The sequence below is a fragment of the Carya illinoinensis genome, chromosome 16 (genome assembly GCF_018687715.1).
Source record: "Carya illinoinensis cultivar Pawnee chromosome 16, C.illinoinensisPawnee_v1, whole genome shotgun sequence".
NCBI classification, from domain to species: domain Eukaryota; kingdom Viridiplantae; phylum Streptophyta; class Magnoliopsida; order Fagales; family Juglandaceae; genus Carya; species Carya illinoinensis.
This window is the reverse complement of record NC_056767.1, coordinates 26,203,509-26,275,597: the sequence shown is the minus strand read 5'-3', so window position 1 is coordinate 26,275,597 and position 72,089 is coordinate 26,203,509. Positions and strand designations below refer to the sequence as shown.

General features: G+C 35.9%; 4 protein-coding genes across 9 annotated transcripts; 1 reads left to right on the top strand and 3 right to left on the bottom strand.

Annotated features, from left to right (window-relative positions):
- Positions 1-11,252: 11,252 nt before the first annotated feature.
- LOC122298617 (uncharacterized protein At3g17950-like) lies at positions 11,253-12,507 on the bottom strand. Its single transcript, XM_043108443.1, has 2 exons — positions 11,944-12,507; positions 11,253-11,835 (listed from the first exon to the last, which is right to left on the bottom strand). The coding sequence occupies exons 1-2, from the start codon at positions 12,025-12,027 to the stop codon at positions 11,338-11,340; spliced, it is 582 nt and encodes a 193-aa protein (XP_042964377.1). The 5' UTR covers positions 12,028-12,507; the 3' UTR covers positions 11,253-11,337.
- Positions 12,508-15,852: 3,345 nt separating this feature from the next.
- LOC122299294 (putative nuclease HARBI1) lies at positions 15,853-23,330 on the bottom strand. Of its 6 annotated transcripts, none has more exons than XM_043109445.1 (5): positions 22,821-23,328; positions 18,060-18,143; positions 16,927-17,381; positions 16,625-16,850; positions 15,853-16,515 (listed from the first exon to the last, which is right to left on the bottom strand). In XM_043109445.1, exons 3-5 carry the CDS (start codon positions 17,365-17,367, stop codon positions 16,010-16,012), a joined length of 1,173 nt encoding a protein of 390 aa, XP_042965379.1. In that variant the 5' UTR covers positions 17,368-17,381; positions 18,060-18,143; positions 22,821-23,328; the 3' UTR covers positions 15,853-16,009. The 6 variants fall into 6 exon arrangements, with proteins under 6 accessions (XP_042965379.1, XP_042965380.1, XP_042965378.1 ...); XM_043109446.1 differs by having other exon boundaries at positions 18,060-18,177; positions 23,047-23,328; XM_043109444.1 differs by having other exon boundaries at positions 23,047-23,328.
- Positions 23,331-43,880: 20,550 nt separating this feature from the next.
- Positions 43,881-45,814, bottom strand: LOC122298978 (UPF0481 protein At3g47200-like). The gene is made up of 2 exons (XM_043108820.1): positions 44,593-45,814; positions 43,881-44,510 (listed from the first exon to the last, which is right to left on the bottom strand). The coding sequence occupies exons 1-2, from the start codon at positions 45,269-45,271 to the stop codon at positions 43,960-43,962; spliced, it is 1,230 nt and encodes a 409-aa protein (XP_042964754.1). The 5' UTR covers positions 45,272-45,814; the 3' UTR covers positions 43,881-43,959.
- A 24,607-nt stretch (positions 45,815-70,421) lies between these two features.
- LOC122298977 lies at positions 70,422-71,261 on the top strand. Its single transcript, XM_043108819.1, has one exon. The coding sequence runs from the start codon at positions 70,422-70,424 to the stop codon at positions 71,259-71,261; it is 840 nt and encodes a 279-aa protein (XP_042964753.1).
- The last annotated feature ends 828 nt before the right edge of the window (positions 71,262-72,089 follow it).

Below are 72,089 nucleotides of genomic sequence, written 5' to 3'. Positions count from 1 at the left end.
TGTTTTGATCATAGACCCAAATATACTAATAAGAGTCTCTAGAGCATTAGTAGTGAACTAGGTATAGTCAAATTTTATTTAAGATTTAGCTAGTTTGATTAAAAGACATCTACATCAAATTAGCTAAATGTACAGTAATTTTATCCATCATGATTTTGGCTCGCTAATAAGGCTGCATTTGGATGTTGAGTTGGGTTGAGTTGAACTGAGTTATTTATTAATAATAGTGAGTTGAGTTGGTGGAATAAGTTATGTGGAATCTATCTAAAATGAGTTTAGATGTATTTGGATGTTAAGATGAATTGAGTACTATTTATGAAAAATTAAAAAAGGTTGTAGGCTTTACCTAAAAAGATGTGTTGAGTTAAAAAAAAAGATTGTGAGTCTTACGTGTAAGAAGAAAGTTTTGAATTGAGATAAGTTTAATAATTTGAAAATTGAGTGTTTAGATGTTAGACTCAATTTAAAATTAGATTGAACTGAACAACCAAACTGGGCCTAAATCTAACCAACTCAAATTGCAAGCCAAATTATTTTTTGACCTTAAAATACTCTTCTCAGTAGAATTCCATCATCGCGAGTGAAGCCTCTGTCTCCTAACCAAATTGTTCTCTTGCAACTGCTTTTGAACGACGTGGTCGAAATCTTTCCCGCCTAGGTGTTGTTTTATTCCTCACAATTTTTCTACACTTGGGAGATGATAATTCAACATGACTCATGCTCTTGCCAACCTGGTTCCAGATGATAAATTTATATAATTTTCTTTTTCCTTACTTATTTTTCCTGATAAATATATTCGTTAGAAGATTATAATCGTTGTAAAAGTAAAGACCGTTAAAAAATTAGATCTATTGGAATAATATGAACGTTAGAAAATTAATGTATATTTATTTAATAACGAAAAAATATTTTAATTGTAATTAGAATTAAAATAAATGAAAATAAGAAAATTAATACTATAATAAAATAGTGATAGATTTAAAAAGTTTGCTATTTGATGTTATTGAAAAGAGAAAGTCTTCTCGTTAGCCGATTTAAATGTTTTACACCATGGACCCTAAGTGGCCGATTCACTGACAAATAAAAAATAAACTGATTTTGTAATGCCCGAATGTAAGACCTAAGCCACATGACCTATATTCCAAAAGGACTAGTCAATGATACAATTGGAACCACATTGGAACCTTATAAAAAGCAAGAACTTTTCATTCCCAAACAATATGAGATCTCATACACCACCTATCATTAATCTTATCATATGGGGGTATCACAGATTTTGCCCCAAAATCATCTCTCTTGCCTGAAGACTTCTCTCCTCCCCTCTTCTCTATGAATTTTCACCTCCTCCTCAGTCCTCTGCTCCTGCTTCATCTTCTTGTGCAGAAAGTCATCCACTGAAAGAGTGCTGGCCTTCCTCTCCTCTTGCAGCTTCTCTCTTCTAAACACTTGCTTCCTCGTGTTCCTCTCTCGCCCTCTTTACTCATCTCTCTCATCTCTTTGTGATTAAAGCCTGCTTGCACCTCTCCCTCACTTCCTCCTTTGCTCCTCTCTCCCTCTTTACTCCATCTCTTCCCTCACACCGCACAGCTCCGCCTGAAGCATGGCAAGCCACTACGCAAGCCTCTCCTGCCTGTGTCCTTTGTTTTACGATACCGAAAACAGAGCAACCTTGCACTATAAAGTCCAACCACCATAGCCAAGCTATAGAGTGGTAGCAAGACTTGCTCCATTGTCTACCACCCAGTGGTTGGGCTACCATCTTTTGTGAATAACAGAGTACTCACTAGAGAAGCTCTGGAGGTCATGTGGTGGGTTTATTATTCACCGAGAGAAGAGTCCCGCATACGTGCAATGCGTGGCTAGGGACAATGATGCTGGAAGTCAACTGGGTGAAGCCCAATGGTGGAGACTTACTTTCTTGTGAGTAGTTGTAGCTCGAGGTAGTGATCTAAAGGGATGAACGGTGCAACGCTCATGGTGGTTGGTAGCTTGCGGAGGACCCGTGCTTGACGCGAGGGGTTGAGGTTTACGTGTTACCGATGTGTACGCACGGTGGTTTGCATTTGGTGGCTTGGGGCGGTGCTACCCTCGATAGTGGTGGTTCTAGTAGGGCTCAATGAGTGAAATAAAAACAATACTGTGCAAACTATATCTCTCAAAATGAACAAGGATTAAGGCTCAATGCTTAGAGAAGAGAGAATGAAAGCTTTGAATGAATGTTGTATGCTCTTGGTTGTTGTCAATGTGAAGCTCTCAAATGATCTATTTATAGGCATATAAGACTTCATATTCAAATTAAAAAAGATTCACATGTCAAAAACAACATCATTCACTTTTTCAAAAAATTCAAATAAAAGGTTCTTCTTTTTCAATTGTCAAAGACAACATCATTCACTTTTTCAAAAAAATCAAACCTAATATTTTACTTTTGACATATGACAAAAGGAGCACACTTTCCTTTTCAAAAAATTCAAACCTAATCTTTTACTTTTTGCATATGACAAAATGAGCACACTTTCCTTTTCAAAAAATTCAAACATAATCTTTTACTTTTTGTATATGACAAAAGGATCACACTTTACTTTTCAAATTTTTCAAACAAAATCATCTACTTTTTGTATAAGTCTAATAAAGTATCAATCACTTTTGAAAATATTCAAATAAAACATGCACATGTGAAAGATGACAATCAATCATCTTTAATATTTTCAAAGTTCAACCCTTTAATCAAGGCATGCACATGTAAAAGATCACAATCAATCATCTTTAATATTTTCAAAGTTCAACCCTTTAATCAAGGCATGCACATGTAAAAGATGACAATCAATCATCTTTCAAAATTTTCAAATTTAATTTTCAAAAATATTCATGCACATGTGGAAAATGTATTTTAATGCTTTATGAGAAAATATTAATTTTGAGCATTAATCCTAATTTTGAATTTTAAGAGATTTACAACATTACTCTATGACTTTAATGTGAACTTGTTTCCTTCTTGCTCATGCTTGGTTCTTTGATGTGCTTGACTCCATTGTGTAGACAACTTGAGCTTGAAACTCCTTTATTCTTTGAATTCATTTGTTATGATCAAAATCCATTTGTAGATTTATAATCACATGAAACTTGAAACCTTGAGTTCAACAGGTTGTAAATCCTTTACAGTGCAGTGGCTCTGGGCTGGTCATGGGGTAGGTGGGAAATTTTGAAATGGGCTGATGAGTGAATAGTAACTGTTGAGTAGAATTCCTCTATTAAAAATTGACTAGCAAAATTTAAAAACATAAATTTTCTAATCAAAATTTAATCAACGAATTGCTAGGTTTCTCCTCATGTCCGGTCACTCTCTCAAGGCTACTTGTTTCAGCTAGTCGCTGTGTAGGCCATCAACGTCAATCTCCGTTGTGGTGCAAGCCATCAAAGTTGATTTGTCCTCAATGCTTGTCAACTATTGCTCTTTCATAGCCCGTTACTCTGTCGATCGCCATCGAAGTGTAGGCTATTTTCTTCTTGCTAACTATTGAGATTTCCACGGGGTGTCGCCATAGCATATAGAGTTAGTGTATTGAAATCACAAAATGAAGAAACTGACTTCTTTTTCTTTTTGTGGTACTGCAACTTGAGACTCTTGGGACAAGTCCGTCTGTCCATACTGATGCTTCTTTGAGCCGAGTCTAAAGCTTGAATTTTCGGATCTACTTTGTATAATTGAGTTATATTAAGTAATAGAGTGATTCTATTTTGATGATAATTGTTCTTCCCAACTACCACATGGGATGATTGTCTTTGAAGACTTTATATCTGATTTTTACTTTCCCAATATTATGTGAAAAATCTTGTGCAATTGGTTATGTGGAAATAGAACCCAACAGAGAATGATTAGAAAAAAAAAATCAATAAAGCTAAAATCCATACCAAATGAAACCCAACAGAGAATGAGAGAATGATTAGAAAAAAAAAACCCAATAGAGCAGAATGAAAGAAAAATACTTGCAAAGAATATAAATTAGGATGATGGTTGTTTGTGGTGTGGATCTGGTGAGAAGTATGCTAGAGGAAGGCTGAAGACTGTAGAGCCAAGGACAAGGTCAAAGACAGAAGGGAAGTCGGATTACCAAAGCCGAGGACAACAACGCAAGGCGTATCCAAGCCGTAAAGCTATAGAACACAAGGCTCGTTAAAGACAAGGCCAAAGTCAAAGGCCGGAGAGAAGCAAAAGGATCGGTGCGTGATTTACTGTGGCGTTAATAATTTGAGAGTGGACTCTCGTGCCTCGTTTGATTATATAGATGAGATGAGATAGAACTTAAAAATTGAATAAAATATTATTAAAATTATTTTTATTTTAAGATTTAAAAAAAAATGAATGGTTTATTATATTTTGTATTTAAATTTAAAAAAATTATAATAATTATATGAGATGTGTAACCAAATCGGGCCTTACTCACTGCATTGAAAGGGTTACATGTCAGCCTCCCATTAGCTGGCATCAAATGCCGATAGTCATTGCATCCTATGCAAAGAGGGACTCAAAACCAATCTCCATAAATTTTAGTATTACTGTATTAATTTGAATTTTAACTAATACTGAATAAAAATTTAGAGCATAAAAAAAAAAAAAAAAAAAAAAAAAAGACAAAACCCATCGTGAAATTATATTTTATAGTATATGTTGATATCGTGTTCTGTATGCTTTTGGGCTGGGCTTCAGTCACTCAGGTTTTCAATCTCGAGCCTGCAATCATAAAGAAAATTTCGAAGTCTGACGACACGGGTGGTAGCCGGGAGGAGCCTCCAATCCTTAAGTAAGTAGTGCTTCAAGTAAAGGAACTGAGGGGAGGTAGTAGTGGCCAGAGTTTAGAAAGTCTAACCCCCTTTTCGATGTTTGGGGGTTATTTTTATACTTGCGTTTGGAGTCAGAGGCCTATTCCCTGTCGCTGGGGTGGCATGTCCCCCATCGTTCTTCAGTCATGCCTATTTAATGTGGCGTGGCTCCTGTCCTGTCTAGGTATGGTGGGTGTGACGTGCTCTCGTCTTTACTTGTTGCTCGAGGACAATGATTCTTTTGCTATGTACTTGCCAAGCTTCCTCCTCTGGGGTTGGGTGGACCCGTGGGGACTCGGACATTCTTCATTTCCCCATTCTTGGGTTTGAAGGGCCTTCTTAGGCTTGGAATCATCTGGGTTGCTTAGGCACCCCTAGTCTGGGCCTTAGGCCCTAAGAAAAAAAAAAATCCTCCTAATAGTATAATTCACATTTTTTTTCAAATATATTGTCCTAAATACATAGAAATTATTTTACTATCCATTTTTATATTGTTATTGTGGCAAATAAAGCAACAGCACGTCGTCTCCTCTTTGGTTTGATTTCTCTGACTTCACCAAAGGTGGTGTTTAGTGAGGTCTCTGTGAAAGGCTTCTCTTTGAGTCCTCGTCTCAGTTGGGCAAGTAGGGGAATAATGGAAGGTCTTGAGGATCTATGGAGTCAACTTCAGTTGACGGAGGAAGAGGAAGCAATTATTGATATTCTTGTAGGGAATGATGTGGAGATTCAGTAGAAAAGGTGACAGAAGTTTGATTGGTAAGGCCTGCTCTGATAGGTTTGTTGGAAAGGAAGTTATATCTAATACAATGGTGAAGATTTGGAGGGTTAGTAAGAGGACAGTTTTTCGGGAGGTGAGTCAAAATGTTTTTATTATTACTTTTGCAACACATGCTAATAAGCAGCGGATCCTTGAGAGTAAGCCATGGATGTTCGACAATAGTTTGTTTGTCATCCTTCCTTACAATGGTGCCCTTCAGCTAGAGAAGATTAAATTTAAACATGAAGCTTTATGTGTCCAAATTCATAATCTGCCTTTAGATTATATGACTATGGAGTGTGGCATGCAAATTGAAAGTTCGATGGGTCGTGTTCTAGAATTGGATGTGGCGGCTGATGGCATTGGCTGTGGGAAGTCTTTGAGAGTGAAAGTGAAAGTTCCTTTACAGAAAGACATTGCTAGAGGGAGATTTGTTAATGTGAATGGGAAGAAGCTATAGGTGCACTTCAAATATAAAAAACTACCAAAAATCTATTTTAATTGTGGGTGGCTAGTTCACAGAGAGAGTGGTTGTACAAATATGCAAGATTTGAAGACTAATGGTTCAAAACAGTACATGCAATTTGGTTCACGGCTGCGTGTTGATAATGATTACAAATGAAGATCTAGTGTTACTCCCCTAGAAGAGGAGAAAGGTTTTGTTGGATGGGATAAATGGGGTGAGGAGGGAGGGTTGGTGGGTAGCATTGATCACAGTGGACTGGCAAAGGAGTTTGTCCAGTGGCAGCGAAGGAATAGGGATGAGGAGCCAGGGAAAGGCAAGAGCGGAATGCAAGACAAAAATCAAGGGTCTGTTAGGTTTGATAAGGAACCAACAGATTTTGAGGAGATGATCAGGGGGATATCTACAAATGGAGAGTTTGAAGGGGTTTTAAATTAGATAGCTCAATACCCGGGTTCAAAAATTCAAAAATTTTCCTTTTTAAATAAGGAGGATGGGGAGAGTGGGAAGGGAAATGATTCGCTTGGATTAGGCCAAGATGGACCTTGTGTTGAGATGAGGCCCATTAGAGAGTCTGAGGCTGTTGAGAGGCCTAATGAACTTTTAAGTCTGACGGAGGAAATACATAAGGAGGGCCTGTTAAAGGGGTCAAAGGTTGTTGAGAACTTACTAGAATTGGCAACTTTCAAAAGGAAGACTCATCGCAGGGGAGTGGCAAGTGGAAACGATGTACTCGTAACCAAGGTATGATCTCTTCTTTGCATGGTCTTGTATCGGGCAGTAAAAGACATTTAGAAGATAAGGAAGAGTCTGGTTCCCTACTTGAGAGTGCAAAGATAGGCCGTGTTGTTAGTCAGGAGGAAGGTGATGAATTGTCAATGAGATTGGTAGTGGCTGATTGTCAGCCTGTCAGGAATTATGAAAATTTTAAGTTGGAATTGTAGGAGGCTTGGGAACCCTCGAATAGTTTAGAGCCTTTGCTTATTAGCAAAGGAAAAGTAACCCGATGTAATTTTGTTTAATGGAAACTAAGTTATATGGTTATTGTGCTAGAAATATTTCAAGAAGAATTATATATGAAAGGTGTCTAGTGGTGGATGCATGGGTAGGAGTGGGAGATTGATGATGGTTTGGAAGTAGGATATTCAGGTTGAGATTGTCAACTATTCTCAGAGACATTAATGTTGTTGTTCAAGATGATAATCGTGATTTCAGATGGTTATTAACAAGTTTTTATAGGCATCCAAATGTCAATCAATAGAAAGATGCATGGACTCTTCTGAAGTCCTTTAAACCTATTGATATGGGGTGGTGTGTTTTAGAAGATTTTAATGAAGTTTTAGCAAATGATGAGAAAGTGAGAGGAAGACCAAGATGTGAAAAACAGATGGAGATGTTTAGAAGGGTATTGGAAGAAGGGAATCTATTTGATTTGGGTTGGAATGGTGCTAAATTTACATGGTATAATAGACATGGAGATGCTTCTTTCATGAAAGAGAGGTTGGACAGACTTATGGCCAATATTGCTTTGTGGGTGGCCACCTATTCTGAGTAAAAAATGGATTCTCTTACGGCTATATGTTCTGATCATAGGCCAATCCTACTTGATTGCAAATATGGAAGGAGGATTGGTAATAGTTGGCAGGCAAAGTTCAAATATGGGGCAAGCTGGGCAAAGGAGGATGGATGTGGTTCTCTTATAGAAGTTGAGTGGTATAAGGAGGTTGCATGTCAGGGAGTTTTAGCAAGTGTTTATAGGAAGTTGGATCTGTGTAGAAATCGTCCTAAAAAATGAAGTAAGGATTTTGTGAAGGAAAGAACTCGTGCTATTAGAGAAAAGACAAAGGTTTTAAACCGCTTGCAACAAGAGGAGGGTCTAAAGAATATAGATGAGCAAAAACAATTAAAATTTGAGCTAGATTTTTTGTTGGAACAAGAGGACATTAGATGGAAACAAAGAGTAAAACGACACTAGTTAGAAAAAAGGGATCGTAATACTAAGTTCTGTCATGCTTGTGTAAATCACAGAAAAGAACTTTATAAAGAACATTGTGGATGCTGATGGTAATATGCTGACAAAAAAGGATGAAATTGTGGTAGGGTTCTAGAACCACTTCTCAGCTGTTTTTCAGTCTTCATATCCCACGGTAGACAGTATTGAGTTGTGTTTACATGGTGTTGAGAGGAAGGTGTCTAAAGATATGAGGAAAGGCCTGGATAGAGAATTTTCAAAAGAGGAAGTTGATGAAGCTTTGAAGCAAATGTCACCTTTTAAATCACCTGGGCTTGATGGCTTTGGTGCAGGTTTCTACACACTGTTGGTGAGGATATTGGTCAAGTAGTGCTGAATTTCCTGAGGAGTGGAGTCATGCCTCAGTCTTTGAACCACACACACATTGCTCTTATGCCTAAGGTAAATTCTTCTCAGTCTGTTCACGATTTCAGACCTTGTGTAATGTTTTGTACAAGTTGATTTCCAAAGTATTGGCTAATAGGATGAAGCAAGTCTTAGCAAAGGTCATTTCTTAGAATCAAAGTGCCTTTCTCCCTGATAGGTTGATCATAGATAACATTGTGATTGCATATGAATTACTCCATACCATGAAATCAAGGCAGAGGGGCAAGGAGGGTAATATGGCTATTAAGTTGGACATGTCAAAAGCTTATGACAGAGTTGAGTTGGAATTTTGGGAAGCTATGTTGGTGAAACTTGCTTTTGGTTTGAGATGCAAAGTTAATTATGGAGTGTGTTTGATCTGTAAGCTACTCAGTTCTAGTGAATGGGATGCCAGGTGATACTATTTTTCCTTCTAGGGGTTTGAGACAAGGTGATCTGTTATCACCTTACTTATTCTTAGTTTGTGTTGAGGGTCTTAGTACCTTATTGAAACAAGCTGAGCCCAAAGGAAATATAAGAGGGGTGGCAGTGACAATGGGAGGTCTGAGGATTAGTCACATTCTTTTTGCTGACTATTGTGTTATTTTTTGTAGAGCAAAGCAAGAAGAATGGTAGAATGTCAATAATATCCTTCTCATATATGAAAGGGCATCAGGACATAATTTTAATAAGCAGAAGACATCTCTTCTTTACAGTTCAAATACAAAGGTAGCTACCAGGGATTTCATTTCTCAACAACTTGATGGTGTCCAGTGCAATAATTATGATAAATACTTGGGCTTACCCACGGTGGTGGGCAAGTCTAAGTATAACACTTTCAGTAGTTTAAATGAGAAGATATGGAAGAGAATTAATAGTTGGAAGACTTTTTTTCTTTCGACAGTAGGAAGGAAATTCTTATTAAGAGTATTTTGCAAGCTATTTCTGCCTATACTACAAGTGTGTTCAAGTTATCTGGAAAGTTATCTAAGGAGATTGGAGCTATGTTGTCTCAGTTTTGGTGGAGTCACAACATCTAATAAAGGAATTCACTAGAGATGTTGGGCTGATTAGTTGGGTATGGTCAAGTCAAAGGGTGGGTTGGAGTTTAGGGATCTTGAGAGCTTTAATAGAGCTTTGCTTGCCAAGCAGTTGGAGATTTACTCAAGATCCTGCTTCTTCGGTAGCTCAAATCTACAAGAAAGAATACTTCCAGAAGACTCAATTACTAGAAGCTAAGTTGGGAAATTATCATTCTCTTATATAGAGAAGCTTGTGGTCAGTGTTGGACTTGTTGAAGGAGGGGCTTGTGTGTAGAGTGGGGAATGTGAAGAGCATTCAAATGTAGAAAGATAAATGGATACATAGTTCTCTCACTTATAATCTACTATTAACTTGTTTGATTCTGATGCAAGAGTGTCTTCTTTAAGTGATGATGACAAAAAGGTTTGGAATAGAGAAGTGGTAGAAGCATTTTTTAACATTCCATAGAATCTGCAGCATTCCCATTAGTACTAGAGGTGCTGAAGACAAGTTAATTTGGTGCAAATATGCTAAAGGAGTATATATAGTAAAGAGTGTTTTTTTTGTGGATCTGATGAAAAAAGGGCACAAAAGTGAGGAATCCTAGTGTGCAAACAAGGATGATGAGCAATGGAAAAGATTTTGGCAAATGGATGTCTCGGAGAAAGTGAAGCAGTTAATATGGAAAGCACTCAACAATATTCTGCCTACTCAAGTTAATCTGCACCAGAAAAGGATTATTGAAAATAGAATGTGTCCAATTTGTTGCATAGAGGAAGAGACTGTTGTTCATGCTCTTTGGAATTGTCTTGCTGTCTCTGATGTTTGGGTTGAAGAGGTGAGTCCTATTAACAAGTGGCAGGGTGGTGCTGTGGGTTTTATGGAGTTGTGGACTGATTTGTATTCTCAATTACCAATGGATAAGCTTGAGTTGGTTGCTTTTTCCTTTCATAAGGTTTGGGCCAGAAGAAATGCATTTGTATTTGATGCCAACAAGTTTAAAAGTCCAACTATAGTTATGAAAATGGCAGTTGACGAATTTGAAGAGTTTAAAATTGCCCAACTGAAGAGATAAAGTAGTGTTGTGAGAGAAGCCGCTACAAAGGTTAGGCATTGTTGGAAGAAGCCATCTAGTCCTTTCTTCAATGCTAATTTTGATGCTGCTTTTGACAAGGTTAGTGAGAGGATGGGTATTGGCATTGTTACAAGGGATGGTAATGGAGATGTTAATGTTGCTTTGAGTGCACCAAGAGACAAGGTTGGTTCAGTTTTTCTTGCTGAATACTATGCTTTGAACAGAGCTTTGAGGATGTGTAAGGAGTTGAGTTTATGACATATTGTTGTTGGCTAAGTTAGTATTGGATGCTATTAATTATGAGATAGAAGACACTTTCAGGATGAGCCAAGTGATTGGAGTTATAAAGTTCTTCTCATCTCTTCATACCTCATGGACGACTGCATTTACTTACCGAGAAAGCAATGGGGTGGCTCATACTCTTGCCAAATTGGCTGTTAAGGCAGATGTGGAAATTATATAGTTAGAGAAGAAGACAAGTCTTGTAATGGTTGAAGTTTCTAATAAAGATGTTACTATTTTTTATACGAGTTTTGTTATATATAAGTAAAGTCGCGTATTAATATTAATTTATTTATATTTAAAATTTAAATTAACATTATTTTCAATAAAATCTATTTTTTTGACTAATCACATTAAATTAGTATATATATTAGTATATAATTATGCTTTTAACTAAAATTTTCCTTTCTTTTATATATAGATATATATATATATATATATAAAACAGTAGCACTGCACGAACAAAAGATTATATTAAATCGTTAATAATTCCAATTAAGAATCCCTCCATAAAAGAGAAAAATGGAAGTTTTATACTTTTATCCTACACCGCCACTACAGATCCCGGTGAGTGAAACCGGGAATCTACAAAGAGCCCCAGCCGTCGATGATCCATCATCACCGTCCGCCGCGGCCGGTGGAAGTACCCTTCCGTCGGCAAACAACATGTGTCCGTTCCTCTGATGCTGCTGCACCACCTCCACGCCTTCGAGTTCCGCCGCGGCACCGAAGAACGCGCCATCACCGAACCTCCTTTCCACCTCGAGAAACTCTCCAAGCGAGGCCGGCACCGCCTCGTCGTCCCTGCAAATCTGCCACCATTTCCGCCGACGCTCCACCATCGCAAAAGGCGGCTGTGCATTGCTCTTGTTCTTCCAGGCCTTCTTGGTCTTCCGGGACACGGTGGAAACGGACACCGACGCGGACGCGTGGGGGTCCCTGTGCTGAGATGGAGCTCTGAAGGCAATGGAAGGGAAGCTGACGCCCATCAGAGTCCCCAGAGTTGTGCTTCTATCATGAAAAAAAGACCCTGTAGACTGCACTCATTCATAACTAACAAAATAAATCAAGATCTACAGAGAAAATCAGAAAGAAAAAGAAGAGATCATATTTAAAGGGTTTGAAGGATTTCGGTTAATGAGTACCTCGGTGTCAAGATCGGAGGAAGAAACGGAGGAGATGGAGGGAGATGAGGGTGGAGGCATCATGTCGTTTACTGGATCCAACATCTGATCTATCTTGCTGTCAGAAGAGTGACTAATATCAGAAATCAAATGTGCGTAATGTATAGAGCATTGTACCTGAAGGAAGTTTTTGAAAGGAAAGTAGAATTGGGTGGGTTTTATTTAGGAAAAAAGATTTCTGTTTGAAACCATTGATGAGGTTCCTCGAGGTTTTACGAACATCATTTGTAATGTCTGCCTTGAGGCATGACCTATTTCCCCTCTCTCTCTCTCTCTCACTCTCATAAACGTTGAATATAAAGGAAAAACTGAACCGGCGATTTACGTATAATGATCACTAATGGCCACTGATATATTTATATTGTCATGAGTAAAAACTTCGAAACTTAGAAAATGGTCAGGAAGTTTTCTTTATTAATACAGGGCTACTGTCTAATTTTTTTTCTCTTTTGCACGAAGGCTAGGTATAAAAGAGATCATAATTGAGAGGTAGGCCGTAGCTGGAAGACTGCCGACACCACTGCTGCAAAAGTCATCAAAGGATTATGGGTCTGTTGATTAGTTCTCTTGATTGGTTTGAATGTTGACCATATGCTTCTTTAGACGATTCCTTTATTCTTTCAATCCCCAACGCCCCTACATCTCCTCTCTCTCTCTCTCTCTCTCTCTCTCTCTCTCTCTCTCTCTCTCGTGTGATGAGGTCCGCAACATTTCATCACCCTGCTTATTTATTTTTATATTATGTCTGAAATTAGTAGGAAAAATACTATGAGAATGCTTTGGGCACCATCTTTTGTCACTTTCCATCTTAAATCAAGATGAATTCCAAACTCGTTTCACTTTTTTATAACATTGTGTTATTCGAAGTGTGCAAGAGAAAGTCTCATTAGAAAGGGGGTGATTTCAAAGAAGGGTGGTCACCACACATATATAGGAATTAGGGGAGTGCGTGGTGATAAATTATAGCATCAATACTCAATTGTGTGGGCATGCCAAACTTTACAGCTCAACTTGAGGCTGCCATTCATGTGAAAAGTTTAATTAATGCTCAAAGTACTACTCATTGACTTTGCATGAGAGGTCTACAAAATCAATATAATCCAAGTTTGTGGTTTTGCTCTTTATAATGTCCTCCTTTGTGAACAAAAGTAAGGCCAATTACGTACGATAATCATATATTCTAGTCCTTAGAACTGGCATGATGGTCATTGACACATGCATTCCTGAGGCTCCTAACATATTATCTTGTAAAATGGTAAACATGATAATCGGTTGATGAAGTAGAGGAATCGATGATAGCGTTATCCGATTGATGAAGAGTGTAAGAACCCTTGGAAGTTATGTCACTTTCTCCGGGTAATATTTTTGTATTTGTTCATCATGCATGGCCTGGAAGTGTCGCTTTTGTGAGAATTTTATTTTATTTTTATTTTATTTTTATCAGTGATCAGTATTCTTTGGTTTAATGGGTCCCCCATGAACATGGGGCACAACAGTCTGTACCGGCACATTCTTTGTTTTAATACATGTGATTGACTGAGAGAGAAGAGAGATCTCAGAGAGAGAGAGAGAGAGAGAGAGGGCTACCCGCTCAAATAACAAGAGTTCAGTGGGATTTTTTTTTTCAGATTTTGGACGTAAGAAAAAAATACATTTTGCCTCATTGATGTTAAAATGAAAATTTTTAATTTTAGATAATAGTTTAAAATATTATTTTTTAATATTATTATTATTTTAAGATTTAAAAAAGTGGAATTAGAATTTAAAAAAATTAAATTGTTTATTATATTTTAAGTAAAAATTTAAAAAAATTATAATAATTAAATAATATAAGATGAGAATTTTATATTTGATTTTAACAAACCTAACTGGCTAGCTTTCTGTTAAGAATTTGCATTAATTTTGAATTCTATATATACCAGGGTTGTAATCTGGCTGGTTTGGTCCAATTTTGAATAAAATTTAGGACCGAATTGATATGTACCAGTTTTACAATTTTTAAAACTGATTACGCATTAGTTACTCTTCTAAATCAATATTATGGTTTTCCCCATTTTTGATCCAATTTGATCCAATTTTTTAGTTTTAATACATTATATTATATTATATAATATAATATAATATATTATAGTATATAATATTATAGTGATAATGTATTGTAGTATATTATAATATATAGTGATATAATATTAATATAACTATTAATCTGTACTATATAATATTAGTATAACTATTGATACAATAAATTAAAGTGATATAAGATTTTAAAATTTAATATTATATTAATTAGTAATGTATTATATAATATAAAACTATTTTATATATAATTATATATAAAAATGATATACAATATAAAAAATTAATATATATATATATATAAACCGATTAAGTCTGGTTTTAGAATAAGAAAAATCAGAACTAAACCGATTTTGATCGGTTTTAAGAAAAATAAAATCAGCACTAGACCGAACCAAACTTGATGGTCCGGTCCGATTTACTGCTTCACCAATTTTTTTTTATACTCTTAATATATACAACCTTCCTCCCTCTTCTCTGACTATGCTCATAAGGATTCGAACGACAATGGCATCAACGTTGTATATTTGGAACATCACAAAAGTAAAGATCATGGTTTTTTTTTTTGGCCTAATTAATATGTACAGATTGGTTGACGACTCCCTGTTCAATCACCACCTGCAATGGTTGATTTAGTTATTTTAATTTTTTTAAAGCCTCAAACTGCTCGTAAAACTAAAAGAGTCTTGCTACACGTATTAACAAAAGACGCGGTCTTGGACACGTGCTGAAGTGGCAGTGAAATCATTATTATTTTAGAATAAAAAAAAAAAACTTTTTTGGATTGAAACTTCTCTCTAGCCGATTATTTTCTCTGTGGCAGCAAAACAAAACCTAAGATACAGTCTTCCGTCTGGTGTGGATTTTGTCTAGCTTTTGATTTCTCCAGCCGGTTTGGTGTGGATTTTTTCTAGTTTTGGATTTCTCTAGCCGCTTATTCTAGCTTTGGATTTCTCCAGCTCTGTCTCAGATCTGTTTCGGGTGTGTGCTTGCTTTATCTCTTATCTCCCACCTATCCATGACCACCCCTATGACCCTATCAGATCCTGATTCAATGTCTCATTTATTGTTTAGAACTATTTTGACCCGACTTTTGCAGTTGATTGATATCAAAATTAATTTAAATTGTATTACTAAAAGTTTCTTCCCCTTCTGTCATGTCTCATTTGCTTATATAAATTTCATGGTCCGATTCCAAGTTTACTGTTGCGATCTTTAGCTTCTATAATCATCAAGAATTATCCAAGTTGGTGTTCATGACTTCTTACAGAAGAATTTATTTCTTGGAAAGCTCTTTTTAGAAGAATTAGGCATTACCCAGAGAATAGATAAAAAAATTAACCAGAGACTAGGATTTGAGAGATGCTCAAAGACGCGCAGAAGAACGGGAAAAGCCTCTAGCTTTTTTATCCCTACCATTTAAACCGACTTTGCCCCACCAAGAGAAAAAGCAAGAGAAGAAGTAAGGGTTTGACATATGGGATATTTTTGCCCACAGGAGTAAAAGCTGTAGGTCTCTGAGATGGAAGAAGCAAGAGAGTTCTGCTTCTAATCCAATGCCGTTCGATTATGGTCTGGTGTTTTTTTTTTTTTTTTTTAATAAAAGGCTGATGAGGCAGTGACATCTGTCCACTGCCATGTCCGTGCGTAAAAGAGACTGCGTTTTTCATTCGTAAGTACAGCATTTTCCAAACTAAAACATCTGTCCCACAACATAGCAACTTACAAAAGCCCCCAACGTAAACCCTTTTTCAAAGGGAAACCTGATCGTTAACCTTTACAAAAACCCTGTCATAGTGCAATGTTTGAGAAGTATGATCTACTGATCTATTTTCTTTGTATGAACAAGGCCAATGTACATCATGAAAATCACATTCAAAACCTTCATACGGTTCTTGATCCTGAAATATTTTCAATCCTAGCCTGAAAACTATTGCCAAAATAAGACAATTTACATGGCTGAAAAATCATGGATATAGTCATTCCACATTTCGGTTGCTATAGAGTCTCGCAGTTGTGAAGAAATTTCTAGTTGTTCCGTTTCAACACCAATGTCCGGAGCTTGGGTGTCGATATGCATAATGGGTTGTTCCACATCTAAAGGAGGCAATGAATCCTCGAATATAGTACCTTCTTGTTCATACATTCTAAAGATCCAATCATCTGGTTTCTCCCTACGGATGTAATTGTGTATTGCACATGCTGCCACGACCAATTTCACCTGTGTTTGTAATGGGTATGGAGGAGCAGACATCAATATAGGGAATCGTGCCTTCAAAGCGCCAAATGTGCGATCAGTGGCATTTCGTAACAGCGAGTGCCGTTCGTTAAATAGCTCTCTGACATCTTGTGGTTGATAGCCAATCGGATATTCCTTTAAGTAATAGGGAACGTCAGGATACGGGGCAATGAAACCTGCCATATTTGCATACTTGTTGTCCACAAGGTAGTATTTACCTGCCATCATCGTAATTTGGTATACAAGAATCGAAGTAAGAGCTTCATACTGTTTTAGCAGAAGGCGAAAACATCTGACTGATGACAACTTCCCAAATACAGACCATACCTTTAGGGACCTGCAGTTTATTCCGCCTTGTCAGTGCAGAATTTAGGACTTGCAAATCTGATGCTGAGCCTTCCCAGCCCGCTAGGACATAATGGAACTTTAGATCAAATGAGCAAGCTGCCAGAACATTTTGTGAAAGCATGCCATTCTTATTGCGGAAAGGTCCTTGCTCATCTACACCTACCATAACTGGAATATGGATCCCATCAACGGCTCCCACACAATCCTAACAGAAAAAAATTAGAAAATGACAAAATGATTAACCAGAAGAGATGCCGGTCAAGCTTAAAAATTTATGTTACCTGAAAGTATGGATAAAATCTTGGGTCTTCCAAAATCTCAGGTGGTACATCTGAACCCGGAGGTTGAAAGAAATCTAATGAAATTGCCATAATTGCATTCAAAACATTATTGAAATGGCGGCTAATGGTTTCTCCTGAATATCGGAATAACTCTTGGACAGCTCGTGTTCGTAGATTATGGCCAATTACGAACATGAAAATGGCTAATTGCTCCTCAATCTTGATTCGATTTGTGTGGCGCAGCAAGCCTTTCGCTTGCAAAATGTCGCACAACTTGTAAAATACATGCTTATCCATTCGAAAATTTTCCAAACAAAGTTCATTTTGCCCATTCAGTACTTGATCCACAAATTTTACTCCACTGGATGCCAAAACACTTGTCAGTTCTGTTGGAATGTAATTCCCAAGGATTCCATCCTTTTCATCATCAGAGCTTTCCATGGAAAAACTAATCTCTGCACCCAACAACATATTCATATATCAGCAAAGGATGAGGACAATCAGAAGTTCGAATTTAACAGAAAACAAATAGAAGAAGACAAGAAACTACCATGATGAGTAAAAGGGAACGCAGAAGATCAACTGAGGAGAAGTGCTACACTAAGTAATTTGAAATGCATAAAAAGCAGACAGAACTAATTGAAAACCCATTATGAGAAGTGCTACTTTTCTTAAATAAGCAAGCCAATAAATCCACTAGATATCTAATCACCAACCCTTGTACCATGAATAACTACAAAGATTCTCCTCGAGAACATACAAAGTGGTTTTTGTGAGAATGCTGGGACTACAAACTGATGTGCCCAACCCCTAATAGCTTCTTTTAATAAGAATTGATGTGCCTACCAGGCCCTAAAAGCATGACCTAATTTTGCTTTATGATTGGAAATCCTATACCAAAGAAATTCCAACACGGTCATGCTTCTCATAAATAATAGGACAAGGCCAACATTACCAAGGAATAAGAGGCTAAATATGGATAAGAATTGGCTTTTTCAGGATGTTACCACAATTTCACAGCCTCAGAAGAGACAACAGATTAGATCTATTAGTGATAACTGATAACCTAAAAGCTATTTCCATCCCATTCCATGATCAAGTAATTTTAAGTACAGAGGTGAGAGGTTTCTTACCAAGGCACCAAAGTGGGGCTCACTTCTTATACAGAGGCAGCATATATTCTCCAAATTCAAATGTTCATCTTCAAAAACTCAAATCTATACTCAAAGAACCACACATAAGTTTAGTCATCTGTAAAAGCATTCAACAACATGAGCCTCCAAGGTCAGAAGTTTAGAGTTAAAGAAAGACGTAACATATAATGGACCAACAGAACCAACACTAGCAACCTAAAGAAGAACAAACCGAGTCATCAAACTCCATCACCCCTCACCCACCCATCTTCCCTCGACTGGAAAGATTTTCAATCATCCTTTGTCATGCAGACAAACAACATCAAGTTGAAAGACTTTCCATTCACAGACCTACTGAATATATCAAACAATGACGATTATCAGTACTCAATCGCTTGACTCAAAAAAGACCCATGGCTGGTCTCTTGAATACCCCTAAGATGGTCAGAAAAGACTAGGCAAACAAATGTATAGAGCAATCAACAAAGCTGATAAGCATGCACACTACAGGGGCACAATACCACCCTTTAAGGAATGAGATCCAATAATCAGATTTTGAGTCATCAGCAGTCCACAAGATCTTCTCGGACCTTTTATGTTAATTTCCTAGTAGTTGATAAACTATCACATCCATTCCACGCAATTATGAATTGTATCTCATTGCTTAGCGACAACCTTTACGGCATACCAAGATGAAACTAAAAATACTGGTTCACAATGTGTTTTACTGAACAGTCTTCCAGCCAGAAAGTTGTAATTTTTTTTTTTTTTTTTTTTTTATAGGTAAAAGAAAATATAGTCAAGAAAATAAAGGATAAAAAATCTAAGCCGAATGTGGGGCTTGAACCCATGACCACAAGGTTAAGAGCCTTGCGCTCTACTGACTAAGCCAGAAAGTTGTAAAATTAGGGTGCAGAAAACCAAGTTCTTGCTTAGAAACACCAGATGTCCCCCAACAGCTCTATACAGCCATCTTCCTGAAGAAACGAGCTTATAAAGTTTCTATCTCCCAATACTTGATTTGACGATCATAATTTTGATTTTACCCAACACATCTTAAACCCACGAGCACACTCTCCACTCCATTCTTTTTTTTTTTTGATAATCTCATCTCATTAAAATCAAGTCCTTACATAAAACTGCCTATCAAGCCATGCAGCTTGAGAAACACATGAAGGACATCCATCCCACCAGACACTTACATCATCAACATTCCTAGCAAATCTTGCTAAACCATGCGCAACATTGTTACCTTGCCTACATACATGCACAAAAGAAATTTCCTGGAAATAAGTTCTAAGTCTTCTTATCTCATCTATTACATAGGCAAAATCAGATAAACATTCAGAGGAGGAATTTAAGGCATTAACTAAAATCAAACAATCAGATTCCATCACCAACTTGTATATGCCCCACTGCAACCCGAATTGGAGACCTCGCAACACTGCTGTGGCTTCGATAAATTCTGAGCTTGATACAGCGTGCTCAATCTTGCTGCAAGCCATTAAAACATTGCCCTCATGGTCTCTTAAAACCAGACCAATTCCAGCTTTATCAATCTCACCGAAGGTAGCACCATCGACATTCATCTTCAAGCTACCCTGTGGAGGAGGTTTCCAGATTAGGACCCTTGGAATATCTTGACTGCTGCTCTCCAGAATCTGAGCTTTTTTAAACTCAGATTGCATAGATAGGGCTGTAGAAATAACAGAAGAAAACTGAAGAGAAATGTTATCATAAATTTCAAGATCTCTTCCTCGTTGCCTCTATCCTTTACTTCCAGCACAATCTCCCCAAAAGATTTCCCAAAGCCTATCTCCCCTAACAAAGGTTGAAACTGGATACATAAGGAGTAGATAGTACTGCAGTAAAATAAAGCATGTGCTGCATCCTCTCTACATTGGTTACAAAACAAACAAGCATCACTCTCCAGAATTTTTTTCCTCACAAGATTTTGATATGTAGGTAGGATTTCCAAAAAAGCTTTCCATACAAAGATCTTCATCTTTAAAGGGATTTTCAATTTCCACAAACACTTCCAAAAGGGAGCTAGTAGTTGAACCCGAGACCCTTCCCCTTCTTTTAGAACATAAGCCTTTTGAAGTTTTCTGTACCCACTCCGAACTGAATAGAACCCACTTTTTTCATCTAACCAATACCAGGAATCCTCATAAATGGGAGCCACATTAACCCTTAAAATCTGAGATACTATTCTTGGATTGAAGAGAACTCTTAATGCATCAACATTCCACCAACCCGAAACACTATCTATTAAATTCTGAACTTTCAGATTCTCCTGAGGATGACCTACCGTTTCACCTAGCAAAACTGATGGTTGAATTCTAGGAATCCAATGGTCTTTAAACACATATGTTTCCACCCCATTTCCCACTCTCCTGACACATCCAGATTTCAATAGAGGCAAGGCACTGTGAATGCCTTTCCACACATATAATGAATTAAAACCAATCTTAGCTTCAAACAGAGAGCTCTTTGGAAAATACCGTGCTTTGAAGATCTTGTATAAAAGAGAATCACAGTTAGTAAGAAGCCTCCACCCCTGTTTAACTAAAAGGGCCATATTGAAGTCATATAAGTTTTTGAAACCCAGACCTCCTCTAAATTTGGACACACTCAATTTCTGCCACCCCACCCAATGAATTTTCCTCTCCTGAGCTTGATTACCCCACCAAAATCTGGCCATCATCATTTCCATCTCATGACATAAGGTTTTAGGGAGTAAGAAGCAAATCATTGCATATGTCGGGATGGACATAGCTACTGCTTTTAATAGGATTTCTTTACCCCCTTGAGATAGCAAATTTCCTTTCCACATCTGAATTTTCTGCCATAATCTTTGCTTAATATCAGAAAAGGCTCTTTGTTTTGATCTTCCTACCATGGGCGGCAGGCCCAAATATTTCTCGAATTGCTGAGTGTTACTCCCAACCCACATTGCCATAATTTTTGCTTTCACGCCCTCTTGTACATTTTTACTAAAAACCATCAAAGTCTTTTCTTTATTAATGCATTGCCCTGACGCTTTTTCATACATTTCTAGCAGAGATAGAATATTAGCGTTAGTAGAGACATCAGCTTGGCAAAAGATCACACTATCATCAGCAAATAATAGGTGGTTCACCCGAGGAGCCCCTCTACAAATTCTCACCCCTTCCACCATTCCCGCATTAGCATTTCTTTTCAATAAGCTAATCAGTCCTTCTATGCATAGAAGAAATAGGTACCTAATGCCTCTGGATGGATAAACAGGGCCTTTTGGACTGCTATTCACCAGAACAGAAAAGGAAACTGTTGACACACAATGCATAACCAGCTCAATCCATTTATGGGCAAAACCAAGAGCATTCATCATCCCCCTCAAAAAACCCCATTCAATTCTATCATACGCTTTGCTCATGTCTAATTTGAGGGAGGTCATGGATACGAACCCAAAATGCAGCATGTTTGATTTGCATCGAGCTGAGTTGCAACGTACCTTCAAACGGTTTCAAGAGTATCAGCTGTTTGTCAAAATGCCACGGACCGTCCCTTTCAACCTTTGATTTGTCCCCCTCGTTTTCGAACTCCACCAGAGTGAAAACTGTATTCAGATCCATAAATTTTATCCCAAAAACTGGTCTCCACACTTTCTTCATGGTAACCTTAAACGCTTCGTGATTATAGTGTTTTCTAGTGAGAAGACTCATAATCAAACAGTGTTTCCCCCTATCAAGAACCTCTTCCACCATACTAGACTCCACCACCACTTCTTCATTCTCCTTCTCTGTGAGAGACAACGAGGCATACAGGGAGTCCAACCCCTCAGCCATCTTTTGCTACCTACGGACTACTCGTACGCCGATGAGGAAACGAAACCTCTACTCTAGGGCAGAGAGAGGAAAAAAGTAGTGCATCTTCTCCACTCCATTCTTAAGACAGTAAGAAGGGACATTTGAGATTTTGAGCTAGAGTTAATTTGGATATTTCAACTGAATCATAAATTAATTTGCAATATTCTATGAAGTCAGACATAGGTATACATGCTTAATGCAAACGCTTGAAAACTAAAGTTGAAGAATCAAATATTTAAAACATTAAGACTGGCCACTGACCAAGTTATGAGGTCACTTCCATTTTAGTGTGAGGTAATAACCAAATTTTATTTCCACAATATTTGGCAATAGAGTCAAAACAGCCAGTGCCCATTGATAATATGCCGATAATTGACACATCCTATCCAAAAATTAAAAAAAAAAACGTTTTCTGGATCAGGAAATCAATGACCTAAAAAAGAACCGACAAATTCATAATGCCTATTCGAATTAGAATCTAACTCCATCTCCATTCACATCCCCCTCATATACAAACAGGTTATAGAGCCTTAAATGAAATGCAAATCCATTGGGAGTGAGAGGAAATAGCAAGATACAAGAACCAACTTATTTATTCAAATAGATAGACAACCCTAATTTATTATTCGTCCATTTATTTGTTTAAATCAAAAGAATGTATCAGAAGTGTTTGTCTTGGCACAAAGAGTAAGCCAACCGACATTTTTCATCTCCATCCAACCAAGCTTTAAGGGACTACGACATAGTTTTACATTGGTAGTCAAACAAAAAAACCGAGCACCATCATAGAAAAAGAAGGGTGAGAACGAATGTATCAATCAAATTGCAGAGAAAGAAGCATTCACAAAAAAAAAAAGAAAAAGAAAAAAAAAGCCATTTAAGACGAAGCAATTCTCATTAGTGATCCTACCAAAAAAGAGACATGTAGCCTTCAATACAAACGAGAATTTCCTATCGAACTATTCCATCATCAACAGTAGGCCACACTTTACACAGTAGAGGCTCGGCCATTACTGTTCTCTCGAATCCCAGCTACAAAGAATTTCGAGACACAATCCCGATTCCTCTTTTACCCTTTTACCACATTTTTTTCGGAAACCAAACGGGCCTCCTCCAAAATCCTTAAACCCCCATACCTGAAAAAAGTCCCAAAGAGTATTCTGTGCCGCTTTGCTACCCGAAGAAGGCGAAGACGACAACGTTTAGCTGATTCCTTCCGAGAAACCGAGACCGGGGGGGTGGAAGGTGGTGGTGAGAGGTAGAATTCAATGTTAATAGGGTTATTGAGATCAGGGAGACTGAGAGAGGGTGGGAGAACGAGAGAGGCAGAGGGAGACGACCAGATGAATGGCGTCTTGGTGGCAGCAGTAACGTTGGGTCTGTGTACAGAGCGACTACGTTTTTATTACCATTTTCAGTAATTTTTTTTTTTTTTTTCTACTAAATCAAGCTTGCATATATATTAATAAAATGAAGAGGAAACAGGAGGGTTTTGCCACTATCTATAGATACAAATTGGAAGGTAAGATAACTACTAGAATGCAACTAATAATACTATTGGTTGCTGCCCATTCCGCCACAAAATGCGCAAAATAATACCATTTTTAGCAATTGTTTTTATGGTAAGTATTAACTGAGACAGTGAAGATGTGCAGTTGCTATTTTCATATTACATATCTTTCACTTTAATATGATTTTTTTTTTAATTAAGGGAAATATTTTAGCCTAAATCTTATAAAATAAATCCATAAAACTCATGTGGCTAATTGATGTAATACATTACATTTGTCAAATTACTTTTATTATTGCTGTAACGCTTCATTTATGATATGATAAATAATACTAAATATAGTTTTAGAGTAGAATATCACAAGAGTTATATCGGCATGGTGAGAGGATGCAATTTTTTTAAAACGGTTATATTTTTTCAGCTGATATATTTTTTTAACAGTCATATTTTTCTAATGGTCATATCTATTAAATGGATATATTTTTTTCAATCTTTTATTTTTCCTACTGATGTATTTTTTTCATGGCTATATTTCTCCAAAATATGTCAACTTCATAGTTCACGATCTTTTGTACCCTAATAATTTAAAGGAAAAGTCTATATGCAGTCTATGTGTGTAGTCGGCACACAATTGCCTGATAGCTTGGTCTCACTTTTTTATTTTTTAACTCTCACTTTCTCACTCATTTTTCCCAGCAAATGACTTGCTCTTTCTCTCACCCATCTCTTTATCTTTGTATTGCACTTTGTCGGTGGACCTTAATCCAAACCTTCCACATATTTCAAAGAAGCAAAGTCATTCCCAAATTCTGAAACTGCTAGAGTTGAAGGGGATTGCCTGGGATATTATGATTGAAGCAGGGAAACCAAACTTGGCAAATTATTTTCTTATGCTCAAGAAGATCGACCCTAAAGCCTAAAGGCATTAGGTAGTGCTTGACAGTTCATTTGAGAAAGCTAATAGAACTCTTTAACCGCATGATCAGCCAACGGTTGCAGTTGAGAAAAATGTTTTTTTTTTTTTTAAATAAGAAAAATGTCTGTAACTATTTTAGCCTATGTTCTTCTTGGGGGAGCGAGGTGTAGGTCTTGGAACTTGATCGGTGGAAGATGAGCCAAAAGATGACTTTTGCTCCCATGGCTGACTTAAACTTAAGAGAGAAAAAGCAGAGAGAGAGAGAGAGAGAGGAGTTAAAAAGAAGGAAAAAAGAAAAGAAAAGAAGAAGAAGTAAACAAGAGACGAGTTAAACATTATCGACGTTCAGCAAGTGGATCGTTACGCGAGTCATCTTCCTTGTGTGAATCTTTGGCTTTGTATTAGTGTAAAGTTTCGTGAAGCCAAACTTTGTTCCTCTTGTACAAAGTTCATTTTTATATTTTTTTTATTCTTCTCATACATCCATAAGTTCAGTTTTATATCTTTATTTATCCCCCTCGTACATCCGTTTATATCCCACTTGCATACGCCAACTGCACCTAACAGTTCTCTAATTTAAAATGCTTAGAAGTTCTATATGAAATGGGTTACTTTTCAACAAAGAGCATTCCATTAGAACTTCCAACTGAGTCATGAACAGTAAATAATAAGCCATGATGTGATTTGATGAACATATCCACCAAGAAATTTGGTGTGCTGACAAATAGTTTATTCTAACAATTTAACACTAAAAATGAATACATTCAAACATCAGCATCTCTTGCTCATATGCACACACCTGGGGAGAGGGAATAGCATGTGGGAGAGGGAATTTTTTATGTCAAAATAATATTTTGGCCAGTTGTTGGGATTCAATAGATTTGGCTAATGTAATTGATGAAAGTTAAAAATATTGTAGTTTTGTTGAATTCACTAAAACCTATTTTTATGCAATTTAGTTAAACTTTAGCTAAATTTTAATTTTGTTAAGTCCACTACTAGTACTCTTACATATCAAACATCCGCATAATAGCCATCCATTTAAAGTGGGTTATGGCTAAACTTGAAACTTCTTTTGCAGCCTTTTTCTTCAACTTCTGTCTTCCAGTGCCCGTCAAAATGCTCCAACGAGGCCCACGTGCATTTTCCTCCCATGCATGATCAAGGATTTTCTTGCTCCGCACAACCCATCCTCTCTTATCGGTCTTCCACTGTCATCCCCATCACCTCATCCCAATATGTGGCCTCCACATCCTCCTCTGCGGTGAAGAAGAATACAGTTGGTCACCATTTTGCCCATTTTCAAGCCATGCATTACATTACATGCGTAACAGACTGAAGACTATTGCCAGCATGTTTTGGTTTTGTGAATGAAATATATAGCTAGGCCCAGCATTGTAATAGGAGATTGATGTTGATCTTTTGAGCCAAGAGTGATAGTTCCTGTAAAATTAATGATCACCTTTTCACGGACAAATTAATGGAATAGACAGTATTATAACAAAAATAACTTTATCCCATGCATGTCTAAATTAGTCTCTAATTCAGAAAAAAAAAAAGTCAAATATTGCTGTGTATATGAAGTGTATTTGGCAATATTATAGCTTATCAATCCCACCTTCGGACCATATCGAAAGATAAAATATTTGAAGTAGAAGGGAAACAAGTTCAGACAAAAAAGAAAAGAAAAGAGATCTTAAAATCATGAAGAAGTTTGGTGAAACCATCTATACCAGCAAAACATTGTCAATAATATGACGTTATAGAAGATTTGACTTTTAGGGACGAAGTTTTTTAGGGACGATTTAAATTTTGTCCCAAAACATAGAATTTATTTTTTATCTATTCGAACTAATAAGTATCGATCTGTTCGCACTATAGTTTATGGGATAAAACATAGCATCACAAAACAGAAACACATTCTACCATAAGGAAATCGGTTTGAACAGTAATCTATTTTATGTTTGAAATTTACAATAAGCATTCAAATAATATATGTGGTAGGAAGTTTTATACAATTTTGGTGGGGGAGGGTTGCACCTCGTTTGTACATACATTTTTTATTTGAACTGAGTTTGAGACTATTTGATGATATGGTATTTTCCATTAGAATGTTGAGATGATCATTCGAACGATAGTAGCACAACTTTTATCTCTCATTTCCTTCATCTCATTTGTACTCACCTACTATATAGAGAATAAACCCTTAGGAGAGAATCTCTTGGAAGCGGAAAATCCCTCTTGGCACCCCCAAGTGATGAACCCTACCCCCTCCACCATCTAAGATCCTGGTGAGGGTGTATTAAATTGATTTATTGGCTTAACATTCCTCTTGGAGCTATTAATGTACTCTTCCTGAATTTTAGCTAATTCAAAGGTAGCATTTTGGGTATGTGGTTTGAGCATTCTTATGAGTAGTCTAATTTCATTTTTAAGCCTACTAAGAAACCAACTAAGCTTATAATTTTCCTAAAGGCCCATAAATCAATTAGAGAGTATCTCAAATTGGGTCATATAAGCTGCCATAGTGGAGGTTTGTCTCAATCTGGTGATGCCCTCCATGGGATCATCATAGGGTGAACTCCCAAACCCGATTTGCAGTGCTAGATGAATGAATCTCAAGCGTGTAGGTTGTCTGATTCTTCAACATCTTGGAACCAAAATTTTCTAATGGTCTGTCATAGGGTGTAATGCAAAATAATGGTTCACTTTACATACTCACCCAGTGGGGTTTTCCCCATTAACCTTTGGAAAATCCAGTTTGATGGATCTGAATTTCATGCCCCCAAAAACCCTTGAACCTTAAGACTGAAACTTCTCTTCGTGAGCTTTCGTATGGTCATGCCGAATTTGGGCGAAATGCCTTGTATTTTCCATTATGTATTTTCTCCAGAGCATTCCAACATTACATAACAAAGCATTCCAACATTACATAATAGGAAGCATAACAAAAAAGAAAAAAAGAAAAAAAAGAAATTGCCTACAATGCCCCTAACATGATAATGGGCTTGGCTAATAACTAACTAAGAGTAAAGCCCACGCTACATTACTGGAGCCTACCCAGAATAAAATGCTCCCACGAGCCCATATACAACTCAGCCCAGCTCTGGCCCATTAATTCAATAGAACACATACACTCAAACCAAATAACTAAGAAAAACAAGCACTTCATCACTTCTTCACTTCGATTTGCCAGATCTGCAACATCATGACCCATGTACTTAGGATGCCCTTTATTGCAGCATTATAGATCAAACATCCATATAGTAGCCATCTATTTAGAGTGGTTATGGCTGAACTTGAAACTTCTTCTGAAGCCAATTTCTTCAACTTTTGCATGCCTTCCAACGCGATAGTGTCGGTCAAAACACTCCAGTACAACCAGCATTTCCACCCCATGATTAGAGATCAACACTCCATTCCCCTTGCTTAGCACAACCCGCCCCATCTTATCAATCTTCCACTGTCATTTCCCTCTTCTCCCAATTTGCGACCTCCACATCCTCCTCTGCGGTGAAGAAGAATAGAAGTTGGCTGGTTAGCAGTTTTGCCTATTTTCAAGCCATTACATTACATGTGAGCTCTCTCACTAGATTATATAAATGCAAATCCAATCGGGTGTTTGGTTAATAGAGTCTCAAAATGTGTTACATTGGATTATGCAAATATAAGAGAGGATAGCTTTTTGTTATAGTAAGTTAGCGTTGTGGGTCAAATTTAATAGTTACTGTAGCATGACCAAAAGGAATAAATAATATTTTTCTTCCGTGCGAACACTCCTATCTGTTTTTTTGCTACCTTTCTTTCCGTGTGTTCTTCCTCTTCGACAGTAGCTTGTGTTTCGTTGTTTTTCATTTTTTTTCCTTACTTCCTGCTGTGATTTGGTTGCAACAGTTTTTTGAGAGTTATAATATTATTACTAATTAATATATAATTGGTAGAATGGTCAAATATAATAAAATTAAATAAATTTAAATTAAAAAATAATATTTTATTATTATATAAAGAATATGAATAATCCAATGTGGAGGTTAGATGTGAATAGAAAAAGTAAAAATAAATTCATGTTATATTAACTAAAATTTGAATTTGACTATTCCAATATATAAGAGTACTCTAACAGAATGAAGGCAGTTAGCTACTCTAACAGAATGAAGGTAGCTACCTAGCTAGCATGTTTTGATCTTGTGAGTGAAATACAAAGCTAGGCCCAGTACTGGCTAATTACATATTTGTCGACAGCAAAGTCCTATGATCTACATCTTTGACAAGAGGAGCGTGATATAATCTTTTGAGCCAACAACGATAGTTCCTGTAAAATTAATGATAATCTTATTACAAACAAATAATCGAATAAACAGTACTATTACTCCTTGCACCAATGAAGACTGAGAATAACTCCAGTACCCTAAGGGTAACAAAAATTATAAGTTTATCCCATCTCTAAAGACCTCTAATTCAATAAAATATGTCGAATCTTAATGCTCATTTCTGTGCCATTTTAACCCAATCAAGGAGGTTTATTGCTGGTACACGACGCTTTGCCATAGGCTCATAGCCGACCAATCCGGCCCACCTTCAGACCAGAAGATAAAATTAGTGGAAGTAGAAGGGAAATAAGTTAGAAAAAACGTAAAGTACTTACAATGTTTACCAGCAAAACATTGTCAACAGTATGAGTTGCTTCATTAAGATTAAGGTGTTATATTTATATTGTAGATTGTGATATTAAACGTATGAGTTTATTGAATGTGAGTTATTATTTATCTTTGTGAACCACTACCACAAAAAGATTCATTGGTTTAATGGTAAGAGTATTGTTTTTTATAAAGAAATTGAATGAGTTCAAAACCTCATGGCTACACTTTGATTATTTAATTTTAACAAGATATGGGATAGCTCAAGGGGTGCTCAGCCTAGAAGGGTGCATGGCCCATCCAAATTGGAGGCACAAGGCTGCACGTGGGCTTAGCCCAGGCCTGATCCAAGTATGTGCTTGATTGGAAAGAAATGCGTCAAAATTAATAAATTTGATGTGGCCCATCCGAATTGGTGGCACAAGGCTACACGTGGGCTTTTAGCCCAATCCCGGTTCGAGTACGTGCTTGGTTGGAAAGAAATGCTTTAAAGTTGATAAATCTGAAAGGGTGTGTTTCAAACCAAGTTAAACTAGTGACTTTTAGCCCAATCCCAGTTTGAGTATGTGCTTTAAATGAAACATCATGACCTTTAAATTAGTAACTATTTCTTGAAAAGTTACAAGTTAAAAGTTGTGATATTTTATATGGTGCCACTTTATTCTCTATAAATAGAAGACAAGACTCTTAAATTTTATTATTCCATACTCTCATATTTTTAGTTATTTATATAATTTTGTAAAAAACTATCAAGGAAAAGTTTCAGAATTTCTATTACAGTTGTGTTGTTGATGGCAACGAAAATGGAGTTGGGATCAAAGTTTTTGTCCGAATCATGAACATGATGGCCTGCATAAATATGATTCCTGATCTGGTTGTCGAACATGGTTAATGCGTTCAGATTACCCTTGAAAGGTTGCTTTGTTGTAACTAGCATCATTTCTTTGCTTGTCATAGTGCTATTGGTTGTTACAAAGCGATAATTATTTGAGGATGAGCAGAAAAGTTGGGCAGTGCACGTTGAACAATTGTGTGGCCTATTCATAGCTATAGGAACAGGTAAATGGTGGGGGTATGGTTTCAGATGTAACACGTATTGTGTTTGTTGGAGTTAAGAGTTTTTTTTTTTTTTTTTTAAATTCCAATTGTCTTTTGTTGCCCAGATGATTAACACAAGAGGGGAGTGAATTGAGTTGTATTAAAAAAATAACAATTATAAATCAAATATATAATATAAAATATAAACAAAATATGAAATAACAATAAATATAAAGAGTAAGGGTAAGAGAGAAGCAAATTCAGTATGTTAACGAGGTTCGGCCCCACTGCCTACGTCCTCGCCTCAAGCTACCCCTTGAGGATTCCCAAATTCACTATTCAACCTCCTTCAGGTGGAGATAGAAACCTATTACACCTTTGAACAACACTGCTACACTTGCAATCACCTTACACGTGGTGATTCAATTATTCCCCGTGTATAATACTTTCTACACGCACAAGGGTTATACACACCCTTTTTCTGATACAAAAGCTGATAGTGGGTAGGTTATCAGAAAATACTCCTCAATGAGTGAAATAAGAACAATACAGCGCAAACTATATCTCTCAAAATGAACAAGGATTAAGGCTCAATACTTAGAGAAGAGAGAATGAAAACTTTGAATAAATGTTATATGCTCTTGGTGTTGTAAATGTGAAGCTCTCAAATGATCTATTTATAGGCATATGAGACTTCATATTCAAATTTAAAAAGATTCACATGTCAAAGACAACATCATTCACTTTTTTCAAAAAATTCAAATAAAACGTTCTTCTTTTTTAATTGTCAAAGACAACATCATTCACTTTTTCAAAAAAAAAAAACTTAATATTTTACTTTTGGCATATGACAAAAGGAGCACACTTTCCTTTTTAAAAAATTCAAACCTAATCTTTTACTTTTTACATATGACAAAAAGAGCACACTTTCCTTTTCAAAAAATTCAAACCTAATATTTTACTTTTTGTATATGACAAAAGGAGCACACTTTACTTTTTAAAATTTCAAACAAAATCATCTACCTTTTGTATAAGTCTAAAAAAACATCAATCACTTTTGAAAATATTCAAATAAAACATACACATGTGAAAGATGACAATAAATTATCTTTAATATTTTCAAAGTTCAACCCTTTAATCAAGGCATGCACATGCAAAAGATGACAATCAATTATCTTTCAAAATTTTCAAATTTAATTTTAAAAAATATTCATGCACATGTGGAAAATGTATTTTAATGTTTTATGATAAAATATTAATTTTGAGCATTAATCCTAATTTTGAATTTTAAGAGATTTACAACATTACTCTATGAATTTAAAGTGAACTTGTTTCCTTCTTGCTCATGCTTGGTTCTTTGATGTGCTTGATTCCATTGTGTGAACAACTTGAACTTGAAACTCTTTTATTCTTTGAATTCATTTGTTATCATCAAAATCCATGTGTAAATTTATAATCACATGAAACTTGAAACCTTGGGTTCAACAATCTCTCCCTTTTTGATGATGACAAATACTTGATAGAACTTGAAACCTATATTAATACTTAAGCTCCCCCTGAAAATATGCGTTAGTTTTTCAAGCAAAAGTATAAATATAATTCCAAGCATATATAACAAGTTTAGCAATTTAAATAATGTTAATGTTCTAGTCTAAAACTTCTCCCTCTTTTGGCATCATTAAAAAGGATCGGTAGCAAGTAAATGGACTGAAGAAAATGATGCGTTTAATAGTCACTGTAGATAGTTGAAAAAGGAGCCGTCCGTGACCCGACAAATGCTGCAAAGTCTCGAGGCCTAACTCTATGAATTTAGTGCTGCTGGAGATTTAAACAATCGCCTGATGTTGTTAACAAACGTGATTGAAGGCTCTGAGTTGCTATAAAAAAATGATCATTTTCATCTATCAGATGCCAAAAAATAATCGCTTCTTGACCTGAGTTCTGTTTTTCCACAACGATAGAATGACTGAGCAATTCTCTTCCACTAATGTTCCAGACTTGAATCAGGAACCCTTGACGCATCAATCATCAATCTTCTCTCTTGAGGCCGTCAATACCATGATAGGAGCAGTGAACCGTTTTTCTAGTAAGGCTGATTCTGAGATTATTGCAAAATCAAGAATACTCAGTGGTCAATATGCTGCCTCTGTTACAATCATGTCTCGGAGGTTAATGGCGAGGGTGAGTGAGATTGATCATCTTAACATGCAAATATTTGAGTTACGACAGAAGCTTGCTAATAAGGATAGTGAGAATAAAAGGCTAAAGTAAGAAAACCAAGAGTTGAAAAAATTTGCAGATTGGTATGCTCATGATCTGCAACCACGAATAGAGGAGCTGGAACGAGAAAGGGTTCAGATATAAGGTCAACATCGGCAGATAACAGCAGAGGTTCATCGTTTACTAGAAAAATAGGGACAATCTACTGTTAATCTCGCTGGCTTAGTAAGAAAACTTTTGACAATGTGTGTCCAGCATATTTTGTATTTTTTTTTACTAAATAAGATTTGAAGAGACAATAGTTTGTCTTATTCTTTATGCTATCTCTATAAAATCAATCCTGACGTTCATCCAATCCGCATCAAGTTTTCATCTCATCTCTATAACTAATCTGCATTCCTTCAACATTCTCGTTTTAAGCCTTCTATTCTTTTCTTAATGGCTCATTCTTCTAACATTTTTCTAGATCCATCCATGAGGCATTCTGCATGTCAACCTCCTGTAATTTCTGCAGTTGCCATTGGTGCTATGTTGCAACAAGAAAATAATAATCTGACTAATAAGTCGGATTCTGATGCTATTTATGACTTGGTGAGTCTTGGGACTCGCTACTCTTCCTCTATTGTTGCTTTTTCTCAGCGGCTACAAGCCAAAAATCACGAAATTGAAAAGCTCAAAGAACAAATTGTTGTACTTTAACGAATTGTTCAAGAGTCTCACACAAGCGAAGGAATCATTCGGCAGAAGAATAAACAGTTGAAATCTTTATTAGATTCTTCATTCCGCTTGCCGGTTCCCATGGATAAGAATGACATGATATTGTATGAAGAGAGTGAGCGTTTCAAACATGAGGCTCAGAATCTCAAGTTTATGTAAAAGTATTTAAAAAATCTATCTCTATTTTTATTGACTCTAGTCTATCTTTTAAGAGATATTCATAGCATGCATCATACCTATTTCTCTTCTGATCATACATAATCTATCTTCTGATAAAGGCTTTCTGAAAATATATGCTAACTGATCGTGTGTGTTTGTGAACTCTAGTACTATATCGCCTTTCTGCACATGATCTCGAAGAAAATGATATCTTATTTCAATATGCTTAGTTCTAGAATGTTGTATTGGGTTCTTTGAAAGATTTATAGCACTTGTATTATCACATTTGATTGGAATGTGATTATACATGAGTTTAAAATCTTCAAGTTATTGCTTAATGTAGAGAACTTGAGCACAACAGCTACCTGCAGCAACATATTCTACCTCAACAGTAGATAGTGCAACAGAATTTTATTTTTTACTAAACCAGGAAACTAGTGCATGACCTAAGAAATCACATGCTCCACTAGTGCTTTTTCTATCTATTTTACAGCCAGCATAATCTGCATCTGTGTAACTGATTAGATCGAAAGATGTGTGCTTAAGGTACCATAACCCTAGGTTAATTATACCATTAAGATATCTAAGAATGCGCTTAACTGCAATTAAATGTGATTCTTTTGGAGATGATTGAAAGCGTGTACATAAGCACACACTAAACATAATATCTGGTCTACTGGCTGTTAAATATAATAAGCTACCAATCATACCTCGATATATTTTCGAGTCAACTGGCTTACCGGATTCATCTTTATCAAGTTTAGTTGATGAGCTCATTGGTGTTCCAATTTCCTTAGCATTTTTCATCCCAAACTTATTCAGTAATTCCTTAATATATTTTGATTGATTGATGAATGTCTCACTTTTTGCTTGCTTAATTTATAATCCGAGAAAGAATGTAAGTTCTCCCATCATGCTCATCTCAAATTCTTCCTGCATAGTCTTAGCAAAAACTTGACACATATTTTCATTAGTAGCACCGAATATTATATCATCAACATAAATCTGAATCAAAAGAATATCATCATTTTCATATTTAATAAAAAGAGTTGTGTCAATTTTTCCTCTTGAAAAACCTTTTTCAATCAAGAAACCACTGAGTCTCTCGTACCAAGCTCTAGGAGCTTGTTTAAGTCCATATAGTACTTTTGTGAGTTTGAAAATATGATTTGGGGAAATATGATTTTCAAAACCTGGAGGTTGCTCAACATATACCTCTTCATTTATAAAACCATTTAAGAAAGCACTTTTAACATCCATTTGAAAAAGTTTGAAACTTTATAACAAGTATATGCAAGTAGCATTCGAATAGCTTCTAATCTTGCGACAAGTGCATATGTCTCATCATAATCGATTCCTTCTTCTTGATTAAAACCTTGGGCTACAAGTTGAGCCTTATTTCTAGTAATGACTCCGGAATCATCTTTCTTGTTTCTAAAAACCCATTTTGTTCCAATAATAGTATGATTTTTGGGTCTAGGAACAAGTGTTCAAACATCATTTTTTTCAAATTGATTCAACTTTTCTTGCATAGTTAGAATCCAAGATTCATCAAGAAGTGCGTCATCAATATTTTTGGGTTCAATTTGAGATAGAAAAGCAGTATGATTGCAAATATTTCTAAGAGATGATCGAGTACTTACACCTCACGAAGGTTCTCCTAAAATTTGTTCCACTGGATGATCTTTCACAAATTTCCACTGTTTGGTTGCATCTTGTATTAAATTTTGATGATCTTTCCTGATGGCTCCATGTTGAACTTCCTCTATTATTTTCTCTTTGTTGAGATTGAGATTTTTCGTGTTATTTATACCTTCTGTTTCTTCATCAATAGATTTCTTGGAGAGTGGAGAATTAGATTCATCAAATACTACATGCATAGATTCTTGTACAGTCAAAGTCTTTTTATTGAATACTCTATAAGCTTTACTATTAGTAGAATACCCGAGAAAGATACCTTCATCAGATTTTGCATCAAACTTGCCTAAATTATCCCTGTCATTCAAAATAAAACATTTGCATCCAAATATATGAAAGTAACCAATGCTGGGCTTTTTCTCATTTCAAAGCTCATAGGGGGTTTTATCTAACTTAGATCTTAGCATAACTCTATTTATAACATAACATGCAGTACTTACCGCTTCGGCCCAAAAATAACTAGGCAAGTTGTTCTTATTGAGCATTGTTCTTGACATCTCTTGAAGAGATCTATTTTTTCTCTCTACTACCCCATTTTGTTGAGGAGTTCGAGGAGCAGAAAAATTATGCACAAAACCGTTTTTATCACAAAATGTTTCAATATTTTTATTAACAAACTCTTTTCCCCTATTACTTCAGATACTTGAAATAGTATACCCTTTTTCATTTTGAATTCTCTTACATAACTTGGTAAATACATTATGTGCCTCATCTTTATGAGCAAGAAAGATGACCCAAGTATATCTAGAGAAATCATCAACAATAACAAATGAATAATATTTTCCTCCTAGACTTGCAACTCTATTTGGTCCAAAGGGATCCATGTGTATCAGTTGTAATGGTCTAGTAGTGGAAATATGTTTCTTAGTTTTAAAAGAAGTTTTTGTTTGTTTACCAAATTGACATGCATCACAAATTTTGTATTTAAGAAAATTTATTTTTGGTAAACCTCTCACAAGATCATTTTTTGAAAGTTTGGAAATAAGTTCCATATTAGCATGACCTAATCTTCTATGCCATAGCCAACTAGTTTCATTTTGAGCTGAAAAGCAAATAGCATCTTGTGAGGTAATTTCTTCAAAATCGATTGTATAAACATTATTGTTTCTAAAAGCAATAAAACAAATATTACAATCATGATTATTCAAAATAATGCATTTATCCATTTTGAAAGTAACTGTAAATCATTTATCACATAATTGACTTATGCTCAAAAGATTATGTTTTAAACCTTCAACAAGTAGAACATCTTCAATTATGAGAGAAGATTCATTACCAATTTTACCTATTCCCACGATCTTCCCTTTTGAGTTGTCTCCAAATGTCACGTGTCCTTCTTCTTTAGATTTAAGATCAAAGAACTTAGTCTTGTCTCCCGTCATGTGTCTTGAACATCCACTATCTAAAAACTACTTGTTTTTGCTTGTGGATGACTTCATGCATACTTATAAAAATAATTAAAATGATTTTTCTTGGTACCCAAGTTCTTTAGGTCCTTTATTTATTAGTATTAGAAGAAATATGATTTTTAGGTATCCATATGGTCCCAACAGTTATCGTATGATTTCTTCTAATAGGACAAGTATGATAATTATGACCATTTCTATTACAGAAATTGTAAATAGCATGTGACATATATGAAGAACTTGAATGATTATAATAATATCTTTTTTTGACAAAATTATTTTTATGAAAAGAATTTTGATTATTGGTCTTTGATATAGAAAGATTATCAAATAAATTTTTATAAGGTTTGTATTTTTGTTTTGGCATATATCCCAAGCCTGCCTTGTCAAAAACACATCTTTGACTACCAAGAAGTTTTTCAAAATTTCTTTTTCCATTCGTAAAGTTTTCAACAATATTTTCTAAATCGGTTTTCTTCTTATTCAATTCAAGATTTTCATCTTTCAAAATGATATTTTCTTTTCTTAAAATATCAATTTCATTTGTTAAAGAAAAATTTTTCTTTTTCAAAACAGTATATTTGATACCTAATTTTTCAAATTCCTCATAAACCTCTTCTAAAACATTTTGCAATTCTTCATATGAAGGATTTTCAATATTATCACGATTTGTTACCTCAATGTCATCTTTAGCCATAAGACAAAGATTTGTTGATTCTTCATTACTTGCTTCACTATCTGAGCTACTTGAATCATCATCCCATATAGTTTTCATTGCTTTCTTGCCCTTGTTTCGATCTTTCTTTAGCAGAGGACAATCTGGCTTGATATGACTAGGCTTATTGCATTTATAACAAATTAAAGTGTCATTTTTACCTGAATCTTTCTTGGAAAACTTTTTGAAAGATTTCCTCGGAGGAGTTCTATTTTTCTTCAAGAACTTCTGAATTCTTCTTGTTATCATCGTAACTTCTTCATCTTTATCGTTATTTTCCTCATCTTCATCACTTTCACTTTCATGAGGAATAGCTTTAAGTGCTAAGCTCTTCTTTGGCTTTCCTTCTTCTTCTCCTCTTTTCAATGTGTACTCATGGGTGATAAGTGACCTGATGAGTTCATTGACTTCGAGCTTCTTGAGGTCTCTAGCTTCAAGAATCGCTGTAACTTTTGATTCCCATCGTTTTGGTAAATAGTTGAGAATTTTTCTTACTATCTCTATCTTGAAATCAACTTTGCCAAGAGCTGTCAAGCTGTTTATGATGTTAGTAAAACGAGTGTGCATACTAGAAATAGATTCATCATCATTCATCTTAAACATTTTATATTCATGAGTAAGAATATAAATTTTTGATTTCTTGACTTGCGAAGTTCTTTCATAAGTTACTTTCAAGTTATCCCAAATTTCCTTTGCTGTAGCGCAATTCATTATTCTATTAAACTCATTTCCATTAAGAGCATTATATAATAAATTCACAGCAGTTAAATTTAAAGTATAAAGTCTATCGTCTTCATGATCAAACTCTTCTTCTTCCTTTTTGACATTTACTCCATCAACCATTTTTGTTGGAATCTAAGGTCCATTTACAATACATTTCCAGATTTCTCTACCTTGAGCTTGAATAAATATTCTCATTCTAACTTTTCAGAATGAGTAATTATCTCCACAAAAGAGTGGAGGTCGACTGCTAGATTGACTTTTACCAAATAAAGCTGCAATGTTAGCCATAAGATCTTAACTCAAAAGATAGTTAATCTTATAATAGAGCTCTTAGCTCTGATATCAATTGTTGCCCAGATGACTAACACAAAAGGGGGGGTGAATTGAGTTGTATTAAAAAAATAACAATTATAAATCAAATATATAATATAAAATATAAATAAAATATGAAATAACAATAAATATAAAGAGTAAGGGTAAGAGAGAAGCAAACTCAGTATGTTAACGAGGTTCGGCCCCACTGCCTACGTCCTCGCCTCAAGCTACCCCTTGAGTATTCTCAAATTCACTATTCAACCTCTTTCAGGTGGAGATAGAAACCTATTACACCTTTGAACAACACCGCTACAAAGGATTCGTGTAGAACACCCTCTACACTTGCAATCACCTTACACGTGGTGATTCAACTATTCCCCGTGTAGAATACTTTCTACACGCACAAGGGTTATACACACCCTTTTTCTGATACAAAAGCTGATAGTGGGTAGGTTATCAGAAAACACTCCTCAATGAGTGAAATAAGAACAATACAGCACAAACTATATCTCTCAAACTGAACAAAGATTAAGGCTCAATGCTTAGAGAAGAGATAATGAAAGCTTTAAATAAATATTATATGCTCTTGGTGTTGTAAATGTGAAGCTCTCAAATGATCTATTTATAGGCATATGAGACTTCATATTCAAATTTAAAAAAATTCACATGTCAAAGACAACATAATTCACTTTTTCAAAAAATTCAAATAAAAGGTTCTTCTTTTTCAATTGTCAAAGATAACATCATTCACTTTTTTTAAAAAAAAACTTAATATTTTACTTTTGGCATATAACAAAAGGAGCACACTTTCTTTTTCAAAAAAATTCAAATCTAATTTTTTACTTTTTGCATATGACAAAAAGAGCATACTTTCCTTTTCAAAAAATTCAAATCTAATCTTTTACTTTTTGTATATGACAAAAGGAGCACACTTTACTTTTCAAAATTTTCAAACAAAATCATCTACCTTTCGTATAAGTCTAAAAAAGCATCAATCACTTTTGAAAATATTCAAATAAAACATGCACATGTGAAAGATGACAATCAATCATCTTTAATATTTTCAAAGTTCAATCATTTAATCAAGGCATGCACATGCAAAAGATGACAATCAATCATCTTTTAAAAATATTCATGCACATGTGGAAAATATATTTTAATGCTTTATGATAAAATATTAATTTTGAGCATTAATCCTAATTTCGAATTTTAAGAAATTTACAACATTACTCTATGAATTTAATGTGAACTTGTTTCCTTCTTGCTTATGCTTGGTTCTTTAATGTGCTTGATTCCATTGTGTGAACAATTTGAGCTTGAAACTCCTTTATTCTTTGAATTTATTTGTTATCATCAAAATCCATGTGTAGATTTATAATCACATGAAACTTGAAATCTTGGGTTCAACATTTTTTATTTTGTAAAAGCTATTAGAGTCATCTGTCATGGGATCTGTCGTGGGCTAGTGTTTGAAGTTCTAGGGTGTCGTGTGGGTTTCTTAATGGAGCTGGTGGTACATGCTAGCTTATAAGTTATTTTATTTTTTTTAGCAGTGAGTTGTGTTCAGTTGTTCTTGAATAGGACATGGTCATGGCCACGTTAGACGTGGATTTTGTGGTCGAGTTCAATAATTTGCTTTTGTTCAGTAGCAATTATTTGAAGTTATTTATAAATATTGTATGTAGCTATCAATGAAGGCAGGCAGATTCTATCTATAAAGTTGCAAAATATTTGGAGGTTTTTGGCTTCTTGACTGTCAAATTCCTTGTTTTATATTTACTATTATTACTCACATAATAAGTAGTCTCATAGACATGTTTTTGCAATATGGCTGAAGGGATTCACAATGCACACCTATTAACAATTGCGGCTAATCTTAACAAGAAGACTAACAATCTGAAGGATGAACAAGTCTGCTAATGACAATTGTTGGAAAATGTATTACAACAACTCAACAATCTTACATCTAGTTATGATCAATTAACTCTTACAATGGGACATGCTAACTCTTGAGAAGGTTCTTTTAGGGGTGGAGGTAGTAATGTGAAGCTTATTGGCAACCCTCTGTCTAAAGGTCATGGCGGAATTCAGACTTGTACCTTGCAGTTAGATTTTTCTAGATTTGATGGAACTAAGCCCATTGAGTGGATCCTAAGGCCCAACAATTTTTTGCTTATCATAATACCCTTTATGATCATCAGCTCCAAATTGCATATTTCCATATGGAAGGAAAAGCTCTTTTTTCATATTGTTTGGCTCATGGATTTGAGTCCAATCTATATTTGGAAGGAGTTTGTTTCAGCCCTCAAAATTTGCTTTGGGCCATCGATGTACGAAAATCCAATAGGAGCTTTAACTAAGCTTTGACAAGTGTAAAGTGTTGAAGAATATCAAACCTAGTTCGATCTCTTATCTAATTGAATATGTGGACTCATCGAAGAGTTTTGCATCAACACATTTCTTAGTGGCTTACGTGATGATTTGATAATTGTCGTCACCATGTTCAAGCCTAAAACTCTTTTGGCAGCCTTTGGGTTAGCTCATTTGTAAGAAGAAGAAATCCCACAAAGAACTCCACACTGCTCTGATGCAAATTGAAATATTCCCAATGTGCTCCTGTGAATTCACAAAATTGTCTATCAATTTACTTGAATAATTTAGTTAGATCTCAATCTTGTGATTATTTAATCAATAAAAAACTCAAAGTAAATAAATAAACTTGCATAACACAACGATTGGTTATGAAGAAAAATCCTTTAAAGAACTCTTTAAAAGTAAAACCCTACGGAGTAGTCCAACCCAAAAAATCCAATTTTATTATTTGAAAATCAAATTACAAATAAGTTTTCAATTACAAAACTTTTATCAATTGACTCTCTTACTTAACTAGACAAACGACCCGTTTGTCTCTACTACAATAGTAGCCAGAATTTCTGGCGATATTCAAATATTATCTTTTCTCCTGAAACTCTAATGGCTGAAATCCAATCAAAGATCCACCAAACTTGAAGCATGATTACACTCAAGGAGAGATGAAAAACAAGATGAAAATTTTCAAGTGAATTTTCTCTTCAAACACACGGAATATCCTCTCAATAATTCATGGCTAAAACTCCTTCAAGAGTTATTAGACCAAATCCCTTTAAATATAAGGTCTGAAAGAGTTCCAGTTGAAGTAGGACTATGATAACAGATAAAATCTGTCACAAAGACGTCTTCTGATAGATTGCTAACACTTCACAATAATTCTTCTCTGCAATAACTTATTTTTGTTTAGCTTCTGTTTTAGATAAGTGCAGATCATTATAGATTCAATTTTCACATAAATGACTTATCTAAAGAGCTTTTATGACTTCTAGATAAACTCAATATTGTTATGGATAAAATCACTAAATATTTTACATTCATCCAAAATTGCAAACATAATTATAGGATAAACTCTATTATTTTAGTCACATAATCTTAGCAAAACTCTTGTATTTATAGCCTTAAAAGTTCCTGGATTCTCGAGGGGATCCTTGGATCTATCGTACATCTCCATTTGAGAGACTTTGAGTTTGGGCGTGAGAGGAGCGGCCATGACCTCCTCGTTGTATGGCAAATCATCACTTGTGAGTAGTTGGTCCAAAGAGGATAATGCACCCATTTTCTTGGCTTTCTTCTCTTATTTATCTGTAAGACCGCACAACTCGTGATGCATTTTTCTTCTCTCTTCCTTGGCTGCATCTACTCCCGCTGCACTCCGCGACTTCTCCTGCTGGAGCCTCCCCACTTTCACCGTCAGTCTTCTAACCACATCTTCCACTTCAGCGAGCTTTGCTTCCATGCTTCCTATTGATTCTTCTTGTCCACGGGTGTTCTGCAAATGTGTCGTTGTCGGCATACAAATGACATGTTATTTAAAAAGATCCTACATATAGTGCCATTGTTGACAACACGTTTCAGACCCTGGGCAACTCCTTAGGGGGGTCTTGTTGGCCTACAAAACACCTAAGAATGTAGGCTCAAGGTGGCGAGGGACACCTCTGATGCCAAAGATAGTATGGAGAACGAAGTATTATGGGAATGAAGAACAAGTTAAGTGTATGAGAAAGAGGAGAGGAAGCCAACCGGTTACCTATACCTGGGGATGGGTTTATATACATTGACTGAGGTGGTCCTCACTTGTTGTAAGAACTTTATCCGCACATCATACAGGATGCATCACTTGTGGCGGGGCGACTACCTGCTATTTAATCTCATATAATCATTACAGTTTTTTTTAACTTTCACATAAAATATTATAAATAATTCAATTTTTTCAAATTTTAAAATAAAAATGATATTATAATAATATTTTATTCAATTTTCAACAAAACATCTCATCTGAATTGCATAACCAAACGATGCATGCACTATTCATGCAAGTTTGTTGGTATTCTGGATGCATACAAAAAACCAACAAATACAAAAGATTCTACAAAAGGTCCATCCATGTCTATACGAGAATTTAATCAAACAAATGGCATGCAAGTGGAAAGTTCAATTTCCCAAATCAATAAATTATGTAGATGCTCAAGTACAATTGTAGTCTTAACTCTTAACTAGAAATAGCACAATTCAAGGAGGCCAACTATTGTAGAACAGAGGATGCAAATGTTCAAGTAATGTAGGTGAGCATTGATGTGGGTTATATTGATGTTGGTAATACGCACCTTGAATGGAGTTGTAAGTGAAAGTGGGATTTAATAGAGGCTCAAAATAAGATAGATTTGCGTGTGTTCTTCATGAGTATCTGAATCTACATAAACGACTTCCTCTAAACTTGGTGTATTGAAATCTCATTCCTAGAGTTTCACTCGACAACCCTCAGAAACAGTAGGCAATGTGAGACCAGCATTTGGGGAAAAATAGAATGAATTGGAATACACGGCGCATATATAGATTTTCTTTTGCGTCAATACTTTTGACACTAAATATTAAACATGCTTCGGAATAGACTGGTATGGTTTTTGCGACTATCGAAAATTGAAGCTTAACAGTTTGATTGGTTTAATTTCTTTTGCAACAAACAAAATAAGATGCAACTAAATGTAGGTCGATGTAAATAGAATTTTCATTGTGCATGTGGTTAATTTGACCAATTCTATTGGTTATTTGTTGTACGTTTAATGAAGATGTAACTTGTCATTTATCGCAACAATTTTTCCAATGACGGAAAGGAATTCGACGCAAAAAGCTTTCTGTTGTATTGGCAGGTCTATTTGTAAACTGAAACTTGAAGGTCTATTTGTGGATAGCCATGCAAGATTCACAACTCAACTAATTACATGAAAAAAATCAAGCAATTTCATTCACCCAAACATTTGTGTTGGATTGATGAATTGGTTAGAGTTGTGTTGTTTAAACGAACAAGCAAAAAGGAATACTATCCATTTCGTGTCCTTTTCCATCGAAATCTACCCGAAATATATTGCAGATTCTTCCCCATGTCAGGGTTTTATTATTATTTTTTAGTATTATTACCGTTAATGGATTACTTGGCCAAACAGAACATTAGAACCCATCATGCAATATCCCAAGTTTAGGTTGTGTCACAGTTTTTAGCCATATAATCATTTATATGGGAAAGTTGTAATCATTTATATGACAATATTTAATTTATAAATTATGCCATGTAATCATATCCACGTCTATTTGCATTCAATATTTGAACGTAGTATCATCTTTTGGAATGCTTTTGAAACCATTCGATTTGATATATGCGGTTGGAATAACAGATTCTGTTCACAACTTTTGGAACGAGATTTAGGGACAAAACACACGTGGGTTTGGAAAAGTTCTTAATAGAAAATAACCAAAATCACTTTATTAAGATATTAGCAAACACAAGACAAACACGTTATAACTATAGATCGCTTTCTCTTACTGGCACAACAGATTCACTCTCATTATTTTAGTTGTCACGCTCATGCTGACCACTCTCTTATACTTTTGACACACAAGCAGCTTCACTCTACTTGAATATTGAAATGACAGTACATATAGTTTGTATGAGAGTGAGAATCAACAAGATAATAGCACCAACGGTAGCAGCACCCATCCAAGGCGTGCGAAAATAATCCTTTTTCAAGCTACTCTTCAGAATTACATACCAATGTTTTCTACGGAAATCCACCAATTGTGTACAGAGATCATAATAATCATTATTGACATCCCTCAATGAGATACCTGTGCAAAAACTGCCGGCTAAAGTGGGTATAATGTTGGCGCCCCGTCTTGGCTTGTTAATGATTTCCTTATCAACAAGTAAATCCACATCTTTGCCTGTATTGATAAGGAAATCTAACATGATAAAATAATCAGTAACATATCTTTCAAGTGGATAGTGACATTGCTCCAAGGCTATGAGGTTCCGAGCATCAATCTCCGCTTCCCTGTCTAATTTAAATGTTGGGATTTCCAGCACTCTCTCGTTAAATTTTAAGCCAACTATGGTTCTGCTTGAAGTTGGCTTGAACTTCAATCCTGCCTCAGCCAGCTGGGAGGCACAGTACATTTTGTCAACTGTTTTAAAACTTCTTTTTGGGAGACTTTGGCGAGGAATCAAGTAAGTGCATTACTTCTTCTGAATCTATCCCATCATCACGTATCTTTTGAACGTTCAGTGCCCCAAAGTAGCTTTTAAAGGTAAGGTCGAGGAAGCTGGATGGGTATGTTGAAGGAGACCTGAGTGTAAGCAGCTCATATAATTTCTCGATTATAAAGAAAGGCAGTTGATTCTCAAGTAATATCAAGTCTACTGCAATCTGTCGCATCCGCCATGGCTTTAATTCCATGATCAACTCGTTGGCTAGCTCAGTGTGTGACCAAAGTCTGCAGAAATACTCAATAATGAAGCTCGCATCCACCAGGATAATTTGCTTCAAAGTATCAGGATCAAATGGAATGGCCTCTGCATAACATTCACGTACGCTTTCTTCCGAATCTTGTATAATGCTTGCTAACTTCTCCTTGTTTATATTGGTTCGTTCCATGAAGCTCCAGAAAAGTCTCAGTTTATAATTTTCCATGTATTTCAATTTTAGCGAGCCGTGGTGAAGGGGCCCTATTGAAATAACCTGAGGGGTGTAAGCTTCTTTGTTCAATTCCCGAAGAGAATCAGGGACCCTGTAAATAGTTGGAGATGATGGGCGATTAAGCGTTGTTGATGTTTCAGCATGGTTGATTTTCTCTACTAACCATTTCGGCGCCCGATACTCGTTTTCTGTTGCAGCATTAATTATTTCTTCTGGTGTGTTCATCATAGCTGTTGATTCGTCGGCCATCTATCAAGGTTTCTTTCTTTCTTTCTTTTTTTCCTAATTTTCCTGACAAGAAAAACATGAGGAGCCACCACCTTCAAATTAAATTGGAAGGAAACGTAGTCCCATGACTATGCAATTAAATCTCACATTCAATTTTATAACTTAAAAAAGCCAAGAAACTATTATATAACATGAATTACAATTGTAGCTAGCTTAAAAAATTATATATGAACGATGTACACCCATCAATTTTTAATGAGAGACTGGTCATATTATTAACCTATATGAGCAAAATTGTCAAAAGTTAAAAAGGAAAACATGCAACTAAAACATACAGTAAAAGTTTTACTTCCGAGCCTTGGCCCCCCTCTCCCTTTGGCTTTGTCCCTGACTAAATTACAAGAAGGAAAAAAGCCTAATCTTGGTGAAATTCCAGATAAAAATACAATGTTAATTAGAATTTAATGCCATTTACTTGAAACAACAAAAGGTAATTAATATAATCTCCATGAACCATATATATATATATATCCACCTTTTATCACAAGTAGTTATAAAGTTTATGTTAAAAATTGTAAAAAATGATCTATGCATGATGCCTATATATATCACTACGCGCAAAGGGAAGGGAATATCGGATCACCTAGTAATAAAGGAGTACTATACTACTACTCTAAAGCACGCTTGATTTTCCCTTTCAATCTTGTACACGGATCATTATTTTTTTTCTGTTTAAACATTCTTGTTACTTCATATTTTTTCAAAGAAAAAAAAATTATATAAATATTAACAGTCACGTGCATGCATGTGCCTCCTCATTGGGGTGGGGTAGCTTTGAATCCTTGATGATTTTATAAAATCAAATTAAAATTTATATTATACTCCTAATATATATATATATATATATATATACACACACATAAATAATCTCATCTACCCTTCTTTATCCGTTTCTCTTGTTCCGGTAACCTACCCATCATCCTTTGAGTGGCTCTGCAGCCCACATAAGATGCCGACAGTGTAAAAAATATATATATATTTTTAACTTTTTATGTATTTTTTTAATATTTTTAAATATTTTATTAAAAAAAATTCACAATATCATTTAAAAAAATATTTCCTTAATCACTAAATAAATAAATAAAAAACACATTTGGGATCCACCGTTTATGGGCCGGTTTAGTATTTCTGACATTGTTTTCCATCTGCCACGTAATTATATGCTAAATTTAGACAACTAATAGTATTTTTTTAATAAAAAATTTTCTAGTCTATCCAAACTTTGACTTATAAAAATAGAAAGAATTAGAGAGAGAGAATGTTGGCAACCTCCATTCTACTAGGAGTTTGGTGTTGGTTCCTCCTCAACATCTTCATGCCTTACAATATATTATACTTTCTAATAAAAAGAAAATTAGAAAAAGAAAGAAAGTGTTGTAAAATAATATTATTGTAAAATAAATTATATGATCACATTGAGCTAGCCGTCAAATGCATAGTGCATAGTGTTAGCATAGTGAGCTAGCCGTAATATGCATAGTGCATAGTGCTAGTATAGTGAGCTAGCCGTTAAATATATAATGCATAGTGCTAGCATAGTAAGCTAGTCGTAAAAAACATAGTCTCCTTTGTACTCCTATATATATCGTTGAATCCTTTAAAAAATTCATAAGTTTCATAACCTCTCTGAGTTCTATCTCTTTCTCTCTCCTTTCGAAAGTTTTATAATACGTTATCAGCATGAAAGTTCTGACGATTTTTGAAGCTAGTAGTCTTCTACTTCAAAAAATGTCAAATCTTACAAAATTGGAATTCGTTGCTCTTGACATTTCTGGAAAAAATTATTTATCTTGGATCCTTGATGCTAAGATCCATCTGGATGCGATGAACCTAGGAGATACAATTAAAGAAGGAAATCAAGGGTCCCTGTAGGACCGTGCTAAGGCAATGATTTTCCTTCGGCACAATCTTCATGAAGAATTAAAAACTGAGTATCTAACGTGAAAGATCCACTTATTTTGTGGAATGATTTAAGGGAGAGATATGAACACCATAAAATTGTAATCCTCCCAAAAGCTCGTCATGATTGGATGCACCTGAGGTTGCAAGACTTCAAGAGTGTTAGTGAGTATAACTCTGCACTCTTTAAAATTAGCTCACTATTGAAATTATGTGGTGAAAAAGTCACTGATGATGACTTATTAGAGAAGATATATACTACTTTTCATGCCTCGAATGTGCTCTTGCAGCAGCAGTATCGAGAGTGAAAGTTCAAAAAATATTCTGAACTTATATCTTGTCTTCTATTAGCTAAGCAAAATAATGAGCTTTTGTTAAGAAATCACCAGTCACGTCCTACTGGTTCTATATCATTCCCTGAAGTGAATGATACTAGATTTATATCATTTCCAGAAGCGAATGGTGCATCTTTTTAAAGAAAAAGAGGGCGTGGACGTGGTAAGAAAAACTATAGAAGTGGAGGTCCTAGAAGTGACCACACTAAAGTGGATAAAAATAGATATACACCGTACCACCAGAAGTGGTTCAACTCAGAGAAGGGCAAAGGTCCTCAAAACAAATTTTTAAAAAAAGATGAAGATGGATGTCATAGATTTGGTATGACTGGACATTGGGATCGTACCTGTCGTATAACTAAGCACTTGGTTGACTTATACCAATCTTCTATAAAAGAAAAAACAAAGAAATTTGAAACAAATTTTACTGAACCATCATATGCTTTAGATTCTATAGATGAAGAATATATTATAAGCCTTAATGTTTCTGATTTCTTTTAGGATTCTAGTGGTAGAGTTGATCATGGAAGTGTTCCTTTTTAATTAATGTATTTCCTTTATATTATTATAAAATATTTTTATATTCTGCAATGTTTTGTAGTAATGAAAGTTTTATATATTTTGTAGAATTATGAGTCTTATTGATGAACTTTCTATCTCTGAGATGAATAATAGAGATGCATGTCTGGTTGACAGTGCTACAACTCACACAATTCTTAAGGATAAAAAATATTTTCAAAATCTAACATTGAGTAAAGCCTATGTTCATACCATTTCTGGTTCATCGAATCTAATTGAAGGCTCCGGAAGAGGTTATATTGTGTTGCCTAATGGCACCAAATTTTGTATTGATGATACTCTATTTTCTTCACAATTCAGAAGAAATTTATTGAGTTTTTAAGATATACGTCGTAATGATTGTCATATTGAAACCATTAACGAAAACAAGAAAGAGCATCTTCTCATTATTAAAATAATTTCGAGCCAGAAGCTCGTATTAGAAAAACTGCTTGCCCTCTCATCTGGATTGTATTATACATAAATGAGAACAATTGAATCACATATTGTAATGCACCAGAAGTGCATTGATCCTAAAATATTTATGACTTGGCATGATCGCCTTGGACATCCGGGATCAATAATGATGAGACGAATAATTGATAATTCGTATGGGCATCCCCTAAAGAATCAGAAGATTATCTTACCCAATGAATATCTATACTCTGTATGTTCTCAAGGTAAATTGATTATCAAACCATCTATCTCAAAGGTTGTTTTTGAATCTCCATCTTTTTTTACAAAGGATTCATGGGGATATATGTGGGCCTATTCAACCATCAAGTAGACCGTTCAGATATTTTATGGTTTTAATTGATGCATCAAGTCGATGGTCACATGTTTGTCTACTTTCCACTAGAAATGTTGCATTTGCTAAACTTCTTGCACAAATAATTAAGCTACTAGCACAATTCCCTGACTATCCAATTAAAACTATTCGATTGGATAACGCAGGAGAATTTACATCTCAAACTTTTGGTAATTATTGCATGTCAATAGGAATAGATGTTGAACATCCAGTTGCCCACACACACATTCAAAATGGTTTAGCTGAATCATTGATTAAAAGGCTTCAGCTAATCGCTAGACCTTTACTCATGAAATCAAATCTTCCTATTTCTGCTTGAGGACATGCTATAATTCATGCAGCATCATTAATTCGAGTTAGGCCATCAGCATATCACAAATATTCACCATTACAGATTGCATTTGGTCAGCAACCAAATATTTCTCATCTTCGTATTTTTGGATGTACTGTATATGTTCCAATTGCACCTCCACAATGTACAAAGATGGACCCTCAACGTAGACTTGGGATATATGTTGAGTTTGATTCTCCATCTATTATCATATACCTTGAGCCTCTTATAGGGGATATGTTTAAGGCACGTTTTGAGGATTGTCATTTTGACGAATCTATTTTTCCAACATTGGGTAATGAGAAGTCGGTGCCTGAAGCATGACAGGAAATTACTTGGAAAAATAAAGCTCTTTCCCAATTTGATCCTCGTATAAAAGAATGCAATCTAGAGGTTCAAAAGATTATTCATTTGTAAAGTGTTGCAAACCAATTACCGGATGTATTTACTGACACTAACGGTGTCGTAAAATCATATATTCCTGCTGTTAATGTTTCAGCAAGGATTGCAGTCCCTGAAGGACAAGTTGCCAAAACAACAATACGCGAGTCTAAGATACGCCTGAAGCGTAGACGACCTATTGGTGCTAAGGACAAAATTCCTCGAAAGAGGAAAATACAAAATGAATTTGGTACTCCTGAAGAGTCCATACCAATACAGGCCATAAGAGTAATTGATGCTCCTAAAGAGAGTAAATCTCCTGAGAAAGAACCTCCTGAAGAGGTATTTCATGAAATGTCTTCCCTTGAAGAGGGACAGGTACCTAAAAATAACGAGATCTCGATGCATTTCATGAATACAGGAGAAATTTTAAATAGAAATAAAACTATTTTCGACAACATATTTTCATATAAAATGGCTCTTGACATTACCAGAAGTAATGAAAAAATTGAGCCAAGAACTGTCGAAAAATGTCGACGTAGAAATGACTGGCCAAAATGTAATTCAGCTATTGAAGCTGAATTAAACTCATGTCTGATCCAGCTTTTAACACAATTAGTAATGTTCATTTTTAAAAATAAAATAAAATTATATAAATGATCTGTGTATATATCACTGCTAAGGAAGGGAATATCGGATCACCTGATAATAATGAAATGCTTTGATCGAGCTTTGTGTGCCACTGATGAACAAGATTAGGTGGCTGGTGATCACCCTTAAATTAAGAAACTTAGCAGCAACGGGTACGCGGGGGCTGAGTGTATAATTAAACTTATAAGCAATGAAATGCTTATCTGTAGTGGACGTGCTGCTCTCAAGCATTACAGCGATAGCTATATATAGAGAAATGAAAAATTTTTCTTATCATCCTTACACTTCACACATCATATTTATTTTAATTTTTTTTCTTTTTTTTTTTTTTTATAATAAATAAGTAATGTGTAGATGATAAATAGAATAATTTAATTAGTTTAATAAGAATAAAATAAAATAAAAAATAAAAAAAATAAAAAAATATTATTTTAATATATAAAATGTGTGGTGTGGGATGATGTGTAGCATTTCCCGTGAGAAATATATCATAAAGCCACATGATTATGCTGTCTCTATCTCTCTCTCTTGTTTGAGTGTTCAAATATTACTATTTGAGTTGGAACATTTTTAAAATTAAATTAATACAAACTTGGACCCATTCCCCATTATTCAATATTACTAACTTGCCCAAAGTCCCTCAAATAATTTAAGTCCAGTTGTTAAAATTAAATATTTAATCACTTTCCCTTCTACATATTCTGTACTAATTAATACCCATTCACCTACCAACCCTAGATTGAAAAAATTTTGGGAGTCATGCATTTCTTTCTACATTCTTGGTTTAGAAAGATATATTTATGAAATTCGTTCTAAAATGTTTGATGCTTCAATTCAATAGGACCAAAAGTACTCTCCCTACCCAAATTATTATTCCTCTTTTTTTTTTTTTTTTTTTTTTTTTTTTTTTTTTTTTTTTTCAGATTCACAATTCTTTGTGAAAGTACGTAGTTAACACCATCATGTACATACTTCATGTTTCAATAATATTAGGTAGTGTTAATTTCCTAGCTAGTTTGTCGAAGTTCATAGTTCTTTAATCTTGAAAAATCAATGTCAAGGTGATCAAGTTGATATCAGTTGCTTGTTTTTTTAATTGCTTAAAAATTAGAAAAATGGCTGCAATGGCCGCCACAAATAACATATAGTTATTTTGAACATGACTGCAGGTTCACACTTGCATTAAATTTAAGTTATTGACATCGCGTGTCTTGGTCTATGCCTTTATTTATTCCAATGATTATTTAAGTGGTGATGATGACACCTAACCTCATTTTTCACTTTGAGCTACTTCTTAATTAAAAAAATTCTATTAATAAGTCGGTATGAATTACGTACACACACTATATATATTATTGATCATGATATGGCAATATTTAATTTTTATAAAGAAGTTAAAGATTTAAATTTTATAAATCAAATAGTACCACATTAATTGTAACGCTCCAATAAAAAGTCCAAACCACATATAGTCTATACTCTAAAAGGATTAGTTAAAGATACAATTGAAGCTCCATTAGAACTTTATAAAGAGCAATAACTTCTCATTCTCCAACAATGTGGAATCTCATATATTACTTACATACCCTTATTCTTATTATATAGGGTATCGCGTCAATAATGTGAACGGTATGTTGATCTACATGCATGCCCAAGTGTACATAGATTGACTATTTTTAATTATTCTTAGCGTCTGCATATATGCTGGCCTTCTCTCTCTCTCTCTCTCTCTCTCTCTCTCTCTCTTCTCTAAATCTTTGTCCTTTTTGTTAGAATTTAACAATAAATCAATTTAAAAAAAGGATGAAACATATGTAACTTTATTTTTAAGCCGAGTTGAAACATATCTACTCCTAAACAAAGACTTAAAAGTCGGGTTAAAAATCCAGAAGATGATGAAAGAGTGATGATAGCTAAAATGTTGAAACATAAGATCATCTAGTACTCCTAAACAAAGACTCCAAAGTCCGGTTCAAAATCCAAAAGATGGAGTGATAGCTAAAAAATGCGATAAATGTCATCTTCTCAATGATCATGATTATTATTATTATTATTATTATCATTTTTATGAACCGGCCGGACTTTGAAGTCTATGCGCATCACTTGATTTAGAAATAAAATAAATGTCATATTTTTTCCTTTTTTTGGTATTGATCATTGATCAACCGAACATTTGATACCGTACGTTCTTAGATGGAACTAAATAAACATATTTAAATTAACTAATTAATTTCTTTGCTAACCATGTGTTTTAATTGATTTAATAATCATGTATACGAACCATGATTTGTGAACCCATGCTAGCTGACCATATAATTATTGCATAATGTATAGTTTATATTTGTATAAAAAACATATATATTATGCATGATACGTCACACTTGAAGTAACAAATAAAATAACTGGAGTTTTATCAAACCGTTTACATTTATATTCATGATTCTGATGATGATCAGTACTATTTTTCATTCAAACCGTCACGTATAAAAATGATTTTCTGATTACGGGGAAAAATTATTTTTTAACAAAATTATTACTTCCTTGTATTAATAAAGAATAAAATTTTTATTAATAAAGAATAAAAATTTTAATTAATGTCGTTACTCTAAATTCGTTCATCAGCTTGATCCTTCTTTTACACAACCGCCGGAAATTCTAACGGAACCCTTGCCACGTGGCCTCTTGTTATAATTAATTAGTCAAATAATCACCAATAGAAACGCTTCACGTACGTGTCATATTTAGCCATGTGTGTTGTCAATGCGTCACATGATTAAAAAAATAAATATTGCAAACTAAAGAAATCTAATTTAAATTAATAAACCCTCAAGGGGTAGCGGCAACGTGCAGGTGGATTGGAATCTAGGATCATCGCAACTAGTACTGCTGGTGAAGCCACTTTACATGATATAGTGGGTGCAACTATTGCAGCCACCGAAATTCATCAAAACATTTGAATGTGACGCCCTAGCTATAGCTAGGGGCCGCTAGTTGTGATTTGGCGTCGGGGTGTTGGCCGCAGGAGTCCTACTGACTCCTACACCCCTAGTGTATTGTGATAACAAGTGTGTGCTCATACTTATAATAAAAAGTATACAATTAATTCATAGAAAGAAATCAGAAAAATGGTAGTCATTAAATATAAAAAACAATACCAGAAAACTTAAATCCGTCACAACCATAGTATCCATAAATCACGTGTTTCCAAACCATATGCTAAAGAAATATTTAGTACTATCATCCGGTTGTTCAATAGAACAGGATGAGATTGAAGACAAAAAAGGTTAGCAGCAAGCTCTTATGTATGTCAAGGTTAGTTCGAGACCGGATATTCCCAATAGTGCAGTGGGAGTTGTGAGTCGCCTAGCATATATGCTGCTTGTGTGCTGTACGTGAGAGACTGAAGTTGGGCTCAATTTCTGTTCATCTTCTAGCTTGAAGACTGGAGCTGTGAGTTGCAGAAGTGATAGGGCTTGTGCTGAAGATAGTGGTTGGCATGTGGGGAACTAGTCTTTAAGTGGGAGATTGTTGGATTATGGAGCCTGGTTTTGAGTTAAGAACATGCCAAGCTGAGAGTTTATTCAACTCTCACTCGACAAGGCGCTTGAGTGAACATTCTAGCGAATGTTAGATAGAATGTATGCTCGAGAAGCACTCGACACTCTGCTCGAGTGAATAACACAATTTTTGCCGCCTTAAGATTTCTAAAGCCATGCACTATATATATGTTATGTTTTATGCTCGGAATATATAAGATTAAACAAAGTAAAAATGGCAAAATTAGAGAGAGGTATTTTGTGAGCATTCTTGAGAAAGAAAGAAGCCTTAGAGAGAGAGAGAGAGAGAGTAGAGGGAAAATCTTATAACTCATTGTGTATTTGTAATCTCATTTGAATAAAATTCCCTGTAGTTATGTGGATGTAAGTGTGTTTTCGAACCACATAAATCTTGTGATATGAACCCGCAGAATTGGAATTCCTTGAACCCACAATCAATTTGAAAACTCATCCAAGAAAGTCAAAATCAAGTCAATGGATGAAGAATCTAAACCTATTGAGAACTCGTTTCAAGAACATAGATTATAATAAAATCTAGACCTATTGAAGAACCCGTTTCAAGAACCCAGATTACAAAAGTGGAATGCCACAAAAGTTGTGATTTACTTTTGATAAATTCAAATGTTCAATGAAGAACAAGAGGAGATAAACTCAACTCACAATGAATAAAATTCATCAATTTCATAAACTTTCATATATTCTTTAAAATGAGACAATAAGATGTATTTAAACTAAACCCTCATAAAACCGTAAGCTAAAATAAAATCAGCCCTTTACAAAAATACCCCTGAGTGAACAGTGCGACGCTACAGTATGTGAACAGTGCTGCGCTACAATAGCTCCTTGAAACTCTATTTCAACAAAAATAATAATTTTTCCCAACATGCCCTTAAGTCATTCTTATAATAAACTCAATTATTGTAAACTAATAAAATAAGCTATTTTAATGAAATAAATAAGTCCAAGACCTTCAATAACAATAGGCCCAAGTCGAGTCTTCCATAACATATCACATGGATGAAAACTAGATCTTCTTTTCTTAAGCCCATCTTAAATGTTGGCGATAGCTTGTATCATGTGGATGAGAACTGGATCTCCTTCTTTCAAGCCCATCTTAAATATTGGGATATTGCTAGACTCTTCCCAAGTGGATTGCACAAATCTATGCATTATTCCTTGCTCTTCTTGGCTCTCAATCATGTGATTATCCCATCAGGAACTTGCAAAAGATCTTTAAGGCTCGGTCTACTTCAGGGCCCATCATCTCGTGTCATGTGATTATGTGTGATTGATTCATGTGTTTTACCATTTTTTCACTATTTTTCTTGTTATGGTTGTTTGTGGGTGTGGTGTTTTCTACATTCTTGGTTTAGAAAGATATATATATATATATATATATGAAATTCGTTCTAAAATTTTTGATGCTTCAGTAGTTCAGTTCAATAGGACCAAAAGTATTCACCCTACCCAAATTCCCTTTGGTTTTTTTTTTTCTTCCATTTCTGATTCACAAGTCTTTGTGGAAGTAGTTAACATAACCACGTACATGCTTGATATATGCTTCAATAATATTAGAGTAATGCTTCATTAATTAAGTAGGAAAATTCAAGTTATTTATATAATTACACTCACTACCTTGCAAAAGTTGGACGATTCATTTCCTAGCTAGTTTGTCGAAGTTAATTCTTTATTCTTGAAAAATCCATTTCAAGTTGATATCAGTTGCTTGTTGTTTTAATTGCATAAACATTAGAAAACTGGCTGCATTGGCCGCCACGAATAACATATAGTTATTTTGAACATGACTGCAGGTTCACACTTGTATCACACTTGCATTGAATTTAAGTTATTGACATCGTCTTGGTCTATCCCTTTACTTATTCAAATGATTATTTACATGGTAATGCGTCATTTTTTTTTTTTTTTTTTGTTTTTGGGAGCGACTTCTTAATTAAAAAATTATATTCATAATTAAGTTGCTGTGAAGTAAGAACACACACTATATATACTATATATTGATATGGCAAGAATATATATAATTAAAAAATTCTATTCATATTTAAAAAATATAGTTAGAATATAAATTTTTAATATTACTTTTATTCAATTCAAAATTTGAAAAAGTTGAATAATTTGTTGTTTTTTGTTTAGAAATTTGGAAAAATTATAATGATTAATTTGAAAAAGTTGTAATGACTAATTTGAAAGTGTACGATTGTCTTAAAATGATATTTAAAAAGGAAATGAGATGAGATGAAATTGCATTACCATGGGATGAGTTAGGATAAAAACAATATCCAAACATGTCCTAATTATATACTTTTGCAAGGTATACAACTTTGCAAGGTGTACACCTTGTTGAAAGGTATACATGTATACTTTTGAAAGGTATATACCTTGCAAGTTGGACGATTCATTTCCTAGCTAGCTTGTTGAAGTTAGTTCTTTATTCTTGAAAAAACAATGTCAGTTGCTTGTTTTTTTAATTGCTTAAAAATTAGAAAAACTGTAGCATTGGCAGCCATTTTTATTTTTATTTTTGTTGATCTTTGGGGATTTGGGAATGGGAATAGAATGCAAGACCTCTTTTATGAAGGTTGAGTCTTATGCCATATGAGCTATAGGCTTTGGGCAATTGGCCGCCAATTTTGAACATGACTACAGCAGGTTCACACTTGCATTAATCGTAAATTATTAACGTCGTCTTGGTCTATGCCTTTATTTATTTCAATGATAATTTAAGTAGTGATGATCCTTAACGTCAATTTTCTTTTTGAGACCTTTTAATTAAAAAATTTTATTAATAAGTCGGTATGAATTACGTACACACACTATATATATACTATTAATATGGCAATATTTAATTTAAAAATTTGAACTTAGCAATGAAATGCTGATCTGCAGTGGCCATCTCTCTCTATGTATATATATATATATATATATTTATATATATTATCGGTTTCTTACCCCAATACGAAGCTTAGCTAAACTTCAAACTAAGCACGTGCCTTTCTAGAAAGATGAAATCTTTGGAGTCATTGTTTTTCTACTTTTTCGGCCTAGAAAGATGAAATTAGTTATAAAATGTTTGATCCTTCAATAGGACCAAAAGTCTCCCAATATATCCAAATAATTCCCTTTTGTTTTTGTTTTTGTTTTTGTTTTTTTGTCATCTTCCTTTTCAAATTCATAAGTCCATCACGTGTTTGACGCTTCAATAGAGTAATGATGGGCATGCAATCCTTTATGTTAGAGCAATTTTCCCCAAGGCTTAGGCCGGCAAGAATTGATCCAAGCCAGGTGTCTAGGGGATGACCCGAGAAACCTGGTCTAGGCCCATAAGGTCTCTCAACGATCCGGTTAAGAACCATGACCCACGGAGACTGGGCGCTTCTGCTTAGGCTAAGATGGGACAAGATTCTAAGGTGGCAAATCATGCCGCATTAATGAGGACCACAAGACTATCACGCCGGATTAACTACTAAACCTAGGGGGCCATGCCGCATTAAAAGCTGTATGGCAGATGGAGCTTCGAGGGGGAACTTCCCTTCCCCCAGGTTGTAGGGTATGGTCCTCTGGCACACCCCCAACTCTTACGTACGGATACGTGGAAATCAAGGCGTCGGGACGATGACAACACGGGTCACGCATTCCATCGCCGAGTGCTAATTGTGTATACATGCAACACGTGTATAATAAAATTACGCAGCGGATAATAAAAGTCCTATAACTAAGAACTAGAATTTTGTTTAAATACAAACTAACTTAAAACACACGTAATAAAATATTACAAGTTTCAATATTGTTTCAAATCCAAATTACATAACATGAAAACAAGTAAAGATAATTTCCAACGTAAAACGACTCCAAGTTAATACTCTGGCAGAGTCGCCTCCTCGAGCTTATCCTCCTTCTCCTTAATCTCTGCATTAAAATCTATGATACCAAAAATGGTGCCGCAGGTAAGTAATAATCAAAACACCACAAGATAAAAATATATTACACTCAACAATATGCATGAAAAGATGTCAAATGCACATGTCCCACAAATCCACATTTTTGCACGCAAGCCAAAAGTCTCATTTGGCCCAAAATATTTCCTTTAACTTTTCCTCGCCATTTTTTTCCAGAAAATGGTCCAAAATCCAAATCTCAAATCGATTTCTATTTTCATTAACCGAATGCACCATGACCTCCCCTAGGGGTCATCGCACACCCTGGCTCCCTTCGTCACACTATGGGTAATGACCATGCGTATGACTTCGTAATGAGTGATGCCCAGTTTCGTGCCCCGCGCGTACATAGCCAAGTATCCTCTAGCTCCCACTAGCAGAGGAGCCACGGAGTCGGTATGAGAGCATTACCATCCCGTCCGCTCTCGTTGTCGTCCAGCGACAACCCAGAGGACGTCACTTAGTATATTGTGCTCCCGAGTGAACAGAGGAGCTCCACCGAGATAATGCCCCATCTCGGCTTGGGTCATGATACACACGCACCCAAAAATCCATTTAACTCATGAAAATCTAGTTATCAATTTCCAACACATGTACATATATACACCATGCAATGCAAATGACAAGACAAAATTATCCAACAAAGCCCAACATCATCCAAACATAAATAACTCTATCCTCAAATCCAACCGACCCCCGACTCCTCAGACTCAGTCCAGAATAACCAATCAGTCACAAATTTATTGTAAAAGTAATAATATTTTTAAATCTAAAATAAAGTTTGGAAAATACTTACAGCGCTATATAGTAATTTCCGAAGGATCAACGAGCTGAAAAGGGCGAAGAAAAAGCAACGTAACAGTGTAAAGACATTGTGGCCGTGGGTTGTAAAATACCCAATTTTGAATGATGACGAACCAAGGCTTGAAATTGATAGGAAATGACTTAGAGGTGTTTATGAAGCTAGTAGAAGTGAGGGTTGGCCGTGAGTGGCGGAGAAAACGGCGGTGGAAGGCCGAAAAGCTCAAAATAGACAGTGAGGTCGTGGGGGCTGCTCCAGTGATGGATCGGAGCCGGAAATGGATGGTTTAGGACGAGAAGAGGTTGGTGATGAAGCTGTGAAGAAATGGTGGCTGAAGGTGGAACGACGGCGGCACTGGAGGGAAAAGACGCTGCTGCTCGGAGGAGCTCATGGTGGTTAACGGTGGCTAGAATGGAGGTGAAATTTGGTAGGGATGATCACCGGCCGGAGGGGAAGAAAACTGGGTGGGCAGTGTGTTACACGGCAGTGGCGAATGGTGGTCCTGGGCAGAAGAAGAAAATGACGATATGGAGGAGGGATGAGCTTCGCGCGCGGGAGGGAGAAACCGGAGGAAAAGGTGGGAAAAAAGGAAAGAAAAAGAGAAAAGAAAGAGAAAGGAAAAAGAAAAAGAGAAAAAAAAGATGGGGAAATGAAATGAGATCTAGTCCTCACCTCTGGAGTCTAGAAACTGATCCAACGAAAACAACTTTAAAAGATATAAATCGAATAAAATAAACGAAACACAATATCTAGTTAAAATATAATAAATAACTAGTAAATACTAACAACAAAATTTTAAATCCAAAAACAAACTAAAATAAATTAAACAGCAATTTAAACTCGAAACAATAACTAATATTAAGAAAACTCTATAAAATAAATTTCACAACTAATTAAATTCAATTAAAATTCGATAATTTAAAATAAAAGAACCAATATTTTAATTAAATTAAAATACTCAATTAGTAAAAATACACGTAAAAACGGAATATCACATCCTCCCCCCTTAAAATAAATTTCGTTCTTGAAATTTGTAAGGTCAAACATCATTGCCCAAGCAGGATACAAGATACAACTCAGAACACATTTGAGATAAACATAGCATCATTAACACCCAAACAATTAAGGATATTTCTCTCTCATGTCTACTCCTATAGGCGATTCCATCATACCTACACTAGTCTCCCAATGACCATCACTTCTAGTACTCCTAAGGCGACTATGTAATCCGAAATCTCCAATTCCACAAGAACCTTAATACAACACCCAGTAAATTCCAATGGTTATTATCTTCGCGCCATAAACTGTGTTAATCTCAATAGACTCCTATGCTAAAAAAAAAACTTCCAAACCTCTATTGTATTCCACAAGTTGGTAACCGATTAGTCACTTCCGAAGTAAACCATCAATAATCATAAATTGCACAACCAAATGATTAATCTTCCATTAAAATTTCAAATCAATATTAATTCCTCAAAATCAACACAAAATTTGAATACCTAATTGTCTCCAAAAATACGCTTCTGTGCGCACTCTGATAACTCGCCAAAATGCAAAAAGACTATGTCCTCATAAATCAACACAATTGAGTACAAGCTAACTCAACACCTGAAAACAAGAAAATCATTTACCCCACTTTGATAGAAAATAATATACATCCAAAAACCACGAATTATCACTCACTCAATTGGCTCTTGCTGCCTTAATCAAAATCAATATTCCGTGAAAATACATCCATTGATTGATGACAGAAATCAATATTAATCAACCTCAACGCCCCAAATTGAAAACACATAATATCATCCCAAAATATACCTGTCTCTTCTAAAGATAAGGAACATATCAAAAAGGCTCAAGTCCTTCCTGGCCAACCAACAAGAGCGCCTATAACTTCTACCCGACAACCCACACTTTCAAGCTCATTACCTATATTCTGAATATCATCTAATCTAGCGGAGACTAAACTCACTATAAACTACCATTGACCCCACCTAGACATAATCGAAATGCTCTTGGTAACTCACCCACCTGCTTGTACTCTCAAAACTCTAGTATTAAAACTTCTAATTCCTTCAATCGCACATCACAAATAAATCTCAAGACAAGCTATAATGTTTAAATCTTCAATCCATCAAAAACTATTGAACAACACTCATTGATCCTAATGCTTCATTACCTCATACATATGGTTATGCTACCCACCGTTGATGCCTAAGTTTCAACTTCCAAAATTTTATCATACACCACACATGGCAACCCAACAATATCTTTCCAAATTAATAACAATGTTCATAATTCTTCCAATTGAATGCTCGATCTCCAAAGTAGAGTGTAGCCTCCAAAAATTTAAATTCCTATACGACCTCAATTCACAACTAATTCCTGAAGGTAACCATAATAATTATTGCCAACCAACATTCCATAGAGTAACACACTTCGACTGAACACTCCAATCGACTCACCATTATCACGTGTCGATCTCATGCATCCTTAGACAAAACCAATAATCATTCCAACGTACAAGTGATCCATTACTACTATTTCCATCATCTGGACTTATGTCCACAAATCAACATGAATCATTCCTAAATCTGCTCAACTTATACCCTTAAAATCAGCAAACAATTATTGCTTAAAGTTTTGTACCGAGATTGACCTTAAACCTGCTAATAATCCATTCCCAAAAGTCTACGAATCATAAAGCCTCAAATTCTATTGCATTCAATATCAACACAAACTACTTTTTCCAACACCTCGATGGACCTATTTCTTCCGAATCAATAAAAATCATTTCCTAAAATCTGCTACTACAACCTCAAGTTAACAATAATCACTTTCTGAACTAAATCGATATCTTCAGTCATCAGAGAAATACACGAACTAGATCATTACCTTCAATTCCCAAAGAAATACTCTCTTGAAAAAAATTTCACACATCAGTAACTCAACTCTGATCAATCCTATTTAATGGTTGCAAACTAATCACTCTCCAGAGTAGATCAAGCTAGCACACCAAGTCTGTAAAACTAAGAACTCAACTCTTATTATAAATCGATCCTTCAACTCTGCAATTCTAAAACCTTAAATTAAATAGGAATCATTTTCTGGAATTTCTAAGATCAATGAACTTACACCCCATAATAGAACAATCAACTCTAAAAGCTTTCAAAATCTAAAACATTAATGGATAATAAATCATTTTCTGAAATCCTCAAGATTGATGGCCTTAATCCAAAACATTCACCTTAAAAGCTTGTAAATTCTAAAGCACCAATTGCCACCAAATTGCTCATCCGAATCAGCGAAATTTAAAATTTGAAATTTAATTATTTCCCCCAAAACTTGTCGAACCTAACACCTTAATTACCATAATCTTATTTCCCAAAATCTATAAGCCCTCAAACCTTAGATAAAATTCTCTTAAACCTATCCATAAAGTTCGTTGAACCTACACTCTCCTATTCTATAGCCTCATTACATAAATTCTACAAAACCTAAGACATGAATCATCTTAAGCGACTTAAAGCTAATTCCTCTCCTCATTGTGACGTGAGTTCCTACTTTACAAAGATCGCCTAAACCATGACATTCCCTTTAGATCGCAACATCATAAAAGCAAACCACATCGCAAAGAATTCAAGCCTACTACACTAAATGCTCTTGCCTAACAATATTATTCTCGATTATACCGCATTCCTGCCATAGCGTAGCCCTTAACCCCACTTTCAACTTTGAACAAACAAATCAAAATAAATTAAAACAAAATAAATAAAATTAGGAATAAATCAATTAAATAAAATAACAAACATTGAAATAAATAAAAAAATAAAACAACATACTTTCAATTCAAATAAGATCAAATCAAACCAAACTAAACCAAATCAATTTTAATAATACTGCTTTACAGCTATGTGTTTGAATGGTAAATCAAATAAAATCGAATAAAGTTAAATAAAAACAATTCAAATTAAATAAACAAAATAATTTTAACTCAAGCTTTTAAAACTTTCTAGTACTCTACCTATGGGACATATGGTTTTACCCAGAACCGAACCGCTCTGACACCACTTGTGATACCCCCAACTCCCACGTATGGACACGTGGAAATCAAAGTATCGGGATGATGACAACACAGGTCACGCATCCCATCGCCGAGTGGTAAGTGTGTGTACATGTAACGTGTGTACAATAAAACAACACAGCGGATAATAAAAGTCTTACAACTAAGTACCAGAATTTTGTTTAAATACAAACTAGCTTAAAACATACGTAATAAAATATTATAAGTTTCAACATTGTTTCAAATCAAAATTACATAACATAAAAACAAGAAAAAATAATTTCCAACGTAAAACGATTCCAAGTCAATAGTCTGGAGGAGCCGCCTCCTCCTCAACCTCTGCATCAAAATCAACAGTACCAAAAATAGTGCTACAGGTAAGTAATAATCCAAACACCACAAGATCAAAATATATTACACTCAACAATCTGCATGAAAAGATGCCAAATGCACATGTCCCACAAATCCACATTTTTGCACTCACGCCAAAAGTCTCATTTGGCCTAAAATATTTCCTTTAACTTTTCCTCGCCATTTTTTCCAGAAAATGGTCCAAAATCCAAATCTCAAATCGATTTCCATTTTCATTAACCGAATGCACCATGACCTCCCCTAGGGGTCATTCGCACACCCTGACTCCCTTCGTCACACCATGGGTAACGATCATGCGTGTGACTTCGTAACGAGCGATGTCCAATTCCATGCCCCGCGCGTACGTAACCAAGCATCCTCTAGCCCCCGCCAGTAGAGGGGCCACGGAGTAGGTACAAGAGCGTTACCATCCTTTCCGCTCCCGTTGTCGCCCAACGGCGACCTAGGGGACGTCACTCAGTATATTGCACTCCCGAGTGACCAGAGGAACTCCATCGAGATAATGCCCCATCTTGGCTTGGGGTTGTGATACACACGCACCCAAAAATCCATTTAACTCATGAAAATCTAGTTATCAATTTCCAACACATGTACATATATGTACCATGCAATACAAATGACAAGACAAAATTATCCAACAAACTCCATCCTTAAATTCAACCGACCCCTGACTCCTCGGGCTCAGTCCGGAATAACCAATCAGTCACAAATTTATTGTAAAAGAAATAACATATTTAAATTTAAAATGAAATTTGAAAAATATTTACAGTGCTAAATAATAATTTTCGAAGGATCAACGAGCTGAAAAGGGCGAAAAAAAAGCAACGTAACCGTGTAAAAACATTGTGGCCGTGGGTTGTAAAATACCCAATTTTGAATGAGGACAAACCAAGGCTTGGGATTGATAAGGAATGACTTAAGGGTGTTTATGAAGCTAATGGAAGTGAGGTTTGGCCGTGGGTGGTGGAGAAAATGACGGTGGAAGGCCGAAAAGCTCAAAAAGGAAAGTGAGGTCGTGGGGGCTGCTTCGACCACGGATCAGAGTCAGAAATAGGTTGTTTAGGACGGCAAGAGGTCGGTAATGAAGTTGTGATGAGATAGTGTCCAGAGGTGGAACGATGACGGTGCTGGAGAGAAAAGATGTTGCGGCTTGGAGGAGCTCGTGGTGGTTAACGGTGGCTTGGATGGAGGTGAAATTTGATAGGGATGATCACCAGCCGGAGGGGAAGAAAACTGGGTGGGCGGTGTGGTACACTGCGGCAGTGAACGGCGGTCCTGGGGAGAAGAAGAAAATGACGGTATGGAGGAGAGATGAGCTTCACGCGCGGGAGGTAGAAACCGGAGGAAAAAGTGGGAAAAAGGGAAAGAAAAAGAGAAAATAAAGAGAAAGGAAAAAGAAAAAGAGAAAAAAAAAAGATGGGGAAAAGAAATGAGGTCCAGTCCTCACCTCTAGAGTGCAGAAACTGATCAAACGAAAACAATTTTAATAGATATAAATCGAATAAAATAAAGTAAACACAATATCTAGCTAAAATATAATAAAGAACTAATACATACTAACAACAAAATTTTAAATCTAAAAACAAACTAAAATAAATTAAACAGCAATTTAAACTCGAAACAATAATTAATATTAAGAAAACTCTACAAAATAAATTTTACAACTAATTAAATTCAATTACAATTCGATAACTTAAAATAAAAGAACCAATATTTTAATTAAATTAAAATACTCATTCAATGAAAATACACGTAAAAACGGGATATCACACTGGGACTGTATTTATATGGCTCCTCTACCCCTAGGTAAAGGGATCGGTTTCTTCCCCTAATCTACTTTTTTATATACTGAGCCTTCTACTCCCAAAATCTCTGACCTGCTGATACATAAGATACCGTCACTGACTTAGGCATTGGAGGCTTCCCGGGCCATCTAAGGGCCGCCTTTTTCTATTCTATCTTTGTTTCCGCAGGCCCAAGAAACCGAAGACTCGAACTCTGAGAACCCAGCCCTTAGGCATGCGAAACACGCCATCAATAGTGGTGCTGTTTGTGGGATTTGAAAAATCTTAAAAACATGTCCTTCGTATGCCTGCAAGGACTAATTCTTAGCTGGTGTAGGAGTAGAAAGAAGAAGTCTCAATCAATATGGAGACAAGGCTGGTTAGCCATGGAACAACTCATTGAAAAGCTCACTAACAAAGTGGAAGTTCTCCATGTGGAAAACCAAGCGCTCAAAGACAACCATCGAGATTTGAAGCACCAAGGAGATCCGAGTGCCAATGATACTAGGAATCTCAGAGGGAAGAAGAAGGTAACAATGACCAAGAGGAACGGAAGCACATCCAAGACGAGTTACGTAACCTCAGAGGAAAGTATGAGGAAATGATGAGAAAGATGAGGAGCTCATCTATAGTAGACCAACTACTTGTTAGCATGGGTCTATCCTACAATGCAAAAGTAATGGCAGTACCATTACCACCAAAATTCCAGGTTCCCCCATGAACGCATATGATGGGACCTGAGATTTAGTGGAGCACTTTGAAACTTTCAAAGCTCACATGACGTTGCATGGATTTCTCAGGGAGGTGGCTTGCAGAGCCTTCCCATTAATGTTAAGGGGACTACTGAGAACATGGTTCGGCTCCCTAGCGCTTGGCTCTATTGGAAATTTGGATGAGTTGGCTCACTTATTCCTCACTCACTTTATGGCCAATAGGAGGAGAAGGCGTCCTACTGCCTTCCTCCTCACCATTAAGCAAAGGGAAGACGAGAGCTTGAAAACCTACCTGGACAGATTTAATAAGGAACGAATGACTATGAAAAACCAAGATGAAAAAAATCACCTTCGCAACACTCTTAGAGGGAGTATGGCCACGATCCGCATTCATGGTGGAGCTTGCTAAAGGACCCTTACAAACCTTTGAGAATTTATAGACCAAGTCGACAACTTCATCAACGCCGCCGAGGACACCCTCCATGCCCTGACCAAGAGAGACGACAAGAGTTAGAGAGAGCGGACAAGAAGGGGAAGGCCTCGACGAAATGCCACATTCGAGAGAAGGCCGAGCGAAGTCAACAGGTGGTGAGAAAGGAAGATCCCATTGCGAGGAATGCGTCATACTGGCATGATCGGTCAACATTTGTTGTCACAAGGGAGGACAAAAAACCAACTCAAGAGGAGCGCCGCTATTGCACCTACATTAGTTGACCACCCACAACACCGAGCAGTGCCGTTCACATTGGGGGGACCGAACAACACCTCGATAGCTTCATTTCCGACAAGCGGGGCAACCATGGAGGGGATGCTCTAGGGAAATAAGTCCCAGTAGAGGATATCAATATAAGATAATGGACATCTCGAGAAGAAGGAAAGTCGAACGAGAGCCACCACACGCCCCTCCGTAACAGCCATAGCCAACACATGCCAATGGATAGCTCAAGGGCTTTGTTGCTCACCCTGGGTAGGAGTTGTGTTGCTCGCCTGGGATTTAAGATCACTTTGCTTGCCTCCTAGAAAGGAACTACCATGCATTTTGAGCAACTTAATTAGGGATTGGATACGTGCACAATAGTCGATCATCAGACATCGTATCTTGTACTCTAGAGCTGTGTTCCCATGTGATTCTATGAATTTGATTCTACCATTTTGATCGGGGGCTGAATTCTTATGGTCCTGAGCTCCCACATGATCCAAAAAATTTGATCAATTGTCGGATCACCTGCTTGAGAACCCAACTCCTAGTCGATTCAATCTACCTTCATGTTTACGTCTTACCTTCATTTTCCTACCTAGCTATATTTACGTAATCACATAAGTTTTCCATCCTCCCTAGCTGTAATTTCCTGTCCTATCGTCATTTTCCACCCTATGTTCATTTTTTCGTCTTACCTTCATTTTTGTATCTGAGCTTTAGGTTTGCATCATGGCATCATTTTCTATCTAAAATTCATTTTTAGTCCTCGCATCACTTTTGATCTCTCCTCCCTTTTATTTTTTACACTAGCTATAGTTTCCAGTCCTACCTTCATTTTTTGCTTGATGTCCTACATTGCAAGCTTGTTCCTCAAGTGTCCACACATCTTTGCTCCCGTCCTTCAACTCCTGCACATAGCATTCTCGAGCTGTTGTTGTCAATTCCCATCTTGGTGAACACATCTGAAAACAAGATGCTGGTTGAGCTACACTTGTAAATCAAAATCCTCTGGGTTTTAAAGTTGGTGATCTGCATGGTTACCATCAGGACATCTTTGTGAGGGTGGAGCAAACCCTCGTCGTCTTCTTCATCGAAAGTGATAATGGTGTCATATGAGTGCCTCTGCTATTTGCTTGAAGGTTTCTCTACTGCGAACACCTCTTTATACTGGGCTCTGTGGGCATGGGCCTTTCGCCCTGATGAAGTGGGATTGTTGCCAGTGTACTCACCTGCTAAGGTGCATATTTGTCCTAGTAGGCTATGACCATGAATCGGGGCTCGACGAGGCAGATTTCAAGGTGCCTTGCTTTCAATTCTTTGACACATGGGACTTTCACTTTGCCGTAATTTCCTGCGCTCACTTCCTTGGTCAACTTGCCGTCAGTCCCACTTGGGATGTTAAGAGAGCAAGTGTTCAAACTGCTCTATCTTCCTTTTCAGGGAGTAATAGTCTTCGAATCAGTGTCGATTAGTTTGATGGTACATACAAAACTGTTAGTCCTTTTGATCCCGTTGGCCATCCTCCTGTGAGGTCAACCCATTCTCCTCTTGCACAGTAAGGCTAGCATGGGTCCATCTCACACTTTGCATCCTAGCCAACACGTTTTCTTTTTCCTTGTGTCGTGCTATGCTTTCTTTGGCTTCTTGATAGTCTTCCCCCGGTTGGAGCCGCTGGCTCTTTTGTAGGCTTGGTCCAACTCGGTCTTCCAGGGGGTTGTCAAGGCTTGCAAGGTGTCTTCTGCATTGATGAAGTCGTCCACGCAGTCCATGAATTCTCACAATTTCGTGGGGGTTTTCTTGACCAGCTCTGCCATGAATGGGTTTCGCAGCTAGATGCCTCCTAAGAGTGGCGGATTGGTTGGCCAAAGATGGTGCCATGGGTGCTAATTCGGACTACACTAATAATTCTATATTGCCTCGGGACCTTTGAGGTTTGTCACGGTTGGATTTATCTGGGTTTCCTTCTTTAAGATGTTGTTAATCTGGGTTTTGTTTTTGCTTTTGCTTGCTATGCTCTTCATTATGTTCAGAGGCTTGTTTAGAGCTTTTTTCGAGCTTGGGTTCTTTGGGATTTTTTCACAAGGGCCTTGTTTTGTTTCCACGATTTTTCTCTGCCATAAGCCAGGATTTTATTAATAAATTCGGGAGGGCGTTGCTATTGGATAGGTGATTGCCCACTCTTCTTTAAAAAGAAAAAAAAAAGGGAGGGTCACCAAGGTGATCTTCTCATCTTGGTTGTCCGTCATAATTCGCTCTTTGTTGAAAAGAGATAGGTATGCCTTCAGGCTTCAACTTGTTGTTTAACGTTTAGGAGGCAGGTTGTAGGCCATCTCCTTTTTCTACTCGCAATAAACTATGTTAAGAATAGGCGGGCCACTCCTCAAATTAGTGGATCAAACCTGGGAGTAGCGCTCTAAACCAGCCCATCATTGCACCTTTCAGTGTTAAAGGGAAGGCTCGGCAAGCTATCTCTCTCGGGAACTCGTGGTGGGTCATTTGGGCCTAAAAAGTTTTTAGATGCTCTAGGGGATTTTTGGATCCTTTGTACATATCCATTTAAGGGACTTTGAGTTTGGGCAGGAGAGGAGCAGCCATGACCTCAACTTTGTATGGCAAATCAGTGCTTGTGAGCAGTTGGTCTATAGAGGATGATGCACCCATCTTCTTGGCTATCTCCTCATATTTATCTTTAAGACCACACAACTCGTGATGCATTTGTCTTCTCTCTTCTTGGTTGCATCTACTCCCACCGTGCTCTGCAACTCGACATGTTCACTCTGGCTTGGTTCAACATCTTTCGGTGGTCCACCTTAGAGCTTCATTCTCCTATTGGAGCCTCCCCACTTCACCTTCAGTCTTCTAAACACGTCTTCCACTTCAGCGAGTTTTGCTTCCATGCTTCTTGTTAATTCTTCTTATTCAAGTGGTTTGCAAATGTGTCGTTGTTGACATACAAATGACATGTTATTCATAAAGATTCCATAGATGATGCCACTGTTGACGACGTGTTTCATACCTTGGACAACACCTAAGTATGGAGAATGAAGTATCCAGGAAGGAAGAACAACTTGAGCATATGAGAAAAAGGAGAGGAAGCCAATCCATTACCTATACCTAGGGATGGCATTTATATACATTGACTGAGGTGGTCTTCACTTGTAGTAAGAACTTTTTCCGCACATCATACAGGACACATCACTTGTGGCAGGGCGACTACCTGCTATTTCATCTCATATAATTTGATTTCATCTCATCTCATCTGAAGTGTGTAACTAAACGATGTAGGTCTATTTGTAAACTAAAACTTGAAGGTCTATTTGTGGATGGCCATGCAAGATTCACAACTCAACTAATTACACAAAAAGATAAAGCAATTTCATTCACCCAAACATTTGTGTTCGATCGATGAATTGGTTGGAGTTGTGTTGTTTAAATGAACAAGCACAAAGGCATACTATCCATTTTGAGTCCTTTTCCATCACAATATACCCCAAATATATTGCAGATTCTTCCCCATGTCAGGGTTTTATTATTATTATTATTATTATTATTATTATTATTATTATTATTATTATTATTATTATTTTATGATCATTACTGTTAATGGATTACTTGGCCAACGCATGTGGTGGAGTAGTCCATAATATGCGATTGAATTAATGAATCAAAGAAAAAGCAGAGTATTGGAAAAAAGACTTGATCAAAGATTGAGACTTTGGCTACTAAGTCAGCAATAATTAATGCCATATATAAAAACCAAGCCATCTGCCATAAAGTAATTTCCACGAAATTTGAAATTCCTCTTTTATAACTCATGTTTAGATAAAAGATATTTGTGCAAAATTTAAAATGCAAATAAAGTAGGAAAGATATATTTACATAAATTGGAGATTTTCTAAAGCTATGAATATATAATGGTTTTGCAGTTTTATTTATTTGTTTATTTATTGGATTGGTAGGTCAAGGAATGACAATAAAATAAATTATACATAGCATATTATTCTATTTCGAACTATTTGCATTCAATATTCGAACGTAATCAAAGTCTTTTATCAGAGTCATAAAAGAGTCTCCTCTCTAGTTTTCTCTCTAGTCTCGCTTGGAGAAAATAGAGGTGGTGGTATGTCCATGTTCTTTTGAACGGTGGTGTTTTATTCATCATTCTGCTCTTGATTCAGTGTAGTATCTCTCTGTTGGGCTACCTATAATGGAAAAGCTTAATAGTTTGTGGAGTAATCTACAGTTGAATGAGGAAGAGGATACGTCTATTATGATTGAAGAAGAAGCAGTTTCAGAGATAAAGAAGAAGGGTGATCTTAGTTTGATTGGTAAGATATTGTCTGATAGACAATTGGCAACACAGGTGGTTGAGTCTACTTTGAAGAAGATTTGGCGCCTGAGTAAACCTGCAGCGTTAAGGGAGGTTGGGAGAAATATGTATGTAATGATCTTTGCTACTCATGCTGACAAGCAGAGGATTGTTGAGGGGAGACCATGGTTCTTTGATGGTCAGCTGTTTGTTATTAATCCATTTGATGGCATTTCTCCAATACATGATCTGAAGTTTGATACTGCACCTTTCTGGGTGCAATTCCATAATCTACCTTTGTTTGGAATGAATAGAGAAGTGGGTGTAAGGTTGGGTAGTTCAATAGGTGAAGTCCAAGAGGTTGATGTGGATGATGATAATGTAGGGTGGGGTAGTAGTTTACGAGTAAAGATTCTGATTGACATGAAGAAACCTCTTGCTAGAGGCAGAACTTGTCATCTGAATGGAGTAAAAGTCTGGAGTCCAGTGCAGTATGAAAAGCTCCCACGTTTTTGTTTCACCTGTGGTCGTATTATTCATGAAAATGTTGATTGCCAGAGCAACACAGATTCTTCTCCTCAATATGGTGCATGGTTAAGGGCTGTTTCCAGTGCTAAAAAGAAATGGAACTCATCAAGTGAGTATAGCAAGAAGACATCGACTAGTTCTGGGGAGAGACAGAACATGGTGACATCTGATGAAGATACTGTGCAGGTGGAGAGGAAGAGTCAAGGTTAAGTTGCTCAGGGGGTGATTCCAGATCACGATGAAGCTGTTCAGGTGGAGAGGAAGAGTCATGGTGCAGTTGCTATCCCAATGGAGAAGATGAGTAACGGTCCATCATTCAATGAGAAGATACAAAATTTAGGCATATGTTCAGCTGCTATTATAGAGAATATTCATAGCAAAGCAGTTACTAACTGTTTTGAGGTAACGGCCACTAATGATCTTTTATTGGCCAGTAATGATCCTTTACTGGTTAGTAATGTTATGGAAGAGTCAATGCTTAAGAGTGCTGAGGGGCCTACTGCTGGACCTATTTCTACTGGGCCATCCCATAGGCCTACTATTGGACCTATTTTTGGACTTGTAGAAAGACAAACGAGACAAGGCCTTATTTTTCAAGCCCAAGGTACTGGAAATTCAAAAGTATCCCTGCATGTTGGTCAGAAGCAAGGTAGAAATACTAGAAGTACTTGGAAGGAGAGAGCAAGATGCCACTCTATTGCTGATGTATCAAAGAAGAAAAGAGATGTGGAGGAGATTTCAGGAGGCAAAGCTACTGCAGGTGGTAAAAAGAGAGGTAAATTTACTGCTTTTTCTAGTGATGAAGTTGATTCTTTTAAGAAGAGTAAACAAGAGGGGGTGGTTTGAAATGTTTTGGTATCGGCAGAGGCTGTGCACCAGCCCTGCCGAGATCAATGAGTTTTATAAGTTGGAATTCCCGTGGGCTTGGGAACCCACTGGGAATTCAAACCCTTTCTAACTTGGTCAGAAAACAAGCTCCTGATTTTTTGATTCAAGAAACAAGACTTCATTCTAAAGTTATGGAAAAGTTAAAGTTTA

What these genes read in the sequence shown, in the direction of transcription:
- LOC122298617 (XM_043108443.1), bottom strand. Translation starts at nt 12,027, where the DNA reads ATGTTGGATCCAGTAAACGACATGATGCCTCCACCCTCATCTCCCTCC. An exon ending in CCTCCGATCTTGACACCGAG is followed by an intron (nt 11,836 to 11,943) that starts GTACTCATTAAC and finishes GAATGAGTGCAG; the next exon opens with TCTACAGGGTCTTTTTTTCA.
- LOC122299294 (XM_043109447.1), bottom strand. Translation starts at nt 17,367, where the DNA reads ATGGAAAGCTCTGATGATGAAAAGGATGGAATCCTTGGGAATTACATT. An exon ending in GATTTTATCCATACTTTCAG is followed by an intron (nt 16,851 to 16,926) that starts GTAACATAAATT and finishes TTTTTCTGTTAG; the next exon opens with GATTGTGTGGGAGCCGTTGA. An exon ending in TAAACTGCAGGTCCCTAAAG is followed by an intron (nt 16,516 to 16,624) that starts GTATGGTCTGTA and finishes CGATGATGGCAG; the next exon opens with GTAAATACTACCTTGTGGAC.
- LOC122298978 (XM_043108820.1), bottom strand. Translation starts at nt 45,271, where the DNA reads ATGGCCGACGAATCAACAGCTATGATGAACACACCAGAAGAAATAATT. An exon ending in ACTGAACGTTCAAAAGATAC is followed by an intron (nt 44,511 to 44,592) that starts GTGATGATGGGA and finishes GTTTTAAAACAG; the next exon opens with TTGACAAAATGTACTGTGCC.
- LOC122298977 (XM_043108819.1), top strand. Translation starts at nt 70,422, where the DNA reads ATGGAAAAGCTTAATAGTTTGTGGAGTAATCTACAGTTGAATGAGGAA.